The sequence below is a fragment of the Eulemur rufifrons genome, chromosome 29 (genome assembly GCF_041146395.1).
Source record: "Eulemur rufifrons isolate Redbay chromosome 29, OSU_ERuf_1, whole genome shotgun sequence".
NCBI lineage: Eukaryota > Metazoa > Chordata > Mammalia > Primates > Lemuridae > Eulemur > Eulemur rufifrons.
Window position 1 is genome coordinate 34,275,830 of NC_091011.1, and position 72,089 is coordinate 34,347,918.

Sequence of the window (72,089 nt, forward strand, 5' to 3'; positions counted from 1 at the left end):
AGGAAGAGAAAATGAGATCAGTGTAGGCAATTGTCAGTATCTGCTATAGACATGGTAAGTCTGTGGTGTGGCCAATTATTTCAGTTTTGTGACTCTCGAGTAAGAACACTTATCAGGAAAACAAGGTGTTTGGGCCAGGGCTATGGACTGGAACAGCACTTACCAATAAGAAAGTGAGCAAAGCCAAGAGGTCAGCAAAAATATTGTTGAAATCCTGATACTGAGGTCCAGGTTGATGGACTGAAAAAGAATAATGTCCACTCAAGGGTCTGAAGACTGCAAGGTGGGTGAAGAGCTAGTTGAGGAAGCGAGGATTAGAAAAGGAAGTATCTAGTTGATAGAGGTAAGGCAGCTACCAATGCTCAGTCTGGGAGCTGAAATATTAATAGAAAAATAGGTCTATTGTAGCTGATATGCAGGAGTTATGAGAACAAGCTAGAGGGGCCATTGGTAAGGATGATGTCAGGAGATCAAAGGGGAAAGGAACATTTTGCGAGAGTAAAAACCCAGATATTCATCCAATAGGCAGTCAGCAGAATGAGGATTGGTGTCAATGTATAGCTTTACCCACAACCGAGAAGATGGTGTTTAGATATTGTAGGAAAATAGTAATGACATTTATTGAGGCAATAAAAATTTTTATATAAAAATGATTTTTAAACTAGTGTGTAATAACTTTAGATCTACAGAAAAGTTGAAAGAACATAAAGAGGGTTCCTTAATTCCCTTTATCCAGATTCCTCTAATGGTAATGTCTTACACAAACCACGGTACATTGGTAGAAACTAGGAAATCAAGAGTGGTGCAGTGCTGTTAACCAAACTAGACTTTGATCTCTGCAGTTTTTGACTAGTGCCCTTTTTCTATTGCAGGGTGCAATCCAGGATACATTCAATCATCATGCCTCTTTAGTCTCTGCTCTGTGACAATTTCTCGGTCTCTAATTCTTTTTCATGGTTGTGACACTCAGACAAATACTCTCAGAAATTTTGTGGAAATGTCCCCGAATTTGGGTTGGTCTGCTGGTTTCTCATGATTAGACCAGGGTTATGTGCTTTTAAGAATATCAGCTGAAGAACACTTCTGTATCGTATCTGGGAATACGTTATCAGCATGACTTATCATTGGTGATGTTAACCTTGATGACTTAGTGTCTGCCAGATTTCAACAATATAAAGTTATTATTTTTTACCTTTCTGTACTCTAATCTTTGGAAGGAAGTCATTGAGCTGCTCACACTTCCAGGGCAGGGGAACTAAGTCACGTATTGGAAGGCATAGTAGCTACAAGTACTAGTCTGGATTCTTCTGTAAGAAAGATTTGCCCCTCTCCCCCACATATTTATTCGACCATTTATTTATATCAGGATAGAGTCATGGATATTTATTCTTTGGGTTATAATCTCTAATGCGATTATTTTAGTTGCTTGAATTACTCGTTTTGGCCATTGAGAGCTAAGTGTTTTCACATTAATTATGAAATCCTCCAGTCAGCCAGTAAGGCAGGAATTAACTATTATTCTTATTTTGTAGAAAAGGAAATTGAGGCTGAGAGAGAGTAAGGAGACTTCCCAATGGTTTCTATCTTATTTGTGGTGATTGCAGAATTACACCTAGCAGTCTGACTCCAGAGTCTATGTCTTAGCTTTGCCATGCTGCTCTCCCAGGGAAAGAATGCCTCACAGAGTCACTCAGAAGTAAGACATCAAATCACCTGGGCGGTCAACACCCCTGGGTGTTTGGCAGGCTTGGTGAAATGGGGGCAAGCTTCACTCATTCATAGTGAGAGAAGCCACCTGAGTGCAAGCAGAGATCAGAAATAGATTATCTGGGCTTCTACTGGACTGTTTCACATCAAAGAGTTAAAACTAAATATTGTGTTAATTCTCAGACAAAAGACTCAGTGTTAGTCTTTCTAAAATGTTCAGAATAAAGTATGATGCTAACTTAGGATCTGGCTGTTGAGAAAAATATCTAACAACTGTAAAGGACAAATATAAAACTAATGTAAAACTAAGTGTTGAGAATGAAAACTGTTTCAGGAATTTTTCTTCTATCAATTCTAATTGCAGAATTTTTGGTGAATGTTCAAGAGTTACGAATTTAAGGCGAAAGGCTTCTGTGTCATTTACATTTATTAAAGAGACAGACTAAGTTTGGGCAATAACTTTTCTAATAGGAGCACAAAATATAGCTAACAGGGTTACTTCAAATTTCTTCAGAAATATTCCGAAAATATTAAAATGGGGTTTTGCATTTGAATCTGAGAAACTGACACTACTACATTTATGACACTAGTAACACAGGACTTAACAGTTCATTTCAGAAGCATTTTATGAAGTTACTGAATATATGTTTTTTATATTCAGATAAAGGCCAAAACAGAGGGGCAGAATTTTATGTTTATGAATTATTGACTTAACACATCCTTAAATATTATAGATTCACCTCATCTAACATAGTTATAATACTATACTGTATAAGTGTTCATTTCCCTTACATGGAACAGAAAGAATTAACAGTAAAACATATTATTTGTACTTGGTGATTACTTTATTACCATATATTATTGTATACAATTTTGTTTGGTAATAAGGATGTTATAAATCATATTTTAAACAAGAATTTATGCATGGCATATGTAAGCAGTAACATTTTGAAGGAAAGAAAAGAGCCACGAGAACATTTACCTAAAATTTTGTAATACTGAAAAACACTAGAGTTTGTGCATAGTAATGACTGAAAGCTTCATAATATGTTGGAATACTGGTAAACCTTCAGGCACTGGAAGAACAACCTGGTATAAGAAAAGACCAAATTAGACACATCTACATCATTAGATGTGCACAGCATCTAAAAATAAATCCCTCAATACAGCAGTACACTAAGCATTGTTCCTTAGTTTGGCACTTTGCAATACAGACAAAGGTGTATTTGGTTTAATGTGATTTTATTATTCTTAGATATATTTTAGTTATTTTATATAGATAAAAATATACAATATTGTTTTAAAAACTTAATTTTATAAGTGTATAATTGATTGTCATTATATTCACAATTTAAAAAGTCTATTTTTCCACTAAACAATTCATCCAATAACATGTGGAACAGACTAACAAAAATGGTTTATATGAAGACTTTTAATGAGAGTTTAAATGTAAAAATAGAAAATTAATCTAGACCACTGGTCTAAATCCTTAGTGATATCTCATGCTGGAAACAAATTATGAAATGTTTTAGACAATTTTTTTTTCAACACTTAAATTGATTCTACAGATTCAAAGTTTTGACTGAAAATACATAGAACTGAGAGAGATTTTGTCAAAGCCACTTTTATATACATTAATTTACTAAAAAAGAAAAATGTATTTTAATACTACATCTCAGTTTGGGATTCCATCAGATTTTTAAATAATATATGCAAAATGCGTCTATGCCCTTCAGATATCATATTTAAATAAAAGAATGGCAGATGATGATATTTTTACTTTTAAATCATTTCAGAACTGTAAAGTTAGTAGGGTAATAATTTGCCTTATTGGTAATAAAAGTCACTATATCATAAAGACAACCTAATATTTAAAGGTAAATGAACAGTGTGGTTGTCTTTTTCTTAATACCAACTTAAAAGCAGTTTGATTCATTATTTCATTTCTTAGAAAGACATTGATAAAATATGTAAAACCCAAACAAATTATTTAAGTGCATACATAAGGTATGGATTATTTTAAAATGAAAAATTGAAAATATTTTACAAATAATTTTGTTCTTTATATCTATACAATGCACCATTAATTTCACTCATTACAATACTTTGCACCAAACATTGTTATCTTCAATCTTAACACTCCTCAAATATGAGAAAAACAAAGTTTCCACTGTTCTAAGAAGTGAAATTTATAAAGTCAACATAATATATCATAAAGGATTATAGATCTAAAACAGTTTTTAAAGACAATTTATACACATTGAAATGGGTGCTTTGCTTAATTTAATTAAAAAGCTAGAAATAAAACTGCTTCTCTTCATTGCAATTTAATAAACATGGTTCAGATTTTTTACATTGCAACATGCAACCATCATCATGGAGATGTCAATAAACAGTGGTATTATCTCTTCTGAAAACACTGTTGAAATTTAAGTGCTACTGTCTTAGTATTTTATAATTAAGAATTTGGAAAAAAATTTTACTTTTAAATTTTTCAACATAAGGCACATAGCAACATTTAAAGTCTAGAAGCAATTAGATTATGTAATAAATAATTATCTTTTCACTCATTATTTGCCCTTTACCTGAAGAAAGGTGAGTGTTAAAACATGCCTGAATAAAAATGATTGTATTTAGGAAATACAAATAATATTTGTGCGCAAAAGAATGTTATTAATTTAAAAAAGAAAAAATATTTTATATAAAATATACATCCTACAGTGTTATAGGTAGAAAAAAATGTGAGGCACTTAGATTAACAGTGAAGGAGGAAAGCACTGAGATTATCTTTTTATAAAAAGCACCAAACCATTTAACATCTGAGAGAAAAGCAGAGGCTAAAATGATAAGAAAATAGTTTTGTAACTTTGTATAACTTTGTATTCTATGAACTATTGAGAATCCAGAAATTCAAAACTCTAAGTTTTCATTTTGATTCTGACAGAAATAATCCAAATAGAGAAAGTTTTGTAATTTAACAGTCTTAAAGTTCTTCTCGATAAGTTTTGCATATTTTTTGGTGCTCAGAATAATGTGAAATGTAGATAGTATCTCACTACTCCGTGGCAGTACACTTTCCATTTTAATGACTATAGTATAATTTTTGATATTAAATTTCTTCCCTAAAAAAAAAAATTAAAATTTGGCTTAGAATAAGTATGAACAACATGCATCAATGCCTCCATGTGACCTTGCTGATGTCCAACATTGACAGTTTTATTACTATTACTCCATAATCCATTACAAATTAATTTAATCCAAAAACCAAGGTCAAAATTGCCTTGGAATTACAAGAATCCACTGGATGCCAAATCAGGGAAAGGTCTGGCTTCTGATGAATGATGAAGTGGCTGAAGATGTGGGGTAGTCTGACTGTTATTTATGTGATTTAATTCAGCTGGATATGTTTCATTTAAAACTCCTCCATTCTGAAACTGAAAATAAAAATAGCAATATAATTTATTAGGACATACCTTTCAAATATCTTAAGCCATTAAATAATATATTAATATGTATTTTTAGAATCAGTCCTACATGACATGTTGGTAAATTTCAAATTCCTTTACTGCTGCTAAATCTTAAATCTTTCATTCAGTAAAGACATATTGAGTACACATTATGTATTAGTTGCCTTTATAACTGTTTGGTTTTTCCACTAATTTGACAAAAAATTTTGAAGATGGTACAGATGAGTAACTGTTTCATTTCAGACTGCCTTCAGGTCAGTTAGAAATTGACGGGTCAAAAAGCACCAGTTACGAATCACAGTTAAATATTTTTTGTCACAAGTAGGTTTGCTTTGACCAGATTTCATCTCAGTGAAGTTCTAGGTATCAATCAATTGATTATATTCAAGATTACTACACTGGACTGCAAAAGACCTAGGACTTTTCCACAAAGGCGAATTCTTAAGGTTTCTTGATAAAATATTACTCAATGGGTATGATTTCCTTAACCAATTCTTATTTATAATATACTTTAAATTAATGAACACTACTGAAAACATTGCCCTAATTACAAAATCAAGTTACCAAAAGAAAGTGCTCTTTCTTGCCTTCTTACACCGAGATTAGTCTGATTTCTACAACTACTACCAGGAAAAAAAAAAAAAAGGAAAGACATGAAGATACATAGTTCTGTAGAGTTTTATAGATTATAGAATCTTTTTATTTTATAATATAATTAGAAGTTGTGGAAACTTTCAAACAGATTAAAATCATATCTTTACTTGCTTCAAATAAAACCTACTTTTCCAAAGCCTATGTGACATCAGATTTTAGTAATCAAAATGCTGATGACTTTGAAAATTCTCTAAAATATCACAGATATACAGTAAAAATTACATAATCTATATCTTCAATGAATGGCAACTTTGTCAAGACTTCAAATGGACAGTAATAGTAGTTGCCCAGATAATGGTGGGTTTTAAATGAATTTTTCTCATAACTCATAACACAATGCATGTCAACCATTCTCTTTAAATATACTGTATAGAGCAGTGTCATCCAATAGAAATATAATGTGAGCCACAAACAGAACTTTAATTTTTCCAGTAGCCACATTAAAAAAAGTAAAAAGAGGCTGGGCACGGTGGCTCACGCCTGTAATCCTAGCACTCTGGGAGGCCGAGGCGGGTGGATCACTCGAGGTCAGGAGTTCAAGACCAGCCTGAGCAAGAGCGAGACCCCGTCTCTACTAAAAATAGAAAGAAATTATCTGGCCAACTAAAAAATATATATAGAAAAAATTAGCTGGGCACGGTGGCGCATGCCTGTAGTCCCAGCTACTTGGGAGGCTGAGGCAGGAGGATTGCTTGAGCCCAGGAGTTTGAGGTTGCTGTGAGCTAGGCTGACGCCATGGCACTCACTCTAGCCCGGGCAACAGAGCAAGACTCGTCTCAAAAAAAAAAAAAAAAAAAAAAAGGTAAAAAGAAACAGGTAAAATTAATTTTAATATATTTTATTTAACCTAATATAGCCAAAAATTTATCATTTCAACACGAAATCAACACGAGATTTTTTTTTAAAACTTTTATTTAGTTATTCTTGAGACAGAGTCTCACTCTGTTGCCTGGGCTAGAGTGCCGTGGCATCAGCCTCGCTCACAGCAACCTCAAACTCCTGGGCTCAAGCAATCCTCCTACTTCAGGCTCCCGAGTAGCTGAGACTACAGGCCCACCATAACATCTGGCTAATTTTTTCTATTTTCAGTAGAGCCGGGGTCTCGTTCTTGCTCAGGCTGGTCTCCAACTCCTGCCCTCAAGTGATCCTCCCTCCTCAGCCTTCCAGAGTACTAGGATTACAGGTCTGAGCCACCGTGCAGGCCTGAGATATTTTACATTCTTTCTTTTTTCAAGCTAAGCCTTCAAAATCTGGTATGTGTTTCACACTTACCGCACTTTTCAATTCAGATTCACTACATTTCAAGTGCTCAACAGCCACATGTAACTGGTGGCTACCCTAGGCAAATATGTAGGGCCACAGAATTATTATTTGATTATTCACAAAGAAGCAATACAAAGCGGGTGGGGTGGAGGAGAACACTTAAAGCACTCATGTGGTACTGATGTGCCCCCTTATTCAAAATCTGATCTTATATAATTAACTTATGTACAATTTGCTTTACTCAAGAGTAAAATATGCTTATGTCACAGCAATGTTGTGAGACAGACTGTAATATTATTAAATTTTAATATAATTAAAGCATGTAAGGAATGAGAATAAGAAAAACCTTCACCGTCATTTTCTATTAAAAAGTTCATACACAATCAGACAAAGCAAATGTATGAAAAAAGCCATTAAGAAATCAGAGATCAAAGATTCACGTTATATTTTTAAATTACTACACTCTAATACATAGTAAATAGACATCAATGAACTTAATTTTAGTCAAGATATTATTTAAAACTAAACTTAAATATACTTTAAAATGAACTAAATATTTTCTAATGGAAAAGCATGACTGCAACATGATATATTCCTAGGTGGCCAGAGAGTTAAATTTATGTTAACTTTTCAAAAAAAAAAAATCATTTTTAGATTTTGTGAAAGTTTGCTCACTGCTAGATGGGTTCTGATGACACATTTAAACAATAAAAATACAATACCAAGCTCGATTCCCATGACAGAAGGCCAGCTGAGTTACCCTTTTTGAAAAATGCCAGGTAAAAAAAAAAAAAAAGCTATTCCACCTTAAAGGATAACACAAGGATTGGGTATAGCTTGGAGGAATAGCCAGAGAACAAAAAGGAGCCTAGGAGTGAATTCCAAGGATAATCCAGGACAAAGGCATTTTAAGGAAGCACATTTATGCTTGATTTCAACCCAATTTCAAGCAGATATATAAAAATTTAGCTTTGAAGAAATTATTCTTAAAAATTCAAATATATATTTTTATAGTTTGAATTTTAAAAAAGCCATATAAAGAATCAAGAAAGGTAAATCAAATTCTCTATTTTTAATATAACACTTTTAACTAATTTTACTTGGTAATTTAGGTCACCTTACATTAAAGACATATTCATGTTGCTTTAGCCCTTCATTTCTTTTTCCTTCATCATTCAGGTAAATGATATATTATTAACATACTGAAAAAAGCACAGGCTTATTTAAAAAAAGTAATCATAGATATAATTAAAAATGCTATCTCCATGAACACTACAGATAATCAATTAGAATCAATCATGAAAAATTTGTAACTCATGTCTATTTATTTATAAGGTAAGAAGAATCGTCGAAAAGATTTATTCAGTTTGATAAAAGCCTCACCTTGTTTAAAAATGCCTGTTGGCCCGGAATTATTGGATTGTACTGTATCTGATCCACGTGGGTGTGCTGAGGTTCTGGCTGGCACTGATACATTGACACCGCCCCGGCATAACATGTCTGAGGAGTTACAATGGCTGACTGTGGATTTATTCCATGCTTTTGGTTTTCAGGAACTTGTAAACAAGTGACAAAATCTTCTAAATTAGAAGAAGTAGTGGGGTATGGGGACGGTTCAAAACTCCCCATAGGAAAGTCTAACTCTGTACATTTGGAATGTTGCGGTAACACAGACTGATCATAGGAAATAAAGTTCTGTGTATAAGGCATAGTATCAATCTCAGATTTGTAGGGAAACTCTTGACTGGTCCCATGTAAGTGTGAAAAGACATTATACTGTTGTAGGTCTTGCTCAGGACAACTGAAAGGCACAGATTGGTTCGAGTTCCAATTTGCAAGCATGCTATTAACTTGCATCTGCTTCATTTTCTGACACAGTTGGTGCTGTGGCTCCACCACTACTTGCTTTTGGTGCTGCTGCAGGTGCTGTTCTAACTGTAGGTGTTCCTGTACCATACAGCTTGAGTTAAGAGCCATGGACTGTTGCTGTTGGTAATCTGAACACATGAAGGTAGACTTATTTAAAGAATCTTGGATATATGTTAGGATTTCATCTGTTAAGTCAATGTCTCTGAAGTCAACCTCACCAGAAAACTCATTTCTGAAAAATTTTTCATGCTGCATGTGTTTGATATCCTCAAAATCAATGCCTAGGTTTTTCATAATGCTGTGTAAGTCATTATTTTTATCTTGGAAGAGCTCTGTGTGACCTCCAGAGAATGTTGGATTCATTTCCTGAGACTGATCAATTTGCTCATGTTTCAGGATATTAACATTTCCCATTGGTGCAATATTGTTTTGCCAATTACTGCATTCACTCACAGGTTCGTTAAAAAATTTTCTTTCAAAAGGTGCTGTACTTGAAGCACTTGAAGCAGGATAGAGATAAATAGACTCATCCTGTTGCATCATGGCAGCCAGGAGGGAATTAGGATTGAGAGAGTCCTTGTTGAGAGTTGACTTGGTAGCAAAGTCTTTTCCACTAGTGCCGTTTTTAGTTCTTACTGGTAAGGGATCCAGTATGGCAGGAAAAGGGTTGGTTACCTCATACAACACAGCTTCTCCAGTGGTGAACATAAAAGGCAACTTTGTATTTCGTTTTCGCAAATGCTCTGCTCCTTCTTCTTCTCTAAAATTGTGTACAAGAAAGTTACCATATATTAGGAAAAATTCTATCATATAAACATGTTAAAATCAAATAATATAAAAAAAGAAAACAACAAGCAAAATACACTTTGAGTTTGACAGCAGGGAACATAGAGTTTATTTTGTTTTGACCTAAATTATTCTTGTGACTGGTACCACAGAATTTTTTACACAAATGTATTTAAATGATTTAGATTTTTTCCTAAAGTTTAGTACAGTAATTAATTCCATAGTCAGGTTATATCCTTATCTGACATTCTGTAAAAAAAAAAAAAATTATGTGTGTAATAAATATCCAAATATAAAAACAAAACCATAAGAATTTAGGCAATCTCAGTAGGAGAGGTATGTCTAATAAAACATAAAATCCAGAAGGTATAAAGGAAGAGACTGGTATAACTAGCAATATGAAAATTAAAACTTTTGCATTTTTGAAAAAGAATTAATAAATCAAGTTAATCATGGAGAAAATACTTGTAACATATATATTTATAATTTAATACATATAAAAGTTCATATCCATAATAGGTAAAGAGCTCTAATGAATCTAAGAGAGAGGCAAACTATTCAATAGAAAAATAGGCAAATGATATGAATTGGCAACTCACAAAAGAAAAATGTCCTAGAAAGATATAAAGAGATGCTCTGCCTCATTAGTAATAAGTAAATGAAAGTAACTAATCTCTCTTAGTAATAAAACAAGCACACAAAATATTAATATCAACAAATGTACAGAAATATGAACAACACAATTAACAAACCAGATCACTGATATATAAAGAACATACAACAGAACATGTATTCTTTACAAGAGTACATGGACTATTTTACCAACATTCACCACATATTAGATCATAAAATAAGCCACCACAAATTTCAAAGCACTGAAATTCTTTCAAAGAACTGAAGTCCATTCAGAGAATGTTCTCCAACTTTCTGCAGCTCCACATATTTAGCTGCTCAATAAAGTTTGTCAATTCTAACTTCTCAATGTCTCTTACCTGTTCCCTCTTCTTTCTAGACATATTTATTTCCAGATTCAATTATCTTAGAATTATTTTTATGTTTTCATGTAAGAGGCCTTATGGCAAGGGCAATACATGTAACCTAAATATTTGTACCCCCGTAATATGCTGAAATAAAACAAAAAAATTAAAAAAAAAGAGGACTTATAAATGAAACTGTTGTTAAAAAATGAAAATGAAACATTCCAAGTCTCTGTGCTTACGTTAGAGGTCTCTGAGTTGCGACAATATAATCTGGCCTTCCATTTTTAAAAACTAAACGTGCATTAGACTGGAGCCACGTCCATCGATTGTTTTTCGTCAGAAGCCTGAAAACTATCATGCCACTTTCTCCAGTCTTAATCACTGAAATAAAATAAAAAAATTAAATTATCAAACCCCAAAACAATATATTAAAAGAAAATCCCTGAAACAAACCCCTCTGACATATTTCTGGATCTATTTCATCTATCACCAAGATGATGACTATCTTGACAACTTTTAAACACAGTATATAAAAAAGCATGAAAATAGTTCTTCAGAGTTATTTTTTTCCTATTTCACACTAAATTTATTATTTAAAATGTTAAAGGGAAGATGAAGTAACATTCAGATGATTCTAGTAACACAGGAACGTTAAAAGAGTATAAACTGGGGGGAAAAAAAGACAAAAATTGTTTTGTTTTAAACAGGAAATGTTTTCCTACAGCCTAATACTTTATAATCTAAAGTTTAAATCTGTATTAACATAGATTTATGAATTAATGATGATGCCACTGAAAATTTCCTGAGCAAAACTTCATGACCCAAAATAGTCATGTTTTTAGTAAACTATTATATTCTTGTGTGGCAGCTATAGGGAAGTTAATGAATGAAGAGTGTAACTCTGGTTAATCATAATGGTATGACACGAAGTAGGTTATCCAAATAGTTTAAACACACTATCTTTGAAACATGTACTAGAGAATATGCTGTTTTTTTCTGACATGTTCCTAAGGAACTACAACTTACTCCGCATATGGAACTCAGCACAGTAAAGCATATCAGCAGCATGAACAAACTGATACCCTGATCCGCTCGTGCATAGCTCTTCTTCAGTATATCCTAAAACAATTTTTCCTCTGTTTAAAAAAAAAGGAAAATAAGAATGAACTAAGATTTAACATAAATGAAGTAACCAAGATCAATTCATTGGCTATATGCTATTTTCTGCAATATGTTTACCAAGATCAATTCATTGGCTATATGTTATTTTCTGCAATATGTTTTACTTGACATTCAGAATTTCACATCATCAGGTGGAAAAAATTAAACACGTCTATGCAAACTGCTCTCTTTTGCTTATGGCTGCAAATTTCATTTTTAGTCTATTTTCTTTTCCTGAATAAAACCATGAAAATTAGTATAGCTAAAAATAAATCTAATAGAGAGATTACAAGTAAAACAAAATCTTTGATAAAAATTTAAAATGCTTATATTCTGTTTTGGGGGAAACAAAGGTTTTCTAATTAGCTGTCTGCATTCCCACATTAGAAATAAGAAAAACATTGATACGTTTTGATGTGATATAAATGCTTAATACCAGACTCCACTTTGTAATTTTCTGAGAGTTATTAAACTCCTAGGATTAGAAATCAAATGACATTTGTACTACTTAAAAATGTAACACAAACCAACAATAAATGTCATCAGAAGGATGAACTTATAAGCATATTTTTTGTGGCAAGTACTGTAAAAAATTACAAAATAATAAAATGACTTGTGAGCCGGGGATGAAATTATTTTACTTTAGAAGGCTATACTGAAAGAATATGAAATAATAGTAGCTAAATAATAAATAATATTACAATCTATACTATGTTTTACATGCTAAGAGAAACTTACTAAAACAAAATGCACATTTGATGAAATAAAAATGAAAAAGTCTTACTTAGCATCGCAAGCAGTGGGTGTAAAGTCTAGTCTGTGTTTGGTTCTAAAGATGAAATTTTTGGTTCGGATTTCAAGTATGGATGGTGGCTGAAGTGGAGTAGCTATTGCAAACAAAGCCAACTGAGGTGGAAGCATTGATCCATCTTTCCCTTTCTTTTTCTGTCCATGAAGATACTTTAACCTCCCTTGGAAATTCATTGCCTTAAAAAAACAAAAAAAAAGTTCATTAAAATTAACAGTATAAAATAGTTCCTTTTAAAAAGGCTCCATCATGGCTGTTTCCAGCGTTCTTGATCATTCCATAAAAGTTCCTGAGGCTAAGAACTGCTAGTTCCTTTCACTTCTCTCTCTACAGGAGGCCCACTAAAACTGTCCAAAAATGTAGTATGAGGAATATTCGAAGTGAATTGATAAGACAACCACCCCTTGCTTCTCATAGTCATAACAGGAATACCTGTACCACTTTCTGACCTTGCAATTACTCTATCATTTTTAGCTAGCACAGCTCCTTGCACAGCAGGCACTCAATATATATTTCCTGAATGAATGGTGATAAAGTCCTGAAATAAACATTAATTTTCAGACATACTACACAAGCTATCAACCAGGGATGATTCTCACATCAATCTGATAGCACCACAAGGAAGAAAAGACCCTACTGTACACAGATATTCCACCTCAGAAATATAATCATACATCACTTAACCAAGGGGGTATGTTCTGAGAAATGTACTGTTAGACATTATGGTACAGCCTATCGTTCCTAGGCTACAATCCGGTATAGAATGTTGCCGTACTGAATACTATAGGCAATTATAATACAATGGTAAGTATTCATGTATCTAAACATAGAAAAGGTATAGTAAAAATATGGTATAAAAGATTAAAAAATTGTGTACCTGTATAGGGCACTTACCATGAATGGAGCTTGCAAGGCTGGAGGTTGCTCTGGGTGAGTCAGTGAGTAAGTGGTGAGTGAACGTGAAGGCCTAGGACAGTACTGTACACTAGTGTGGACTTTATAAACACTGCACATTTAGGCTACACTGAATTTATAGAAATACAGTTTTCTTCAATAATAAATTAACCTTGGCTTACGGTAACTTTTTATTTTATATACTTTTAAACTTTTTTTTAACTTTTCAACTCTTTTGAAACACATTGTACATGGCTGAGGTGGGAGGATGGCTTGAGGTCAGGAGTTTGAGACCAGCCTCAGCAAGAGCAAAATCCTATCTCTACTAAAAATAGAAAAATTAGCTGGGCTTCGTGGTGTGCACCTGTACTCTCAGCTACTAGGGAGGCTGAGGCAGGAGGATCGCTTGAGCCCAGGACTTTGAAGTTGCTGTGAGCTACGCTGAGGCCATGGCACTCTAGCCCTGGCAACAGAGTGAGACTCTGTCTCAAAAGAACAAACAAACAACCCCCCCCCAAAAAAAAACACATTGTATGGCTGCACAAAAATATTTTTCTTTAAATCATTATTCTATAAGCTTTTTTTTATTTACAATTTTTTTTTTTTTTTACTTTTTAAACTTTTTTGTTAAAAACTAAGACACAAACACATGCATCAGCCTAGGCCTACACAGGGTCAGGATCATCAATAATGCTGTCTTGTATCTCTATACCTTGTCTCACTAGAAACTCTTCAGGGGCACTAACATGGATGGAGCTGTGCTTTACGATAACAATGCCTCCTGAAAGAACTGTCTGAGGGGGTTTTACAGTTAACCTTTTTGTTTAATGAGTAGAAGGAGTACACTCTAAAAGAATGATTAAAAGTATAGCAAATACATAAGCCAGTAACACAGTCATTGCCATTATCAAGTATGGACTGTACACAATTGTATGTGCTCTTTTACATGCTTGACTGGGAGCACAGGTTTGTTTACACCAGCATTACCATAAACACTTGAGTAATGTGTTCCACAATGATGTTATGACAGCTACATCATCACGGGGCGATACAAATTTTTCAGCTCCATAATAATCATAAGGTATCATCGTCACTATGCGGTCTGTCATTGACAGAAGCACCGTTAACGCAGTGTGTAACTGTACATACCGATTGATCTTGGGCACCAGTATGGGGAAAACTATCTCAAAGCACAATTCTAACCCTAGGGCAACAATATTCTCTTCAGAAATGAAAACACAAACAAAAAGCATTGCTTGGTAATACTTAAGATTTGATTATCTGTTTCAAATTCTTGCTAATTCACAAAAAGAATAAGTAACACACTTTGTATTCTCTTCTTCTGTATGTGGTAGCATGAGCTGACTAAGACTAATTAAGAGAACAGCCCATCTCTACTCTTTGAGTGTCCTGCCTAAGCTGCTCCCTGTGCTTACCTCATGTAGGGGTTCCGACTACGCAACAAGAGACAGCGTCTCACATCAGATCAGATAATCATTCTGCAGTTGTGAATATACAGTCATTTTTCTATGTAGCAGTTATTGCAGATGTATGGAAAAGGCCACAATTTTCCTATCTAGCAGGCATTAAATCCCAAGATGGTAAGCATCCTTTTATTAAAGAAGGGCTAGATAATTATCTTATATCTCAGAAGTCCTTAAGAGTAGTCAAAATACAACGTTTCATGTTATTTCACTCATTATTATATCCTAAAGAATAGGGTTTTCAGAGCCACAGGATATATTCAAAATCTGAAATAATGATTTTATAAAGTTACTTTCCTTTACCAAATTATTTGGTAGTCTATTTTTAAAATGGAATTCAAATATAACCAAAGAAAATTGGCTTCATTTAACTTTTCCCTTTTTTCAGCAACTTGGTAGTGTTAAAGTAAACTAAATTTGGCTTGAGATGCCTCTGAACTTTTGAATCCTTACCAACGAACTGCAACGTAACTTACAATGTAAACTAACAGGAAGCCCAACTTAGGAGTATACTTTTGTAATAAACAGCTGAGTCTCAGCTAATCACAGGTGGCCAACTGATCAGACCCTGCTCCAATAAGGCAAACCCCAATCTATAATTAGTCAAGGTATTTCTGTACCTCACTTCTATTTTCTGGCCATAAATGCTGAATGCATAAATGCAGGCTTTGCCAGCAGCATTGCAAAGTGAGTTGTCTGAACCTCTTCTGGTTCTGAGAGCTGCCTGACTTGGCAATAGTTCTTTGTACAATTAAATTCTGCTAAATGAAATTTGCCTTAAATTTTTCTTTTAACAATGGTAAAAGTCAACATTATAAGATACTGCACCCTACCAGAAAACCAGATGAATTGTCGAGCAGACACCTTAGTCGGCATACGAAGCACCTCTCCATAAAAGAAGAGTTTTCTGGAGGAAGCGAGTCTGGGTTGTAATAGATTCCTGGCTGTGGGAGATCAGGAGCTTCTGTAGAAAAAAGTAACACATATTTTACTTTCCATTTTGCTGTAAAATTAAGTGTGTGAATATGTAAAATTTGTGTAAACTTCCAAACTGGTGTCTGTATTCTGAATACAAAAAAATCATTTGCAGAAGAAGAGCTAATGAAAAGAAAATAAAAATTTACCAAATATCACTTTTATCACATAGAACTTTCTTAGTTTTTGTTTATATTTTTATTGAGCTGTAACTGTCAACAATTTCCATATTTTCTAATGCACCTTTATATTCTTAACACTTTTATGGATTTCTAAAAACATTTTTTGCATTTCAGAAAAGCTTTTTTTATGCTTGCATATGGCTAGTTTACTTTTTTCTTTGATGCATTTTAAACCTAACAATATACCTGCACTCCAATATCAACCCTGCACATTCCTTCCATCTTTCATGATGGTATTGGAGTTATTTTTACGAAATACATTACTGAGTATAGCAATATTCTGTTGCCTGAAACTCAGTGGCTCTCATCTGCCAAAATATTTCTTAGCTCAACAGGCTGTTTGTGACCATATGGTTACAGACTCATATATTTCTACTTCTTCCCTACCTTCACCATGGAGTGCTATGCCCCTACAGGTTCCCAGCCTCCTTTTACAGAATTGTATTCAAAAACCACCAACACTATCTTTCGTACCATCAATTCTTACCATCAATTCTTTGTCCAGAGTCTGCACACTGTGAAGGGTTTAATGCCCAGTGTAGCTGACGCTGAAATTCAGCTCGGTCTTCGGTATGGATAAGTTCATACACGCTCTGATGTATGACATCAGACTAAAGAAAAAAGACACAAAGAAATAAAACAAAAGTACTGATTAAAAAGAATATGGCTTACTAAAGAAATTTCAAAACCTCTCTAGATTAGTGGGTGCTAGTTAGTGGTGAGGAATGTAAATGGAATGATTGCCAAAGCTCCCCAGTCATCCAAGACAGGAAAAGCTAGAGAGATTAGCACTGTAACTGATAAGCCAAAAGTTAACTCGTCATCACTTCCCAACATGAATGCTCTTGCTCATTCAAATAAGTCACCTCCCCATTTCTTAAATGCAACATCTTACGATCTGTTTCTGTTCTTTATCCTTTTATCTTCTAAATCCTACTTCTTCCATGAATCTCGCCCTAAACACCCAGGGCTCTTTGACTTCTCTCAGCTGACTAGTATTCACTATGTATTTCCTCCATTGTTCTCTAAAAGTTCTCTTTGTATTACATTTTCACTCTACGTGGACTTCGTATGCTTAAGGGATTGTGCCTTTACCACATCAGAATCCCTCCTCATTTCTTGCTACTCAGCATTCACTACAGTGCTAAGCCCAAAGTGCTTAAATCAGAGTTTTTCTGATTTTTTTTACTACACCTCATGGTAAAAAAACACATGTTCCAACTATCACATGTGTGTGCACAAGACACATATACACAGAAAAAAAAGTTTCACAAAAAACCATTATTAGTGTTGATATTGTGTATTCTCTATTGTCTCATTTTATTCCATCCTAAGTAACTACACAAAAGTTTGGTGATGATCTACTATATTTCTGTTTTCCTCCTACCATAGTAATAGTTTTTTTTTTTATTCTTATTTCAGCATATTGTGGGGGTATAAAAGTTTAGGTTATGTATATTGTCCTTGCCCCCCCACCCCCCCGAGTCAGAGCTTCAAACGTGTCCATCCCCCAAACAGTGCACATCGCACTCATTATGTATGTATACACCCATCCCCTCCCCCAACCACATCTGTCTGACACCCGATCAATGTTATTTCTAAATGTGCTCTTAGGTGATGATCAGTGAAACCAATCTGATGGTGAGTACATGTGGTGCTTATTTTTCCATTCTTGGGATACTTCACTTAGAATGGGTTCCAACTCTTTCCAGGAAAATATAAGAGGTGCTATATCACCATTGTTTCTTATAGCTGCATAGTACTCCATGGTATATATATACCACATTTTATTAATCCACTCATGTATTGATGGGCACTTGGGTTGTTTCCACATCTTCGCAATTGTGAACTGTGCTGCTACAAACATTCGGGTGCAGCTATCTTTGTTATAGAATGTCTTTTGTTCTTTTGGGTAGATGCCGATGATCTACTATATTAACAGCATATCCATTAACGGGCCACAACTTGCAGTTTTAAACATGATGCCTTAATCCACTACTTATGTCAGATATGAATGTTTTCTTAAAGAATATCCATGTGTATACATGAGAAAAAAATAGACTGAAAAATGGCTAATCTCCTTGATTTTAACTGATCTAAATCACAACATCAAATCATGATTAAGATAGTTACATAATTCGTTAAGTTTCAAACAGGCTTTTCTATGGATATTAATATATTTTCTTTAAAATGCAAGAAAAGTGAAATTTAGGCTTTGTGGCAGTAGCCAGATTCCATTACTTTAGTTTTCTATACTTAAATCTCCCTAGGTACTTAATTTTCTAATATTAAATCATCTCTATGCTACCCGTTACACAATTGCCAGATTTCTCATCTGAAACACAAGTTGAAGCACACACATTTCCTTTGAACAAAAACTTTTGGTGGTTTTCATTGGGTATATGATATAGTCGAAACTACAGTCTATGTAACAGTGTTATATAGATAGTGTTATTCAGCCCAGTAGCCTTGTGAGCTTGTTAGAAATGCAAATTCGTGGGCCCCAGTAGGACCTACTGATTTAAAATAACTGGAAATGGGGCCCAGATATTTTATCAAGTTTTATCAAGTCCTTCAGGTGATCTTATGCATTCTTACATTTTGATTCTTATTTCTAAAATTTAAGAACCAGACATACAAGATACAGCAAGCATTCAAGTATACTTTACAATCTTTTCTCAAATCACATCAGCTCTTTTTGTTCTTCAAATCTGCCAAATACTTTATAACTCCATTTATTCATCATTTATTCAGTAACATTAAACAAGCCAGATACGTTTGCTTCCTACAACTTCTGGTCTACTGTTTACGGTACTTCTATGTTCCCTTGCCCACCACCCATCTGAATTCTGCATATTCTTTAGGTCAGCTTAAATACCATTTTACTTGTACTTTTTCATAGCACCTCATTGAGTTCATAGTTGTCACATGACCTCTGCTATTATAAGTTATTCAATGGTAAATATTTTTTTTCCTTTCTTTCTTTTCTTTTCTTTTTTTTTTTTGAGACAGTTACCCTGGCTAGAGTACAGTGGCATCATCATAGCTCACTGCAACCTCAAACTCCTGGGCTCCAGCAATTCTCCCACCTCAGCCTCCTGAGTAGCTGGGACTATGAGCGCGTGCCACCACACCTAGCCAATATTGTCTATCTTTAGGAGAGATGAGGTCTCACTCTTACTCATGCTGGTCTAGAACTCACGAGCTAAAGTGATCTTCCAGCCTGGGCCTCCCAGAATGTTAGAATGACAGGCGTGAGCCACACAAATATTTTCTTATCTTCTCCTCTAAACCCTATCTGCCTGAAAGTTTCTTAAATATGAGATTCTTGATAAGTGAAAAGAAGAAACACAATAACCATGAATCACATAAAAATTTAAAGAAATTATAGTGCAGTAAATTATTAGTATTAGAAAAAATACTAGCTGTACATATTTAATATATAATTTTTTATTCTACACCATATATATTTTAATTAATACTTTATACATACAAATGGTCTACTATGTCCCTAACATTTAAAATATACATAAATGGTAGAAAGTTCACGTTCTAAAAAATAAAAATTATTTTAAATGATTTTAAAAAATCTACTTACCTGCTGAAATCCTAGGTAATCTTGTATGGTAGAAGAAGCATAAAACACCAAAGCATCTGTAGTGACAACCAATACAAAGCCATTCAGAGCCTACAAGGAAAAAGTTACATAATTAGTAATATGACTTAATATTATTACCAGTAAATTTTGGCTGTCAGATAAATGTTATTATTTCTGAAAAATCTTCTTTTCAAAATAGTTAAAATTATTACACTTCACAAACACAGACATAATACACACCCCTGGAGTAAGAAGAACCTATTCATAACTTTTGTCTAAGGAAAAACATACAGCTAAATTTAATTAATGCTCAACCAGAATAACTAGTAGAATACTGATTTCCTCCTCTCCATGCTTCAGATTTTCTCTTTTAAATATATTGTCCCTATTTTTTAACATATATTATAGGTATCATTCACTATCATCTAAATAGGAGAAATTTTTTTTGTGCAGACATTTCAAGCACTAAAGCATTTGAAATTTTGATCCTTTCAAAGTATTATAAAACATTGTAAGACTTTTATAGTAAAACATAATACACATATATATGTAATTAAAATATATAAATGTAAAATAAATTTAGTCCATTAAAATTTAATATAATTACTGATGATTTACATTCAAATCTATCATTTTATATGTGTTATTTCTATTTGTTCTTAGCACATCTTTATTATGTTTCTTTTTCTCTCCCTCTTGTTTTTGGCCAGCTATTTTTTATTATCCCATATTCTTTCCTTCACTTAGTTTGAAAGTTACACCCTCTTTTTCTATTCTCTTAGTGGTTAGTCAAGTCCAATTTTAACTAGTATCTTTCTTCTCCTCTTGGATAACACAAGTATCTTAGATCACTTTAAGTTTACTGTTATCACATATTTTAATTCTATAAGCTCTCACTATTTTCTACTTGAGTTTAATTTGGTACTTGATCTATTCTTAGCAATGTGATCATGGCCAAACTCTTCTGACATCTTTTTCACATAAAGGGGAGACACGGTATGGTTTAGTGTAAGGACCATATACAGTATGGAGTCAGACAGATTTGGACTAGACTCCTATCTCTGTCTCTTACTAGCTGTGTGGCTTTAAGTTTTTTTACCCCTTCAAGCTTTAGTGTTATCATTTCAAAAACTGGCACCATAGAGGGCAAATATGATGACTATATCTCATCTAACTCAGCACCTGGGACAGAGCTGGCACTCAACTAACATAAGGTGCTATAACACTATGCAGTAAATACTATAAGGTTGTAGAAATGAACAAATAAATATTTATATGATAATACTCTGAGAACTAAAAAGAGCTACATAAATAACAAGAATTAGTTTACTCAACAGAATAAACTATTACATACCAAAGAGGATATATGCTAAGTAGTGGGTTTCAGGAGTTAAGATGACTGTCCCTGTGCTTATGATGCTCACAGTCTAGTCCCCAACCTCTTTGGCACCACGGACCATTTTTATGGAAGACAATTTTTCCATGGATTGGAGACGGGGGTGGTTTCGGGATGATTCAAGTGCATCACATTTATTGTGCACTTATTTCTATTATTATTACATTGTAATATAAATGAAATAATTATACAACTCACCATAGGTTGGGGACCCCTGGTCTAATGGATACTCTCATTATCAGATAAGACAAATGGAATACAGTGACTACCTCTTTTCACTCCAATTACTGTCACCTCTGAGATTCCTAATCCATATTATACTTCTGAGAACTTGATTACAAAGATAACCACACCTACTATTTATAGCAGTCCTTTTCCTAAATGCTTTTATGTATTCACGTGGTTTAATTCTCTCAACAACCCAGAGAGGTAGATATTATTTCTTCTTTACAATAGAAGAAACTGAGATAAAAGAAAGGACTGTACCTTTAAAAGTAACTTGCCCAAGGTCATATAGCCAAAAAAAGCTGAGCCAGGGAGGTAAATTCAGTCTGGTTTCAGAGCCTACTCACTTAAATATCATGATATGCTGCCTTTATGTGTTATTGATCACAAATTGGTGTATGGTTCTAACTTTTCAAGCACAACTGGGTTCTCAGGTTCTTGATTACAGAGATTTTTCCCCAGGATGAAGAATGGTGATTCTATCCATTGGGAACTTGACTATGTAACAATTAACACATTCAAAACTGAGTATTATTAAATTCTGTTGGCAGTAACAGTATTCATCCATCACTATATTGTTTCATCCTGAAAACATCTTCTTTCTAGAGAAGACTATCCATTATCACATCCATATTATTTTGTAAAGCATCATACTTTTTCAAATAGTGAAATGAATTTAGTATACCCCAATAAACTCACTGGTGCATGCCAGAAGACAGAAGGATAATTTAAGGTACAATATCAAATCCCTTTTGTTAATTATCAGAAATAAAATAAAAATCTAAAAATAAAACCAATTTTTTATATATCTCAAATACCAGGGGAACAAGATTATTACCCATATTGAATTATTCTCTTACTAACGGAACAGAAGGAATCAATGTGCTAATTATATATTAATCAAAGATTACCATCTTATTCTTAAAAAGATATGCCCAAAATCTATCTGAAAATCATGTTGAGTTAGACTATTAAATATAAGAGAAGTAAACTGCAACTGATACTGTTATATATAATTTCAGCTGCATAGTTACTGAAAAATGAAGCTGGAACACTGCAATAGACACAGTATTATACAGCACCCAGATAGAATTTGTTTTAAATTTATGAAATAAACATGTGAAGTAAATAATAGATAATGAAAAGATACAAAAAAGTTACTTGTATTGTTACATTTTTATTCCTTATAGTGATAAATTTAAGCTAACCTAGAAAGTAAAATATTTTAAATTTTTATTAATAAAATACCATGTAGCATTTTCTTTATGTGCCTTTGTTAAGGAAAGGTTTCTCCTCAGAAATTTCAGGCCATATGGTATATAGAAACTTTGGTAACATTCTCTACATTTTAGTGGTAATTAGCTGATAATTGCAGGTTGAAAATATAAAGTCAGATGCCATTATGACAATTTCATATAACAAAATGTGCCATTTTCACATGTCTGTAATGTTTTGTCATCTTCTTCATAAAGAGATAACACAAAAGTACAATCCTAAAAAAACCACATGGTATGTGATGCTTCCTATTCAAGAGTGGTATATAAATGCTATCCAATATGATTATAATAGGTGGGTTTATTTTGACTACCTAAAGGATTCTGCTTTCCAGGTAATTTAATATATATGTAAATATACATATAAAAAACTATAGCTTTGCTTTAGTGTTATTCTGTGTCCTTGACATAGGAAATATCTATCTATCTATCTATATAGTTGGTCTAAATACTTTAAGAAAAAAATAAAAATCACTGGCCCATAATTGAAACCAATTTGCCAAGTGTTACATCAAGCAGGGTACGTTTACTTTTACTTGAAATACGGGATTTCATTATCAACTAATACATAACCCAAGAGGTATATCTAATCACCTTATGTAACAATTATTAATATTAGAATGTTTTTCTATGACTTGACTAAGGAGTCTTTATATTTTGTCTAATACATAAATAAAGATCCCCAGCTGGGGGCAGGGAGAGGACTCATACTTGAATATATTCAATTTGTTTCACGTAATGGAAACACAGCTAATTTTTGCCATCAGGAATTTGAACATGATTACAGAATTGTAATAAAAATGTTATAAATTATTAGGCTATACTCCAGCATTTTCTGAATGAATTAATGGAGATTTCAAAATTTATGGCTTTTTGTCACAATGAGGAACTATGAACTACATTCTTCCAGTTAGTTCAGTGGATAGAAGTGAAAGTGATCACATAATAGTGACAACACACATTGTAGCAAATATGCCCTTCATTCTATTTTTACCAAAATAAGTATCTAAGAGTTTTAAGCGAGACTCAAGCATAGCATCAATTCTAAAAAAAAAAAAAAAAAGGGGAAACAGAGTAAAAAAAAATATTTAAAATGCTTTCACAGACAAAACTATTAGAAACTCCAAGTCCTAAAGCATAAAAATAGGGTAAAATTTGTTGAGAAAATCTGTAGCATGTTAATAAGTCACAAACAGCTACTAAAATAAAATGTAAGTTATAACATAACATGTTGAAAAAAGTAATAAAATTCAAGTTAAGAATAATTTTAAACTATTAAGTAAATGCAGTTAACTATTTTAATAGAGATACATTTTTGAAAAAGCATATATAAATCCATTATCTTAAATGGGAAACTTTAACAATTTAGGAGTTCTTGCTGTTTGAAGAAATACAAAAGGGAGGTTAATGATTAGACCTCTCTAATCTACTTCATATATAGTCATGCACTGTTTAATGACAAAAAAACATTCTGAGAAATGTATCGTTATGTGATTTCATTGTGCAAACATCATAGAGTGTACTTACACAAGCAAATCTGGATAACATAGTCTACTATATAGCTATGGTATGTGGTATAGCCTATTGCTCCTAGGCTACAAACCTACACAGCATGATACTATACTGAATACTGCAGGCAACTGTAACACACGGTAATTATTTATGTGAACATAATTGAACATAGAAAAGGCACAATAAAAACATGGTATTATAATCCTGTGGAACCACTGTCCTATAAGCAGTCTGCTGTTGACTGAAATGTCATTACGCAGTGCGTGACTGTAATTCCATTTTCTCACGTACTAGGCATTACTCCACTACTGCAGTTCAGATGAAAGTGGCAGGAAACACTCAGTGAATCATAAATACAATAGGCATAATTAAAAGATGAATTAATTTTCCATTTATAATTGTCCTTATTATAATGAACTATATTTACCAAAATTTACCTGTAATAACAACTCTCCTTCTTGCAAATTCAGGCCTTCTCTGAAATTTGCTCTACTGTTATCCTGGCCTCCATTTCTGTCAGCAGGGGAGGATTTTAATACAACTATGGAAAAAAGGGAAAAAACAATGATGTAGGTAGATTTTAAAATAAGCAATATTAAAGGATTATCGTAGAAAACTTTTCAACACTAAACAAAGAGACAATTTGAAATACTGGCATCCGCTGGTACTATAATGACCAGGTAAATAATACTTTTGCCAATGGGTAGTTTCTTATTCTATGCCAATAATAAAATTGAAGGAACTAATCAAGTTGTCAGCTGACAATTTGTTAAAAATAATTTTTGATGAGTTCACTACATGATTTTTGCCACATAACTTATAAGTTTCAAAGACTTGCATGATGCTGCTATAAACACTCCCCTCCATTCCAATCTACTTATGAGAGTAAGGTTCCTCAGAATGTAATCTATAAAAATGATTTTTAACTTCTCTATATATTCATCTCTATTTAGGGAACTAGCAGTGGTGAGGAGAAAGAATAAACTATACACCTTATTGAGAGATGTACTTCCAGTAAGTTTAGGATCTTATCTAGCTTTTGGGTAAAAACTGTTAATACTGTTATCATGTTCATGTTAAATTAATATATCAACTCATGGAGAATTAACATTTTTATGTTGACGACTCATTCTATACAATAGCATTATGTTTTTCTAGTCTTTCAAGTCTATTTTTTTTTCCTAAGTCCACAAAAAAGATATGCACAGTTATTTTTACATTTATTCCTAGGTATTACCATCTTGTAAAGTGGCTTCTCCTTCATTATAGCTTCTAACTGCTTGTAGACTGGAAGGTCTGATGGCATGGCAGGATGCTTACTATTGGAGATAGCATGTCATGCTATCTCTTTTCTGTTTTTTTCTTACCGTGTTTGTGTGTGTGCATGTGTGTTCACAGTGTGGAAGGCAGCATAGCTGAATAGGTATAATAATAGCTACCATTTAGTTATTTAACCATTTTGCCAAGCACTTCCAAATATTATCTCATTTAAAAGTGTGTGGATATTGCTATCTGACAGAACTGGGTTCAAATTTTAGCTCTGCCATTTACTAAAAGTGTGAACTTTCTGAGCCAGTCTCCTAATATGTGAGGTGGTATTTACAAAAACAACAAATAAAATAATCTACAAAAATAAAAAATAAAGCCCATCCTACAGGGTTGTTGTGAAGAGTAATGAGAACATATGTAAAGTTCCTGACACACAGTAGACCAACAGTACTTCAATAAATGGTAGCTTTAATTATTAGAAATATTTCCCAAGCTTATAGATTGCCTTATTATAAAGTATTATCTTTTAGATACTTTCCATTTTTATCTTTCCATTTTTCTGATTTCTTTTTAACCTGTGATATTTAAGAGAAACTATTAAATAAAACTGACTCTGGCAGTCCTTTTAAGACTTATTTTACTATGTTTTTATGTGCCAAAATAACCTGGCTCAGTGAAAAAAGGGAGATTTGCTAACAACCAGACTTTCTCTCAGTTTGAGCAAACCATCACGTATAAAACATATTTGCAGTGTTTCATGCTTGCAGTGTATGTTCTGGTAAGTCATCAATACATGTGTCACACGAGAATCTCATCCAAGTTCTTGCCTTTGCAGAAGTTGAAACATATCTCTTTGAAAGAAAAGGCCAAAAGTGTGGCCTCTGAATATAACAATTTCAAAAGGCCAGAGAACAGATTTCCTTAGGCCAAAAGATAGTTTGAGGTAAACTGATCTAACAGTTAAGACCAAAGGAAATGCTTAATCTGTTAGAGAAAGAGTGGCAGAAGAGAGAATGGTCTTTTTTCCCTTTATATTCTGGAGGTTATGTTGCTTGCTTTCTAAAAGCTAAATTTGCTTGAATGAGCTAAAACTGCACAATGTCAGAGTTAACTACACTGTTACTTTTTCAAAAACTCCAGTTTGAAGCACAATTTAACACACTGACTACCACACTAGAAAAAAAAAATTGTTTTTCTTTGGGGCCACAGTGTTTTATTACAAAAATAGAATAAAAACTTCAAAAACAAAATGATTCTTTCTAGTTTAATGAAAAATTTGTTTTTTTTTATTGTTTTCTGTGCATGAATTATATACAACTTGAAAAATAGTTCTTCCAGCTCCCAAGGTAAAGAGATGTATGAGTTACATGCTTCGTGAGGTCCCGGGCTCAAAACTAGCTAAAGTTAAATACAGCTCACATGGCAGTTAATGTGGTAAGAGTTCTACCAAGTATTAGTAAGACCTGCTTTTAAAAAGAAAACAATAAAACCAAAACACTTACATTATGAATCAACCAAAATAAGCCTAACAATAGATAATAACAGTGTCAAGTTTAAAACGTCTAAATTATCATTAGGAATCTCTTAAAATTAACATTTGATTAATGAAGTTGATATTAGTTCCAACTAGAGTCACTGCTAGGAGAAAAACACAGATAAACTTTAAGAGATAATTACTTGACCACTGAGAAGTTGATTAAGAAATTTAAAAAAACAGCTGAGTGATTTATGATTTGTTCTTGGGATTATATTGGGGGTATTAGACAATGTAATTAGACATTAGACAGACCCTGTCTTTAATATAAGCTATGGAAATAACGAACTGGAAAAGAAGGTGAAAAATATTAAGTACTAGAGTAGGACATAAAGTACTACAAGAACTTGAAGGAGAGAAAAAAATTAAAAGAATAAATTCTTTCTAAACAATGATTATAATTCTAAATGTTTGAAGGACAATATTTACTATGTATAACTACTGCGTAAGTAGGAAAAGTGACAAGTGCATTTTGAGGAATGATCACTGGAGGGTTCTCCCAAAACAAGCAAGCAAATATTTCCGTTGCTCTCATATTTAAGGTTAATCATCAGTAAAGGATTTAAGTAAATATTGTGCAAAGATGACTCCAGGAAGGGTGCACTCCCTTTCCAGTGTCACCTAAAAAACACTACTGTACCTTTTTATATAACTCATTTCATATCATGGCTTCTTGATCCAGACCATGTAATTTTTACCCTTCATGAAGTTTTTCCTCTCTTTCTTGATTTCACACCTACTACCTCTCCCTTCTTAAAATTACTGGAAGCGATGTCAATTAATACAACTTATTTTCCTATATACACTGCTTGCCTTCATTAGCAAGAAAGCAATGGAGGAGTAAAAATGTGACATGGGATACTGTTATAAGAGCTGCTTTCTACCATCTGAGTGACCTTACATAAATTGCTTAGTTAATATGTGATACTGAGCACACACTGTATACCCAGAACTTTCCATGTACTATATCTTATTTAATTTTCATAATAGTTCTGAGACTGGCATTGTTGTTCTTTCAATATATTAGGAAACTGAGACTTAGGGAGGTTAAGAAACTTTCCCAGGGTCATAGAGATTAAGTGGTAGAGCCTAGATAAAAACCCAGGTAGCCTGACCCAGTGTGTGAACTATCATTAATCACCTCCCAGACTTCTCCCTATGCTAACAACCTTTGGCCTTTAGTTTTCGCATCTTTAAATGAGGACAATGCTACTGCCTGAGACAAATTCTTGTGAGAATTTAAATTACATGTAGAGTACCTGGGTAATGCCTGGAATCAATCACTGACAGTCCAGGCCAGAGATAATGAACTCTATGCTGAGTTTATACACTCTCAAACCACTACAGAAAGCTTATAGTAAAAGTGCCCACTAGGGGTTAACTATTTTATCATCTTTAAATGGAGAGAGAATTAATGGATATTTAATACGAGTACTGTGATGACAACATGACACAAACTTGAAAGTACAGTTGACCTTTGAACAACACAGGTTTGAACTGCTCAGGTCCATTGATATGCCTTGGCCATCCCTGAGACAGACAGGCAAGAATTTTGTAACTTTCTGTTGTACTGATGCAATCCTTTTGAGATTCTTTCCCAGAAACAGCAGAATCTCCTTTCAGCCACAAGGTAACTATTATACAAAGCCTTATACCACCTGTTTGTCCAGAGAAGACAAGATAAGCAACACCCACCATAGATCATGCCCAAGGACCTGCTGAGCAGCCCATCCTCCTCATCGCACCTGCACACAGGGCTGAAACAAGGACCAATATTAACCCCTAGCTCATTATATCACTAAAACCCCTGCCCTGGGAGGGACTTATCTGCCATTTTTTCATCATGGGATATATGTACTAGCATGATTTCTCATTGTGCTTGCGTGCCCTATGCTCCATCCCAAACATGTAATGATGCTCACACTCCCTTCATGTATTATTCATTTCACCTTGTTGGTCGGGGAGGCAGATCTGAGGCAGTCCATACCTCCCACCTCCCAGTAAGTGCAGCTCCTGCAATAAATCCTTTCTTGACAATCCTCATTGTCTGAGTAATTGGCTTTCTGTGCAGCAAGCAACAGTGAACCCTCCTTGTGGATTCGTTAACATTCCTCCTCAGCCTATTCAACATGAACACAATGAGGATGAAGACCTTTATGATGACCCACTTCCACTTAATGAATAGTAAATATATTCTCTCTTCCTTATGATTTTTTAATAACATTTTCTTTTCTCTAGCTTATTTTATTGTAAGAATACAGTATGTAATAATACAACATATACAATATGTGTTAATTGACTGTTTATATTAATGGTAAGGCTTCCTGGTCAACAGTAGGCTATTAGTAGTTAAGTTTTCAGGGAGTCAAAAATTATACTTTAGATTTTAAACTGTACAGAAGTCAGCAACCCAAACCCTTGTGTTGTTCATGGGTCAACTGTACTTCAAAACTGTAAATATTATACACTTAAATTATATGCATAATCTGATTCATAGGACACTTTAAACATTACAGCACTGGAATTAAATATACAACAGTTCATAGAAACAAAATGTATTATCTGAAAAAAAGTCACCAGCTGACTCTGATACTTGAGAAGCATCTGTTATACTGTAACAGACATTTGTTAAAATCCTCTCCATCAGCGAGATATGCACCACCTTCCAAAGTGTGAGGATCTGACTGTGAACATTCGGTGGATATTAACATAGCAAACTGCCAAAATATTTCAACTATTTCCTCATTGAGAGATCTATGAAACAATCATACAATATAAATGAGAATTTAATCTAACAAATGATGGAATTTAGAGTGCAAAGACATCACAGCATTATCAAATAACCATATTCCAGATGATTCAAGTTTTATTCCCGCATGGATTTAACTATATCCATGTTTCCTAATATGGTACTTTTCTCCCTTATCCTTCTAAGCTCATATTTCCACTTCTCCCTACAAGCCAAACATTTCCTCTTTAACTAACATGCTTTGAATAGTTCAAGAGAGAAAATTCATGATGAAGAAATACTGGATTGTGATAAACTATAGTTTGTATTTTGTTACTATCATTTGCTTTTGGATAGAAAGATGACATGATAAAAGTCTTGCCAAGAAAAGCACATGCCCTTTTAATCCCTAATTGTTACTATAAATTCAATTTATTTTATAATATTTATCATCCCCTTTATTACTTTGGCAGGGAGAAATAAATTCCATCCCCACATTTACATAAGCATAAGAGAACAAAGCTATGACTTATAAACTTTTATACATTAGAAAGAGTTAAATAATGCAGTAGTTCTTAAATTTAAGAAAAACATTTCCAGTTTAGTTTAGTCTGGTGTGAATAAGTATTTACAAATAATTTCTAAATAATATATTAAGCATTCCTAAAGGGAGTTTCTCCTACATACTTTGGCATAAAAGATATGTTTTTCACTTCAAGACAATATGTTTTCATTTGTAAATGAATTGTTCTCCTTTTGACAGAATGAAGGTAGAGACTGAAATTAAAGAAAAAACTATGTTATATTTTAAATTCCTAGAAAACAAAGATTAGGTCTACATAGTTTGGTACATTCTGATAATACAGACAGATTATTATATTCCTGCCTACAAATAAAATTTTATTTTAGAATATTCAGTTTATTAAAAATGCAAATGTTTATTTATATATTTATGACTGTAGGTTGAGAAACCGGTGGTTACTGTCATTTTAGGAAATCTAAGAACCACCACTTTCAAGCTGAAAAAGTACTGAATAGTTCTATTCCAACTCTCAAGTGAAAACTGACTTTCACTCGTGTTAATCAACATTCTTCCTGTTATGTATAGGTACACATTCACTTATATGCAATTCCTCTATACTTTACATTAAAACTCTGCATTAATGGAACCAACAAGAGCAGTTAATTTGCTTTTTCAGTGGGAAATTAGTTGCATTTAGCTTTTCACATATACAAGGGTGGAATTCAAATTGTATTTTCAGTAGCAGAATGAAAATAACCAATTAGAGCAGTGATTCTTACAATTTTACAGACATTAAATCACCTGAAAGCCTTATTAAAACACAATTCTGGGCCCCAACCTCTAAAATTTCTGATTCAGTATGTCTAGGATGGGGCCCCTCAGTTTGCATTGCTAACAAGTTCCCAGGTGCTACTGAGGACCAGGTGCTACTCTTTGAGACTCAGTGACAGTGAACATCAAGATTTAAGAACTAAATTAACAAAGTTTCTGGACCTAATTCAATCCTCATACTTTCTAACATTATCATTTCCCTGCTTAAAGAGCATACTTACTAATATGCATGTCTTCAGGAAACAGTAACTCTAATAACAATTTACAAACAGAAGAACTGATGCACAAATTTAAGACTAAGACGTAGGGCAATAACAGAATTCTATATATATCCAAATATAGCAAGTAGCACACTGTATCTACAGTTTATATCCTCACTAAAGCAACTTGTCACTTTTCCTTGAGCAAAGTTTCTAGATTTGATTATGTGTCACTTGATAAAAGAAAAACAATATGTGGAAGGAAATTATTACATATTATACAAAAAGGCTGAAAAAGAATTTATTAGCAAATTTCCATCTCTAAATCAAAATGCCAAATTAATTCAACAAAAGGATATAAATACCAGGTGATATTAACACCAGGTCTCTAAAGGCCCCTGTGCATATTCAACAAAAACAACAAAAAAGGGTCTCCATTAAAACATTAAAATATCACTATTCTGTAAAAAATAACTTATATAACAATAACAATCTTAATTATAAAATTGACTTCACAGAGCTCTTATTTTCAGGATTCATCTACTACAAACCTAATATATCAGGGCAGGCAAGCATTATTATTGTCTGTGGAACTGTGAGGTTAAAGGTCGTACCCAAAGCCACAGATGAGTTCACTGAACTAGCATCCAAGTCTCCTGCCTGCCAGTGCTTTCACCACAAGACACAATCTCCCTCTACCATGCTGAGATAAAGAGATGGAATGTTGTCTCCATGATACAGAAATTAGACATGATCGAAAATAAAGCTGACAACAGAATATTCTGTAAAACAGACAATAAAAGGTATCCCCACATCATGTGGGAAAATTTCAGGCTAGAAAATACTGAAAGAATTGAGTATGGACAATTTATTAAGGTTCATTAAGTCGACCGATCCAATTTGACTGCCTGTCTCCCTCCTAACCTCCCACTGCTAACAACTGAATGGCTTTATAGCGTCTATGGACCATCAAGGACCAGAAATTATCTTCTCTAGTATTACTATTTCTCCATATAGACTTTAATTTCACTTCAGTTTACATTTACATGTACAATTTTCTCCTTCGTCCTCTAATTTAAGAAATTAACAACCAAATGAGACATCTTAAATGAACTTGTTATCACCTTAGCATAGTTTCATACTCCACAGATTTGCTTTCTTCCATCTCTGCCTATCCTTAAAACATTTTACCTTTGGTATTTTTCCTCTTATTCTACCTGTTCTCCTCCTGGAATAGTTTATTCACTTTCATGGCTTAAAATATTCCAAGATGGTTTCTTGATATTATAATGGTTCCAAAATCTAAATCTCCAGCTATAAGCAAATGCATGAGTCTGAGCTACTGATTAAAATTCATTGATCAAAAAGTCAAAAAGCTGTAAAAGCAGGATTTAAAAATAACAATTATTACTAAACAAAAACAAAAAAATGACTAGTGGTAACATAACTGTGTTTCTTTATAGACTCCAATTATTTAATATTATATGTGAACATATTTTCTAAAACAACATAACATAAACGTATACATTTCCATTAGCCAGATCACAAAGACTCAAAAATATCTAAAGATTTAACTACAAACATTTAAATGTCTGTATCTGAAAGTTTTTTAAAAAAAGAAAAATTGCTGGAAGTTGGTTAGTTTTAATATTAACTCGATGGTAGTCTCCCTGAAAGGAAAAAAAACGCTAAAGGCATAAATTTATGACTAATTAGACCTGCTTATGGTCAATCAAGGATTCTACAGCCATGTATTAATAGACACCCATTAAATCAGTAAATTTAAAAGAGAAAGGAAAGAAGCAAAATACATAATAAACGATACAATGAATTTAGGATATTTGTCATTGCTTTTTAAAATATTTGTCAAAGCAAACAAAAACACTCAAGAGATGAAAGTGTCCTATATAAAATTATATCATAAAACATTACATTTATTCAAATAATCTAATGAATCCTTTTTTGTGGAGGGGAGGAGACAGGGCTGTGGTGCAGTGGTCCAGTGATAGCTCACTACAGTCTCGAACTCCTGGCCTGAAGCAATCCTCCCGTCCAGGCCCTGGGATTACAGCAATGTGCCACCATGCCCAGCTGCTATGATCTAATGAATCTTACACTGCAAACTGGGATATCTGAGGAAAAGAGAGATAAAATTCCTGATCCAAAGAGGTTATATTATTAAATGTGAGAGCCAGGACTTGAATATTCAACTCAGTAAGAATGCTCTACTATATTTTTATTCATTCATGTTTAAATCTGTATGTATCAACTAAGTTTGTGTAATTCTAAAAAAAGAAAAAAAAAGAAAAAAAGATTAAATCTGTATGGATTTTATTATATAAAGTCCATAAATTAGAAGTTTAAAAGAATCACTAAATTTATATAGTTTTAGCTACGAAAATTATCATGAGTGTTAGAGTTACATGTTTTAGAATGTGAATTTGCAGAAAAAATAAACATAGATAAATCACAATCTAAGATGGATAATGCCATAGGTAAATGAAACTTAATGAGTACTTTTTTTGGTGGTTTCAAATGTGCTAAACTGTTAAGCAAACAAACCTACTTTGGACATTCCTAGAATTAAGAATTCACATTTGCTGTAATACTGTGATACTAAAACTTTGCTAAATTAGTTGACATACAGTAATTTAAAAATTATAGCAAAGCACATAAAATTATAGAATTCTCATGAATGACAAAGCAGACACACAAATCCATTAGACTTTATAAATATCACCCCTTCAAAGTGCTTTATTATTTAATTCATTTTTACTGCTTCTTCAAGCTTGTTCTTGGAATGGTTAAAAGAGTTACCCAAACAGGACAAATTGAGAGAAATGCACAGGCTGAAAATAAATACAATAGCTCTCTTTTGAAAACCTAATGAACTGAGAATGAACTATTAAAGCATCCGCAAAAGGAAGACCAAGAAAAAAACACTTGCAATTTCTAACTCAAAATAAAGTCAATAAAGATTCATGATAAACAATAAGATCAAATAAATGTTATAGTATAAACTATCATACTGTATTCTCACAGCATTTTTAGATCTAGTGAATTTAAAATGTTCTAATATGTAAATATTCTACACTTTATAGAATAGCAATCATTTTAAACATGTATAATGATTCAAGGTTCAGATTTTCCCCTAAATTATGTAGCTTTTAAAATAACCAGAAAACTATTCCCTGTAACAGCTGCAAACACAGGACTTTGGAATGAGAAACTCACATTTCCAAACTGAGTTCTGTCAGGTTTAACCGTAACCTAGTCAAAATCATCTTTTTCTTGTTTCTAAGTCTTTTTTTCCACAAATTAAATTTATACATCTCAACTATGCAGATGTCATAAGGAACAGCCCATGACTCAGATACAATGGAGAACGTAAAATATTTCATAAAGATATTTTAAATGGTGCAATATTTAGTATAAATATTTTATTGAATTAATAAATACTACATGACATATAACCTCTATTGTCTCACAGAAAGAGAACATTTTTCTGCCTTTTTCACCTCATTAGATATTTGTGTCTAAACTGAAAACATAGATTAGTCATTCCTAAATTTTTAATTGTGGGGGTTACTGTCAAAAAGTAGAACACGATACTTATATGATAATGAGCATTTCAGGAAATCTAATTCAAAGTTTTTTTTAATATATGCTGAAATTTCTCTTACTAAGAATAAAACATTTCACACTGATTAGACTAGTCAACAAGCCCAGTGTTCACTGTTTAACAACTTCAAGACACAATATAGGAGGGCACAATCCTTTCCCTTAACATCAACCAATTTCAAAGATTAGGTTATAACCACCCAAATCCCAGTCTCTACTAATAAACTACTATTGATCAGAGTCGTTAAGTTATTCAAAAATTTTTAAATACTTTCCATCTCAGAGATAATGTGACATTTGAGTTTAATATTCCAATAGTGTCAAAGAAATTGCTTCAAACCTTACTATAACTGAAAAATGACTAAGGTCTGTTCAAGTTCTTTAAAACTATAGTTTATAATGTTTTTACTAATTAGAAATGGATAAATATTAATGTTGTACTTAAAATTTATAGTGTTGCTTTTCAGACAGTAATAGCAGTATAGTCATGGTTTCAAAGTTTATGAAGATCCATCCAAGTTGGATTATTTAAACTTGCAATAAATAGATGTATTTTCTTGGAAAAATATCTATTGTTACAGTAAAACTTGAGTTTCCTTTCTAACAAGATTGTATGATTACTCGTTTATATTGTTCTTTCCGCAGGAATTTACACACCCCCTGTTTGCATCCTGTTATTCACTTTGAGCTTCCCTTCCCTTTGCTATACCGTTTCCCTAATAGTGGGAGAGAGGGTCTAACTGCACACAAAAAACCCTAATCACTGTCAGCATGCTTCAAGTCTCTTCATTTGCATTTAGCATTTGTTCAATTCATTAGAGTTACCCTTAAAATTTTGTTTTCTGTGTGCTATGAAAAGTTGCATTGCCTTCCCAGACCACTAGTGATCTGGAGAAGATTTGGGGATTTTTTAAAATCAGTTATTTCCATCTTATGTTCCTATATTGAACCACCTAAGAAACTGCTTAGGCTGTACACACACCACTAAAACCCAAGCAAACACATTTATAATCTTCTTAAAATTTTGCATGTTTGGATTTTTCTTTCTGATGGCAAAGAAAATAATTTTTTTAACTAGTTCAGGGAGTAATCAAGGCCAGGCTAGTCACTACGTCAGACTCATTAATATGCATCTTAAAATACTGATTTCCTGGGTTTTACACAGAACCTATTGAATCAGCATACCCTACAATGTACATTTTAATAAGCTTTCCAGGTAATTCTTATGCACACTGAAATTTGAAAACCAGTAAAGGATCTAAAATTAAGCATATGATGAAGGTAATGATACAAATAAGTAATAAGATCCTACTGTCAAATATCCTGAACCAGAATAAAAAATAAACACACTCATTAATGAAAAGCTAATACTTTTTTTTTAACAAGTAAGAAATCCATGATAAGCCCTATGAAACCATGACATTCTTTATAGACTTTGAAATCTCCTTTACTTAAGGCACTGAACAGGACACATGTTTAATCATGTATGCATATCTGTGTGCATATATGTAACACATATATGATGTACATATTAAATATATAAAATGTGGTGTGTGTATGCATCTGCCTAAAGGGTAATTATGTTAGTACTTAAATGGCACACTGGCTATGCTATGCAGGTTCAGCTCTGTTCCACTACCTTGAAACAGTATAGGGACAACCTATACTTTTTTCTCTTTTTAATGTTATAATTTGATTTCCCATTACAAAGAAGCAGGAAATAGAAAGGTAAAGTGACTCAAGTCTATCTTTACCAGAGTCAAGGGAAAATGCCTCTCTGGCTTCTAGACTGTAAATTCTCAAGGGTGGAGACCACATCTTATATGTCACAGAACCTGCCACCACAAAGTCAAGCAGTAAGCACAGCATGTGAACAAATGCTAAGGATCAGGGCAGCATTCAATGAAGCTGGGAGTGGGCCCGAAGTTACCATCTACAGCAGTGGCTCCCAAACTTCAACATGCATCTAGTCCTGCCACTAGGGGTCTCACCACCCTAGATTCTAGGTGGGGTTCAAGGATTAGCATTTCTAACAAGTTCCCAAGTGATGATCCTTGTCTGGAGACTATACTTTTAAGAACCAGAGATCTAGGAAAATGTCCTCAGCGCTTTCCTATACAACAGTTCCCATAAAAAAGAAAAATTGAGATGTGGTCAAGAAAAACAATATAAGGAATCTGTAAACCTGGGTTCTAGTTTCAACTATATCACACAATGTATGGTTGATAAACACTCACAGACATACCACTAAATATTGTGTAACTCATCTCCAAGATGAAGAGTACCGTATAGATAAAACTGAAAACTCAAAAGTCTTTTAATAAAGATCAGAGAAAATTTAAGTGTCGAATATGAAACTTTTAAATATATATTCTTTCCTGAAGTCACTACCCTTAAATCAGTGTATTAAATCAGATCACAACTGCTAAACTACATAGCTTCTGTCCAAAAGAAAGAACATAAAGGCAAGCAAGCAAATAAATAAACAGATGCTCAGTCTAGGCACATCAAACATGTAAACACAGACCCAAAGGGAAATTAACTGTTTTGCAAGATTCTAAACAGAAATTACAAATTCAAGTATCTGTAAATGTGCTGTCTAGGTACTTCCTAGTATCTAGCTAGACCAGCAGGATCAGCAGCATCTGAAAGCTTGTTAGAAATGCAAAATTTCTGGCTACATTTAAAGCTACTGAATAAAAATCTGTATCTTAACAAGATCCCTATGTAATCTGCAAGCAAATTAAAGCCTGAGAAGCACTGACATAGACCACTGAGATTTCATCATTAATTTCTTTACAACAATTAGTAAAATGACATTTTAAAAAGACCATTTCCTTGAACAATCCATTTATAAACAGATAAAAGAGAAATCAAGAAATGATTTTACATAAAACACTATTTTCAAACAAAAATTTCTATTTAAAGTAAAATATGATGATGAAATAGTCTATGACTAAAATGGAACAAATATCATCCAGCAACCTAGCTTAAAATCCCAATCTTATAGCTGAGAAAACTGAGGTACAAGGATGCTACCTGGTTTGGTTAAAGTCACAGTTTATCAGTGGCGCAATGGAGAATGAAATTTAATTCTATTCACTCCTATAATGGAGTGCTCTTTCCAGTGGGGGGAAAAAATAATTATTGATATTTTTCTGCAGTAAATATACAATATAAAAGATTAGAGGTATACATAATTTTGAAAGGATAAATGAAATGGAATATCTATAAAAACATAGAAAATCTATCAGTAATACATCACAGTGTTAATATGTGTTTTCTTTTTATAAAAAAAGAAAGATGTTAAAAAACTGAATTGGAAGGAGAAGGGGAACAGGAATTGACACACTCAATTTGAGCATAACTTCTAAATGTATGATTTTCACAGAATGGTATCATATATCACTTAAATGGCTGCATTTGTTTGATGAAGGAAACTGGCAAATTGATTTTAGGACCTATAAAGTTGGCTTTGCCACTTGTTTTACTAAATACCAATAAAAAAAACTGTTTTTCATGTATAGCTAATTTTTATAGTTATTAACACAGAAACAGACCATAAGTATTTTGAAAGTTATTGTAGAAGAATTAAACTCTTCTGTCTTACCATCAAAGAAGCTCTTGGCTCTCAGGTAACTGACACTGAGCCTGAGAACTGAAAGTTTGTCCAGCTTATTAATAATGTCTTGTGGAAAAGGCAGCAGGCTAGCCAAACGGTCCAACTCTGTATTAAGGCGGTCTCTATGTCGCTTAGAAGGATTTGACTTGACTCCTTCAGCCGGGATTGGCTTTACTCTAAAAGCAAACAAAATACCATAAAAATCCTTTAAAATATATAAAGCAAAAATTTCTATTGCATTATAACATCTCCTTGAATATTTCTAATATAACAAACTTTTAAGATCTACTTCAAGTTTACATAAATCTTTCTAAAATCTGTAATCTCTTAATTAAGAAAAACAAGGGTTAAAATCCTTCATAATGTTTTATTAAAAAGGAAAATGCTAAAGACATCTTATGAAAATGGCTTACTTTTATTTCATTCATTTGTAGTATAGTGATTCCCAATAAACATATCAAGGATTCCCCTATCCCTCCCAAACACAGTTAGCCATTGTTAGGGCAAAAAATTAAAGAGATAGCTGCAATAAATTATATGAAAATCATGCTTCCTTTGCTATCTTGCACAAGCAGCATCTAAGCATCATTTATGTTGTAGACAAATAGGAACAACCCTAACTGAAAAGTTTATTTTCATCATCTTCAGCTTTCTATATTTACATACTTTCACCCCATTACCGATGACTTCCTAAGACCCTTCCGGCACCTGCAAATGATCCTCCAGCAATCCAACGTAGTCCTCAAATATTAAAAAAGGAACAAATTTGACTTTCGTTATTTATATTTGTTGTTGACAATTATTAGAGGCCAACTGTGATTAATGGCGACTTTTGCTTTCATGACTAGGCAGTAACTCTGTTTATTAGCTTTCATAGTCTTTGTCTCAATTAGAAAGTTCAAGGAAACCCCAACAATTTAGCATAATTTTCATCTGAGAGAAATGACATTTATGGGTAGAAGAGGAACATGAGTTCATAAATGAGAAATTAGACAACTTCACACAAAGGCCTTAGCCAGGATTTCACAGAAGAAATTAATCACTTAAAAGTGAATTTAATGATCATCAGATACCCATGCTGAATTGGAAAACCAAACAAAGTAATGTTTAGACTATGCCTCTATACCTTTCCGTTAGTCAAAAAAAAAAAAATTATCCAGAGTTTTCTTACAACAAAGACATTTTTGACAATTCAAATGGAATTATATTGTCTTATGAAGTAGAAATTGGCCTGGGTATAGTTCTATTAGTTTGATTCAATAAAAAAATTTTCCAGAAAATTTATGTTTTCAATGATAAATGTGGAGAAGTAATATTTTATGCATAAAAATGATCAAAGTATGAAATTTTAACATGCTGTTTATACTGTTCCTAGCAAGTAATTTCTTCAGCACTTGTCTATTTCTCTCTATCACAGTTATTTCTACAAAATAGGGTGATAAATTGGTTAAATGGGGTGTGTGTGTGTGTGTGTGTGTAAAAAGTCCCTAGATACTGTCTCAGACGATTTGTTACAATTGCATATATAATTGAAATTGGTGACTGTTTCCTTATTCTCCCCTAATCATATTGCATTTGTAATCAAATTCAAGTCACAGCTAATTACTTCATTTCTCCAATTAGTCAAGTGAATTCCAATTTTTACCTATAATGTTTCTCTACCTCATTATATAAATCTCTACTGGTTAATTAATAACATGTTAACAAATATTTGTTTGCACCTATCATGTCCTGGACAGCCCAGGAAAACACTCCTGTACTAAATATTCAAAAAGCATTATGGGAGCTAAGCAGAACAGGAGCAACTGTTTGAAAAAAGATTTTAGAGAAAAGATAGCATCTGAGATGGATCCTGACAGATGAATAGGATTTCATGAAGATGCATAACTGGGGAATGCTAAACTGTGACAAGTACCCTGTCTGAAGTGTGAAGCACAGAGCAAAAGAGAACAGAAAAGGAAACACAGTTAGGGCCACATTTAATTTCAACAACTATTGAACACCTACCATGTGGTAGGTGGGGAACACTGAGAGGTTAACAAAACGTACAAAAAAATTCTTTCTCATGGAGTTTACATTCCAGTTGGAGGATAGAGAAATAAACAAATAGCTTTTTGGGCTAGTAAGTGCTAAGAAGGAAAATAAAGCAACGTAAGGAACCAAGGAGTGACGGAAGTGCTGGTTTTGATAGCCAGGGAAGGTCTCTGATGTGATGTTTCAGCACAGACATGGATAAAATGAGGGAATGAGCCATGTGGGTGTCTGATGAAAAAGTGTTCTAGATAGAGGAAACAGCAAGTTTCCTCAAAGTAATGGCAGAAAATTGGACTTTGGTATCTGGGAGCCATCTTAAGAATTGAGCTGGGACTTACAAGATAGCCTTTGTTTTACCAAGCTGCTTTGGTGACAGAGAATATAGAAAGCAGGGCAGGGCTCACTGAAGTTAGGATTTCTGTCATTGAGGAACTTCTTTCTAAAATATAAATCTGACTATGTCACGAATCTGATTAAAATCCTCCAGTAGCTCTGGACTGTCCATGTTCCTCAGTGCAGCACACATTACCTTTCTGGCCTCTATCTGCCCCTCTGCCTTCCTTTCCTCTAGCCAAAGTCATCCTCGTTATACACCTCGGAGCTAAGAATAAGAACTTAACAGCTATCAACATGTACTTTGGGGCCAGGCCTGGTGGCTCACGCCTGTAATCCTAGCACTCTGGGAGGCCGAGGTGGGTGGATCGTTTGAGCTCAGGAGTTCGAGACCAGCCTGAGCAAGAGCGAGACCCCATCTCTACTAAAAAAAATAGAAAGAAATTATATGGACAGCTAAAAATATATATAGGAAAAATTAGCCGGGCATGGTGGTGCATGCCTGTAGTCCCAGCTACTTGGGAGGCTGAGGCAGGAGGATCGCTTGAGCCCAGGAGTTTGAGGTTGCTGTGAGCTAGGCTGACGCCACGGCACTCACTCTAGCCTGGGCAACAGAGTGAGACTCAGTCTCAAAAAAAAAAAAAAAAAAAAAAAAAAAAAAAACATGTACTTTGGTGCTTTCATATGACCTCCTTGTTCTGTTCCACCCCCTTCAGGTCCCTGCTCAAGTAGACCACTTTTATGAAGTCTTCTCTCACCTACCTCACAATAGATTAGCTACTCTGCTCCATGACTTCTGTCTCTCATACAGATGTTTTATACACCCATTCCATTAAGGAATATTCTATACAAATAACTTCAGATAAATTGCAAATGTGTATACAATCCAGTCCTGTACTCCTAGTAGCTTTCCAGTAATGATTATGAAACACTGGAGAGAAGAGAGTAACACAAACATTAAAGCAAGACAAGCTGATATGACACAGGGGGAACAATAACTTAAAGGTATCCCTCCATGCGGTATGGCTGCCTATGTTGTGCTGGTTCTTGTAGTAGTCAACCCTGCACTAGATTATGAGATTGCATCTTTACACAATGTGAAATTGTCCACATCTCTAATGTATTACTGTGTACCTTATGAACTACTTAGCATGAGATCAAATTTCCATTAGACAAGTGTTAAGTAACCTAATTGCATATACTTGTTTGCCTGTGACTCTTATTACTATCATTTTTGTATCCTTAGTGCCCAGCATAGTACTTAACTCTCAATTAATGTTTGCTAACCAAAAGTGTTCAGGAAAGAAATGATCAGAACCTGACCAAGGCAGGGATAGCAAAGATAGTAAGAAGGGCGGGCCTGAAGAGAAATTTAAGCCAGACTCAAATGTCCCCTGAACTAAACTGACTTGGTGTAGGAAGTAGGGGAGAGGAAAACATTTAGTGAGGAGGGATTGCAAATGACTGTGTGATTCGTAGCTTAGAAAAACTATATTTCCTTATGAGAGGTGTGCCAAACAAGGAGAAGAGTGGCTTGAACAGACCTCAGCGATACCAACTATAGGCACAGGGCTGAGGAAGAGGCACAGGGCTGAGGAAGAGGCATAGGGCTGAGGAAGAGGCGCAGGCAAAGACAACAGAGGAGAAATCATAAGACACACAGGAAAAGAAACAGGGTAAAATATTTGGGAGGTCACAGAAGAAGGGCAAAAGTACAGAGAAATTAAGTAAAGTCAGGGCTGAGAAGTACCCACTGGACTCAGCAATTCAAATGTCCTAGGTTTGAAGCTTTTAAAGTGTCAGATTGTTAAAGCCAAAGAAATGCATTTGACCCACTTTTTCACTGATTTTGTAAGACATATTCAGACTTATTTTGTGAAAATATTTTACATATATCCAAATATATTGAAGATGTACAGAATAATTAAAAATAAGGAGTAATCCTATATTAACTATACTTGACTTGGGTTATGCTAGTGTTTTTACTTTTATATTGTCTTTAAAACTACATGAAAGGACACTGACAAGCATTATTTTAAAAAAGGCTATGCTTGAAACATAAATAAACATCGCTGTAAGATTGGATTTGGGAGCTCTGGAGATCAGAAATCTCCTGAATTAGACCGTAAGATGTTGGTTAGCAAAGGAGCAATTTATTATTTTTTTTAAACCTTAACCTCAAGAATCCTGTCCCAACCTGTTAATCAAAATTGTTGTGTAACCCAGGCTCTAGCTGACTGCATGCCACCCTTCTGTTTTAGAAACCCTGCACACTGTAACTACTGGTGGTAACAGGCCCAATAGTGTGTCCAATGCCAGTTTGAATGCTATCTTTAAGGCCTTTCTAACATCCTCTTCTAAAATGTCTGTTAGGCATCCAGTGTTTAAAGCAAAGTTGAAAAAATTAACAACCTAGTTTAATCATAAATTAATATAACTTTGTTTTATGTACTATTTATCATAAAACCTCAAAATGATGTGCAAAGATACAGTTTCAGTAATCGTCCAAGATTAAAGTGACACTTTCTAACAAGAGATTACCTCTCACAGTACTGAGTTTGCTCTATCGGCTCTTTTCTTGGGATGATTTAATCAACGCCCGCTGCTTCAGTGTAGTTACCAATGACTTGTTTATCTCTTTTCTAGTCCCTGCACCAGAATGCCCTCTCGTCCATATTTCCCAGAACTTGGGCACCCCATTCTTGCCATCTGCTATAGTGCCACTCTCCATCCAACAGCCAGGAAATTTGAAGTATTCCTCAATAAAATCCCCCTACCATTCTAACTATATCCAAGAAAGCCCAACTCTTAACCTTATTCATTCTTCATTTCTTTCCCCCAGCTTCAGTGCATACTTATCTCCGAATATGAATTTCAAATATTGACAATCATAAACTATGTGCACAATGGAATATTACAGAGGTGATGTATAGTATAAACAGAGTCAAACTTCATTGTTAGTCTGAATACAGCTGGATATTTTAGTTCCCTATATGAGGCAAAAAACATCTCAAACACTTCTGAGCATTCTAGCTACAAGCCACTTTTAATGAGTCAGAATTATTCTGCCACTCTTCTGCTACTGCTCTACAGCTATGATAGGTTCTTCTCTTTCCCTCTGTCCACTATACATAAGAAGAGATGATGAGGTATAAATAACATAATTTCTAGCACAAAACACTAGCAGTGAAAACCAGGAAAATGAAATATGCCCGAGAAATCACTATGATTTCCACTGGCCTGAATCATTACCAGTGTTCTGCTTTCCCCCTTCTTCTATGCAAATATACTTTTTTTTTTTTTGTATTTCCTCTTGAACCCACATTAAAATGTATCTGCTATACCTGAATCACTAAAACATTACAGAAAAATTTTAGGTGGTAGTCAATTACTAAATCAGTAAATCTCAAGTACCTACTATGTGCATGGTGCGAGGAAGCTCCGGTATCTTCCAAGACAAATAGAAGATAGTCCTATCCATAAAGACTTCATTTTTCCTACTAAGAGGAAATACATTCTATAACATGACAAAATCAAGCATAATGTATTGCTCAATAACACAGGTAACACAAAAGAGATTCTCAAGAGTTTATGGAGATGTGGCATGTAAATAAGGTCTTAAAGACAGGCAAGATACTTCTGGTTTCAAGATGGCAGAATATATAGCTTTCCGCAACTACCCTCTAGTCCAGTAAATTACACCAAAACAAGAAAATCAAGGGACAAAAACACAAACCCTGTCTCCAATGAATGTATGAGACATGTAAACCCAGATGCAAATTAATTATGAAGATGGAAAATAGGTAGAAAAATCAATAATAGCATAGAACAGGATGGAAAATGTAATCATAGTATATTACTTAGTTTAGCAGTAAACAATACCTAGTCAAAAATAATGAATTATCTAAAGTGGATTTAATCCAAAATCAGGATAAAATTGTATTAGAGGGCTGGAGAAAGGTGAAAAAGGTTAAGCAGAGCTCAAAGAGTGCAAAAATCCTCATCTACCACAATAAGACAATAAAAGATAATACCTTACATGCCATACTTAAGATGCACCACGTATGTGCTGTTGACTTTTTAAATATGCATGCATTATTTAATAGGAATATATTTTTAAACAATGTTTTAATCAAAAAAAGCAAAAAGAACAAACTAAAAAAACAACTGAAAAATATAATACAAAACAAATGAGTATGTGAAGGACACCTCAAATCAAAAAGCTGCAAATACACATACTCCTACTACCACACACAACCATAATTCCAACATATAAATTCAATTACCTACCTCACCTTTTTTTGCCTATGAAGTTGACAATATTTTTTTTTTTTTTGAGACAGAGTGTCGCTTTGTTGCCCTGGCTAGAGTGAGTGCCATGGCGTCAGTCTAGCTCACAGCAACCTCAAACTCCTGGGCTTAAGCAATCCTATTGCCTCAGCCTCCCGAGTAGCTGGGACTACAGGCATGCGCCACCATGCCCAGCTAATTTTTTCTATATATATTTTAGTTGGCCAGACAATTTCTTTGTATTTTTAGTAGAGACGGGGTCTCGCTCTTGCTCAGGCTGGTCTCGAACTCCTGACCTCGAGCGATCCACCCGCCTTGGCCTCCCAGAGTGCTAGGATTACAGGCGTGAGCCACCGCGCCGGGCTGAAGTTGACAATATTTTTTAAGCAAAAATGCAAGGATACAGGTACATCCACAGACTGATGATGGAAATGTAATTAGCAATTTTTTTGTAGAGTAATTTGACATTATTCTCAGAGTGTAATATTTGGCTCAACTTTAAAAGTGTACATATTTTTCTAACCCAAAATTCCACTTACAGGAATTTTACCTAAGGAAATAATTTGCATAAAAATTTACAAGTCCTAAGGGTATTCTCTGAAATACTAGTTAAAATATCGAATGGTAGGAAATAACAAAATTTTTCCCCAAAAGAAAATAGTTAAATAAATTATAGAATATTAACACAACAGAGTACAATGCAGCCATTAAAACAATGTTTCAAAGGGGGGAAGGTAGGTAGCGAATCAGTAAGATAGGAGAAAAGGCTCTAAGATGAAAAGACATGAATGTTAAATATGGTGATGAGCAAGGACAAATCATGTATGGGAAACGGCAGATAATTTATTTCAGTCACAACACTATTTGAGGAGAAACAGTGGACAATAGGAGATCCCTAGGATATGGCAGTACCATATGCATCACTGAATTTATTCACCCAGACAGTACTATCAGTAAGAAGATAAGCTTTGGAGTCAAAAGACCTGGGCTCCAATAGCCAAACTCCGCTTTTTTATTTACTACCTGAGCAATTTTGAATCTGAACCTCAGTTCCCTATCTATAAAACTTAAACAATATTACTTTTCCTTAGTACTACTATAAAAATGAAGTATGTATGCAAAGCACTACATATGCAGAACACTCCTATGAGAGTAAGTGCTCATAAACAGTTTTTTGTTGCAAAAAAATCAATCTTAAAGAAGTGCTGAAGTAGAAAGGTTCTGTTGTTAAAGATTTGCATGGTATTTATTTCTAAGTAACTGTCTCAATTAAATACATGAATAAGCACGTACTATCCAAGTTTATTCACCAGTGAAGTAGCACATTTCAACTGTATCTGTAATTGAGAACATAATCATATACTGCCTCTTACTGTTTCATAGGAGAATTGATTGTTCTGTGATAATGTAAGGTAAAATTATTTAAAGAACAGAATGTGTTTGTTTCAATTATATCTTTAGCAGTCTTCACAGTTATAAAATGCTTTTTGTTTTATAGTTTTAGTTGTGAGAGTGGTAGCGTAGGTGCTAACTGCCCTGCTTTATTAATCAAGAAACTTGCCCAGATCCACGACAGAATGGAAAGCAGATCTCATTTCTAAGTTTAGATCCAGTGCTCTCAATTTATACCTGTTTCCTCTTTTTGCCATTTAATGTTACCTATAACTAAATATTTTCACTCACTCCATTTGTTCAAATGTTCAAGAGTGTCCACAGCCACTAAGCGTAAGCTATCTAAATAAAGTTACTTGAGAGAAAAATGATGATGGAGAAATAATTATATAAATGAAAAGACCTATTCTTTTATTTTAGATGCTATTTAGAAAATGGCATCACACATTTATATAAAATATTTAATAAGTACTATATAACATAATCAATGAAATTCAGTTAAGTAGGTACTATAAAAATGAGGTTCATGATGTTTAAACAGAATGAACAACAACTTAATAAGAAAAAAACAATGATTTTATATTATTAATATGATTACTATGTTAATAAAGTGAAAGCTTGCATCAGTATGCATTTTAACAAAGCATTAGTTTAGGCTCAGAAGTTATATCGAATTCTGACATTTCATGACGTCGGGCTTGATCACCACCACTACTGCTGGTATCATTTTCTAGTGATGTCCTTTACGTAACAGCTATTATTTGCTGACGTTCAGTACTAACTTTCTACAAATACAGTAAATTGAAATACAAAACTTTTCCATATTAATAAAACTTTGAAAATACAAAAATATATCCAAAGTTAGTATCACTGGAGAAAAATAGATTCTTCTTAACTTTTATTGTGGGCTTTTCAACTATCTTCCCAAATTAAAATAACTAAACAAACAGAAACGCTTTCATCTCCAAAGAGAATAAAATAAAAAGAACAGGATTTAAAGAGAAAATATTTGTTCTTTTTTTGAGCAGGATTAGTAACTATGGAGCAACATGCCAAGCGAAGTTATAGATTTTATTCTGAAGGTTATCTTTGAAATTTTCTTCTTGAAGATAGGAACATGGATGGACACAGGTTGCTTCAGATTCTTTAATTTCCTAACTTTAATTACTCCAAAGGGAAAGGAAACATATACTGAGAGTGTGCTATGTACAAGATAACTTTACTGGGGTTAGGTTTAATACACTTAAAATGTATTTCCTCTTGATAAAGATAATTTTCAACGTGAGACATGCCACTAGGGGGAGTTTATTTTGCTTAATAAATTCAATTGAAGATTGGCTGAAAGAGCTTCAGGTTACAATTATGTCACCTATTTTATTCCAAAATTTTATGGAATTGTATATTTAAATGGCCATCTTTTTTTAACAGTCCTGTAATTATGCTACAGTATATTTTCTCTGTAAGTAAAATTAAATGACTCATTTAAGGGGTCAAAGTTAAGTATCTCTGGATAATATTTTCAGTTCTAAACAAGATGTATTTCTCCCAGTGTTGGCATATTTTAGGTCTCATTAGTTACAAACTGGAAGTTTGATCTAAAAAACTCACATTAAAGTTTAGTGGCCTCATTCCTAAAATAAACTTTGATTAGCTGCATTAGAAAGTTAACCATTTTCATTCAGGTAAAAATAATTTACATCAACACTCTCACTTGATAACATAAATACCAGCACTAGGCTTTACTTATAGAACAAGTTGGTGACATTTAAGGCATTTGTATGATTAGTAGCAAGGCATGGTGCTCAGCAAAAATCTGATAAACATCTATGTTAACTAAATAAAATGCAGATGAATGAGGAAGATACTTTTGTTATTACAAGAAATTATGAAATACAAATATATTAAAGTCTAAGGAACTACATTAAAATATGAAGATAAAAACAAAAATGAAGATAATATAAGTTACATCTTATACAAATAAAAGAAAAATGTAGTATGTTAAAGGGGAAGACCTTTCATAACATATTAACTAGAAGCCAAAATGTTAAACTTTATAACGAATACAAACTTACAGCATTTATTTTTGTTTACAAACCCATCTAGGTTTGTAACACCCTAACTGAAACCCAGTATTTTAAAAACACATCAAGGAGATCTTCAAGTTTTCTTACCATACATAAAACCCATAATACTCATATTATGCAAAGTGTATTACTATATTAATAAATACACAGAACAGGCATTTGGGAAGCCTCCCAATTTTAACCATCAAGGACAAAATAAAATTATATAAACATGCTTTAATATAAGAAACTATTCTACAAAATGAAAACTATTGTAAGACAAAGTCGCAAACTGCCAAGACAGAAAATTGCTGACTTAATGATTTCCTGTAAGACATACTATACCTTAAAACTTCCAAATTTTAATGATGGTCTATATACAGATGAACATCTCCTGTTAATGCCAATTCATAAGTCTATGAGAACTGAAATTCTTAAACTCCAGAATAATGAAACTTTTAAATCAATAATTGGTTTTAAGTATTTCTTAAGCTGTTATTTTTTCAGTTTGCATTAGTGATGGTTAAGTCTTAAGCAAAATGCACACTTCTGATTTGCTCTGAGCAGACGTTTAAGCGTTCCTAAAATTGTTCATGAAAATGTGAAAAATGTAGGTGAAGTAAAGTAACTCAGAGATAAAAATCAGTAACAAACACATGAATACAGCCAACTTACAAAAGGAAATCTGCCTCAAGCATGGATTTGTTTTCTGAAAAATTATTCTATTTGCCATCTCACACAAAAATCCCACCAAAACAAACCAAAAAAATAAAAAAATACAAGTTCGTACTCACTCTATTAGAACTGACAAAACTTTGAAGTAAAGGGGAAAGAATTACAGGTAGATGCTAAGATGAAAATTTCTCTCTCAAATACAGTTCTAAATCTTTTACTTTACAGTTCCTAAAGCCACCCCAAAAGCGATAAGAAAGCTTCCCAAAAAGGTGTCTAAACAAATCCTCCTCCTTATCCTGTCCACTACACCCACTCCTACCTTCTACCATCTCTATCCACTTTACCGATATGGTCACGACGAACGCTACAAAATTACTACCTGATAAGTAATTAAGATAGCGCAACAGTAAGTAGTTGTTATGAACCACAAAATGCCTTTAGAGACACTCAGCCCCTTCCTTCAAGACGGCACGTGTCTAGCCCTTTAAAACATCTCGCTCTACCAAACTCTATACAAAAAATGAGAATTAAGCCTGTCCCATAAACTAACTCATGTGGATATTAAAAGTGGAAGGAGATTTCAAAGCGGGTTTATGCTAACTAATCCACCAGGACCACAAGGCAGATCAGAACTGTCAACAAATTAGGACCAAAGAAGAAAGAACAGAGTGCATATGAGAGAGGGTGCGGGTGCGCTGGTGACTGAGGGACAATTTTTAAAGTGCAATAATTGAGAACGGGAAAATCCAAGTCCTCAGTCTCTCCACCAGCCTCCAAATCTCGATTCCATGGGCTGTGTAGGGAACGGACCTAATCCCCCCGGATCGCGGGGATTTGGGGGCGGGGTGGGGCAGCCTCCAGCCCCCGCGTGCCTGAGCGCCCAGCCCCCGCGCTGAGGACGCGCTCCGGACACTCACGTTTTCTGCACCGGCTTCCGCCGCTTGCGACTGGCGTAGGTGATGTTGGCGCTGCTGCTGTTCATGGTGCCCAGCCGGCGGCGGCAGCTACTCCCCGAGGGCGGGCGCCGAGGTCCCCAGGACCCGGTGGCGGCTGGGACGACGGCGGCGGGAGCGCCGGTTCCACGAAGCCGCGCCCGCTCCACCTGCGTCCTCTCCCGGTGGTGGTGAGGGCGCCACGCACCCTGCGCCTCGGCTCCCGCAGCCCGCGCCGGTCCAGGTGAACCGCCCGGCCCTGGCGCCGTGGGGGGGTGGGGGCGGCGAGGGGTGGAGACCCGCAGGCTCGGCGGCGCAGGTGCCGTCTACACCGGCGGAGGCGGCGCGCCAATGCCCGCAGGTGAGGCTGCGCGGGCGGAGGAGGAGCCTGGGCCGTCTGTTTAGAATCCTGGCCTGGGTCGCGCACGCTGGCGCCGCGCCCCGTGACCGTCGCCGCGGCCCCTTGGGTGACGGAGGCGCCGCCGCGCTGCTCCCGGGGCTTCCCCAATCCTGGGTGCTTCCCGCCCGTGGAGTTCGGGAACCAGCTACTAGTCCCGGCTGCCCGCAGCTTCCGTTTGGCTACACGGCTGTCCCTGGTCTGAGCCGGCGGTCCTGGACAAGCTCTCAGGACCGAGCGTCGAGAGGACTCCCCGGACGCTGTCTCCTGCCGCCGCGCGCACCGGCTGAATAGCAGAAGCGCCCCCGACCCCTCACCGGCCCCGCCCCTCCCAGATCCCGCGTAGCCCCGCCCCGTCCTGCTTGCCCCGCCCCTCTGGATTCCATTCCATCTTCCTTGTGGGCCCCACCCTCATCCCGGCACGTGATGACGTAGGACGTAACGACGCCCTCCGGTAGCCATCTTCGTGAGGTCTAGGGGAGTGTTCTGTGGACCTGTTTCCAGTCTGGAAGGAGGTGTGACAACAAATTACTCACAGGCAAACTCGTGGCTAGACTGTATCAAGTATATCAAGATATGCCACATAACTTTACTTCACCTATTTGAGGGAGAGTGGGTCAGCAAACTTTTGGCTAAGAATTACAGTGAGCTGGCAGATAACCAATAGGACTGAATATTTTCCTAGTTGGGAAAGCTTCAGAAGGCCAGATTTGAGTTGGAACTTGAAGGCTAGCAGTTTTCTTGGCCTTTTTTTTTGGTCTCTACAGTAGACAGAATAACGGTACTCTTGTGTCATGGAAAACAATGTGCAGAAATGTTGGGAGTAATTAACTGTTGAATACTGTTGAGAGATTCAAATTGGATGAAAACTGAAAATGTCATTTTTTGTCTTCTCAACATGAGGTCATAGATGACTTCAGTGAATGCTATGTTGATGGGGTGGTGGGCCTGCAAATCACAATAAAGTAGGTATAGTGTTGAGTTGGAGATGAAGAAATGGCATCTGCAAGCAGACAATTCTTTTTAAAAGTTTGTGAATGGGAGAGACATCAGATGGTAGGTAGTGGGAGTGAAAGCCATCTTTCAGTTTAAGGGTTAAATTAGAGTTTTTAAAATTTTGTTTTGGTTTAGTTTTTTATTGGGTGATGCTTAGCAGTTAGGTGGAGGAGGGAGGGAGAGAGAGACTGTGTAAAAACAAACAAAGAGCAATAGAGGAATGATAGATATTAAAGTTAGTAAAAGCAGGAGGGAATGAATGCCAAAAGGTAAATGGGAGATTAGGACTATAGTTGATTAGATAATAGCTGAAACAGCTCTTCTAATGCTTTGCTATTCAAAGTGGTCCACAGCTTCTTATGGGATTTATAGGAAATGCAGAATCTTTGGGTGTCCTTACTGAGTCAGAATCTGAATTTAACAAGAACTTCCTGGTAATTCAAATGTACGTAGAGTTTGAGGGGGCAGTTCTCTATAATAGCTGAGGGAAAGGAGGACTGAGGGCTGTTTATGAATTAGAAATTCCAGGGGCACAGAGTCAACCATCTCTATTTTACCTTCTCTTTCATTTCTTTGTCTCTGTAAGAACACTCATAGCCATTCTATCTAAAATATGTTAAGTGTAAAAGAATAATTTCCTCCTAGCATAGAAACTCTAAGGGTAAAAACTTCATTATCAAAACATAATTTATTGATTCTGTATCTTATAAGCTACTCTTCAGAAAAGGGATGTACCAAATGTACTAATGAGCCAATCTTAGTTTAGTGATTTTTTAAAAATGTCTACCCATTTTAAGGTTGTGAGCTATTTGGTACAATCATTCTCTAACTTATTTTGTCCTACTTTCATACCCTTATTTTCTGTGTTTGCCTTTAGGATTATTTTCGTTTTCCAGAAATCATATTATGCTATTTTATGTGACATAGTCTTACTTGAGTAATGGATCTTTATACAGCCAAGATTGCAATAGAATACCAATAAAATTTCCAGAATTCATTTTATTTTAATAGTGACAACATGAACTTCCCTTAGTATTTTTGCTTAGTAAGTCAATAAAACCAGCCTGTGTAGTATAATGCCATTTACCAAAAAAACAAACAAAAAAACCCCCAAAAAACTGCCTCTCTCCATTGTCTAGAGACTATTATTTTCTACTTCTTGTATTACCACTGTAGAACATGGTTCTCAAAGTGTGGTTTGTGGTCATCTGCTAAGATTTTAAAATTTTCTGTGAGCAATTTTTTTGTAGTATCATAATTTTTTTCTTATAACAATTAATTTGGCTATAACTTCATGAACATTTGGCTTATCCAAAGAACACCATCCTTTTCATTAGTTGAGGTAAGCTTACTTCTGAGGTTTAAGATACAGTTGTATACCCATGGATTCCTTTTTCCTGCTAAATAATGTGAGAAAAAGAAGAAAGTTTTAGAAATGCTATTATAAATAGCAGCTGTTCTAGGATAAAGGAAAATAAGCAAAAAGAATGCTAAACCTATTCTGTCTGTGCAGTTATTCATCTCACTGAGCAAGGTGTTTTAAGCTCCTATAATATACTAGACACAGGGGGTTAAGGATATGTTCCTATCCTCTTACAGCTTATATTCTAATAAAAGAGACAAGAATTAATCAAATAGTTACACAAATGAGTATATAATGACAACTGTGATCAGTGCTGTGAAATGAGTACTTGGAGAATGTTCAAAAGGTGGATTTGCTTGGTAAGGGGGAGGTTACCCTGAAGAAGCTCGAGCTGAGTTCTGAGGCACAGGTAGGCATTTTATAGGTGACCTGGGGAGGGAAGGACATTTAATGCAGGTTAAACATTTATCATGGTTTTTATCTCTTCAATTCTACAGCTCCTTAATCCATGCCCTCAGAATTATCTATTTCACTCATACTCTGCTTTTACATCTTAGGTCACACATTATAGCTATATCAAGTATTTTAGGAAGCCTAATCTATGTTTCCCAAACTGTTACTGAGACATCCCAGTAGCACCACAACAAACTAACAGGGGAACCATCATGGGATATTTTAAAATTTCAAGGTCAACACAGTCATATCAATTGGATACCATGCAAAGGTAGTTCAGAACTTCAACAGTACGTTGTATTCCCTTCCTTTTGATGATGTCATATCTTTGTGTCATATCTATTTAGCTGCTGTGATAAAACACAAAGACTGTGGGAAAATTACTGTAGAATAGGTAGCGGTTTTCAATCTGATTCCAAGGTTTGAGAAGTTGTAAAGTGCCCAACAGATGTGCACATTCCATTAAGAATAAAATAAAAAATTTAAATGTGTGTTTTTTTTAAGTAGCTACTAAGTTGTTAGGACAGACATACAAATAAGTTTGCACCTAACTATTTAATAAATGGAACTGTTAGGTATTTTTCTTGGCCTGCAACACCCTGAAAAAATTACTGAGACACTAGGAATGCCATGAACTGAGGAAGTTTGGGAACCTTTGACATAATTAAACCTTTTATTTAACAGGAGAGAACCTTTTAGACCAAAGGGACCAAGTGGTCTGTTCAACATAGCCTAGAATCTAGATCTTGTGATTTTTCCTCCAGTCTAAAATGTATAATTTATCTCAGTTTGAACTTTTTAAATTCATTTATTAAAAATAAGCAGTTTACACATTGTTTTCTTTGACTCAACAACAGTGAAGAACAGACAATATCTAAGGGCTATTTCTAAATGCTTAATGCCTTATTTTCTTGGGTACAACAATGTCATAGTTAGAAGCCATAAACTAGTAATTAACAGGTGTTTAAGAATTTTGTAAACATATTTTAGGCTAATGCTAACATTAACCCTACAAGGAAAGCTACAATACAATATAGGAATGTTTTGTTAGTAGTCAAAATTATTTCTATTCACTATGGATAATACTTTGTTGTAAGAAACAAAGATTTTTAACATGAAGTATACCATCTATTAAAATGTTAACATGAAGTTTAGATTTTGACTTCTGCTTTCTGGACCTTTTTTAATCACAAATGTGAAATTTGATTATTGGGATGGTTATGAAAAAGCTTCATGTTTTACATGCTAAGATTCATATTTGATTTAAAAATATTTTATTAATATATATGTATAAATATAATTTTTATTTAAATCCATTTCACTTTAGAGATAAATATATTTAGGATCTACATAACAATACATATTCTCTGCATTTTAAATCGTGATAATAGATGAAACTGAAATGAACAAATATATTTATTAAAAAAAGAAAATTATATTAACTTGATAAATAAAACTTAAGAAAATGTAAATTATTGTGAAACTCTGACTTAAAATCTGTAATTTAGATTTGCTAACCTTTAAAATACTTGCAAATTCGTTTTCATATTAAAACACAAAAACAATGCACTCTTTCTTGAAAATGTTTAAATTGAATTTAATCAATTTTCAGTCAGTGGTTCTCAACCTTTGTTGCATATTGTAATCACTTGGAGCTTCAAAAAGTACTGATTGCCTAAACTGTCCTTTCAGAGATTTTCATTTAATTTTTCTAGGTGATAGCCTGGGAATTGGGATTTTTAGGGGTGATAGTGGTATTGTGGTTCTATAGAAGATTCTTATTCTCAGGAAATGCATGCTGCAACATTTAGGTTGCTATACATGTATGTATATTCACACAAAATTATGAAGGGTATATAGGTATTCACTGTGTTCTTTCAACTTTGCCATATGTTGAAAATTTTGCAATAAAAAGAAAAAATAAGCAAAACCAGCAGCCATTTACTTTCAAGTTTAAAAATTCAGAAACAAAGTAGGAGGTCAGGACTGATAGATTGAGCGCCCAGCTTTTACATAAGATGATACTTTAGAACTTGCTCTAACCCTTGATATTACAGGAAACAGATGGAAGATAAATTAAAAACAATTCAAATGAATTTTCTGTACTTCTCCAGTTTGAGAACAAAGTTACAATCCCAATCCTTATTTTGCAGCATCTGTGGGCTAAAGAATATGTGTAGCTAGTTATGCATTTAAAAAATTTAGCTGGTTTATACTAATCTCAAATTATTCATTTTGCTGTATTCAACAGTTTTATATGCTAAAATGCTAATAGTTTCTAATACCTTACAAATACTTTTTTACTTGTTCTTATACATTTGAGATTTTTCCTTTATCCACTTTATTGTTTGTAATCACTGACTTTTGTAAAGGATTTTTATCTATAAGGCTTACATGCTAAAATAATAGTTGTTTTTAACCTTTTGGAAAAAATACTAATTTGTACTGCAAGTTAAATCTTTTCACATTAATGCTGTGCAAAATAGGTGCTATAAGTAATATTCTTAGGACCCTACTCAGTCAAACCCTATACCAAGCATCAGAAAAATCTGTCATTACCTGATTGGTAAGTGGATAATCATAAAGGAGATCTGGTTACATAATTAATCAAGGGGATGTAGCTGAGGGTGGAGTGTCCTGTAAAAAGCCTGTTCTCCACCCTTCCCTCCTAAAGCAAGGCTGTAAGAATTTCCCTTGTAAAACTTTAAACTTTAGTTGGATGGCTTTCCTGCCTGAACATAGATGGAGTTCCCATCTGCCGTTACAGAGGTAAGGAGTCCTGACAGAAAAGGATTAGGATTCAACGGATTCCCAGTTCTTAGACAAATCTCCTACATTCCTTTATTCCCCGCTTTAGGTTAAATCCATTCTGGTTATCTGAGTCTATAAATAAAGACTCACACAAAGCAAATATATTTCAGAAAATATGTAACTAAAATAATTATTTTGGAATACACTGATATTTAAAGAAATACCTAGTAGATTATTTTATAATGTAAACAATCCCTGTCTAAACTCTTAAGAAACCAACGTTTCACATATTTATTACATAATTGTATTTTTCTATATTATTTACTTGTTTAAACACATTTTTGAGTGGTCATATTTATGCCAAACTTTTGTATGATTCTTTGAAGCCAGTTAACTACTATCAGAAAAAAAAAAAAGAAAAGTCAACATATACCCATGTTGGTAAAATTACCAATCCAAATCATACTGGAGTGCTTTGATTGTATATGGAAAGTATATGAAAGATATAAAATGCAAACTTTGACTCTTTTTAATTTTACTTGAATAGTTCATACAAATATTAATTTCAGTAAGAACTGTATTAGCAAAATGATGAGAAAAATGGAGGTCAATATAGGATAATTCAATCCTTCAAACCATTTTGTTTTAATCATAGTCCAGTATTTGTCTATTTTAATATATTAAAAAGGTTGAAATTCTGTAGAATTTTCTCAAATATCTATAAACATGCCTTACATGAAATATTAATAGAGGAAATAGTCTTACATACAGCAGATTGTACTTAAAAGGTAAATTTGTTCATACTGAAGATATTAGCCAGGTATAAAATAGGTTGCTTTTTAGACACACAAGCTCTCAGTCCTTGTAAAAGAAATGTCATTTTTATCAGTCATTCCAAAGGTGACATTTTTTCAGTAATTACAGGAAATAGTGCTTAATAGTCCTCTCCTCATCTTTTACCATCTTCTCAAAGAAATGAGGAATATACATCAGTACTCAAAGTGAAATATACTTTTTTAAACTGAGCACTCTATGTCATTACATTTTAAGGATCAAGTCTCTGGCATTTTATTTAAATTTTATTGGGAAACTATACAGCTTAGTAAGTGATTGGCATAATAATGGTTAATTGGTAATAAACAATAGAATTGACTTGTTTAAGCCAGTAATTTCTGAGTTCTAATATCACTCATTTCCACATTATCATGCTCAGCAAAAAAAAAATAGATGGTAAATATGTATCACCATGGCATTAATACCTGATTTCCCATAGTTTTTACACATCCTTTTAATGTACAGTCAAAAAATGAGAAAAAAACAAATACAGAAGTAAAGGCATGTCAAATGTTATAATTTTTCAATCAGCTCTTACTAGAATCCTCCACTTCTCATTATTTTACCTAAAGGATAACGAAAAGCATTTGTGTTTTGACATTGAATTGTAACATATGTGCTTAATGTAAGTTTTTTAAAAAAAATACACACACACACATATATATGTGTATACATAATTATCATCATCATAAAGTTTCCTTCAACTCCTGTGGGTTTATAGCTTATGATCTTTGATCATTTCTTACCGGATTCTATAGGATACTACACATTTGGAATAACTGAGATAGTGACCTATTTTAAAAGTGATACTTTCTATCATACTTACCAAATAATACAGCAGACTTTACTATGAAAGATTCTTCAAAGAAAAAAACATTAATGGTATGGTATTAAAATTTTTAATTTATTTTTTCTAATCTGAATTTAAAAGCTAAACTGAACTTATTTTAGCTTCCTATGCAAAAAGCAAAGGAAAAGCCCCTCTCATGTGATCTCTCTCCCTAATACACCCCCCACATTTATATGTGTGAACATTACACGTAGAGGTATATATATAGTACATAATGGCTTTCAGGAGTGAAAACATTAACCCTCTATAAAAGGTGGATTCCAGTAATAAATAGGAATGTTCAGATTTTTCTCAGGATCAATTCTTTTCTCTAGTAAGGCCCCCAAATTTCTCCCTAGATTAATCACAGCCTTCATTATTTTGTATATTGAATACAAGAGCAGCTTTTGACTTAAAAATGTATCCAACTATGACAAATTTAACATTCTGTATCTCTAATTATTATGTTGAGATAAATAATGTGATAGTGATGTAATCTAACCTACTCAAGACTCAAGACTCTTCATTTGATCCTTAGCAGCCACACATATTGTTTCTTCATTATTTTCTTTTCTATGTGTTCTTAATACAAAACTACTAGATCCACTTCCTCTAACAAATTTTGTCTAATAATTATTTATTTGTTTAAAGAGAGGAAATGAATCTGTTTAGCTGACTGTAATGATGATATCTGCCTTTTTTTATTCATATATGTGAATTTAGCACCTCTTTAATTTTAACATAGTTGCTTAAGTCTAAACAAAAGTATGTGTAGTAATTTCCTTTTTTCTTTCAAGGTATAGATTCAGAATTTTTGTACTTAGACCATTGAATGTATGTACAAAAATATGTTCCCAAAGTTACTTTCAAGTGCATTTGAAATTACAGTATGATTTAATTGAATATGAATATTACTGATGCATTAAAATTTTTTCATTTATACAAATATTTTATTTTCATAGTTCATATTTTTAATTTTAATATTAAAGTACAAATCTAGGAAGATTTACTCCAGAGAGCTTTCATTCTACTTTTATGTATAATTAAGATTCAAGGGGATTTGACATCCCAAATCTTCACATTTTTAATGGTTTTTTTTTTTTTTTTGTATATAGTTAGCAGAAAACATGAAGTAAAGGTAAGGTGCAAATATTGCCATATTGGTAGGTTTTACCCAATAGAAAGAAAGCCACTAATGCAGTCTCTAATAATGTCCTTTCCCCCATTTTAATAAGAAGGTTTGTGTTGTTCTGACATTAAATGGATTAAGCAGCAAGCCTGCTGAGAAAAATACTCAAAGGTATTAAACCCTAGCAGTGTTGGTTTAACTGTAATTACTGTAAAATAAGATTAAGTCTGAGTTTGAAAGAAGAACTAGGTTTGACATAAGACTAAAAGGTAACAATGTTCACAGATGCCTGAATTAATGCTTCAGTGAAAAATATAATTAGCACAAGATTTGAAAATATGTCTCCTTTGGCAAATGTCTTCAGAGAGTAATCAGTGCAGTAGACTGATGTAGTGGAAAGAGCACTGGGCAAGTGGCCAAAATCTTTGCATTCAAGTTTGCTGCTCTAGCACTTACAAGTTCTGTGACCTTGGATAAGAGATTTCTGAAATCTTTGAATCTTGGTGTGGTGCATATGGCCAACTGGCAACCTTGCTCACTTTTTTATAGTGTGTATTCCTACACTGCAGAGGCTAATAGGCTAAAAACTGCATTTCCCAGGTTCCCATGCCGTTAAAGTTCCGAATGCAAATTAGCTTCAGCCAATTAGATGCACTTGTTGAGATTTGGAGGCAAAAGTCAAGTGGAGGTCATCTTCCTGCTGGTCATTGTTTTCTGCTAATAAGTGCGATTGTGGAAACATGATTTTTCTATGATAGGTTCCGACATCCAAGTTCTAGGCTTTCAGAGGCTACTGGGGTGGCAGCAGGGGTGGCTCCCTGATCCCTTAATTGTAGCCATAGTGGTGTGGTTTTGAACTCAATAAATGCTGTAGTGACTTCTGGACTCCTCACTTTTCTGATTGAAGCAGAAATAGTAGTTCCTCTAATAAGTCAAATTCTACTGTCAGTGTTCTAGAAATATTCCTGGAATCCCAGCCTAGATCCTCTATCTCTAGCCTTTCCAGTTATTTTGTAAGCATTTTCTTCTCTCTATTAAATCTGTGTCTACTTAAAATATCTGGAACTTACTCTGTTTCCCACACTCAACCTAATTGACACACACATGCAACTTTCATTCATACCTTCCATGGTCTCTGAGAGGTCTAAACCATACTATTTGTTTATTTAGTATTGCTTCCTCCTTTGAGAGATGACAGGCAGCCATCAAAATTGCCTCATGGCATTCTCTTGTCATTGATTTTACTCAAATACTATAGGTCTAAATACATACATTTTGCAGAGTACTGGTTCTCTTGGGAAAATGATGCAGAAGAAACAATTGCATATTCAATAGGTCTTTAGATATTATAAATCTCCAGTTCTGAAGAATGTCCATGAGTTTGTATGATACCTTTCTTATAAATTAAATAGTTTTCACTTCAATTTTATATTTTACTATTATTGTTACCTTTTTGGTAATGGTACAATTAGAAGCACTATGGCTAATTCTACAAGTAGAAGTGGACTGACATAACTCTATCAAGATTTTGAGATTGGAGCAGATTTAGAAAAATTTTGCTTTGTGTTCTTTTCTGATCTCATATTTTCTAAAGGAATAAATAATTCTCCTCTCCGTTTTAAATCAATTTTCTTTTAGAAACATTTGCTGTTGCATCTATGACCCCAAGAGACTTATCACCTTTAAACCAGACCAAATGTCCAGCCACCATTTAATACTCTTCAAATCAGTTATTTCCTGACTTGCTTTATTGCTCTCCCATTTCAGCTTGACTCCTGACTTTTCTCCACTTCTGCCTGTGGCTTCTTCTATGCCCTTTAGACTTGTAAAATTTTTTATACTGCCTCTCCTAAAAGGGCTCATTCCATTGGCTTCTTTTCCTTGACACTTTTTTGGGTAATATATACTCTGTGTGTGTGTACAGAAAAACACATATATCTGTTTTTCTAGTTTTGGTCCCTCAGCACTTAAATTCACTTGGACCTAAACTATGAAAATACCCACCAGTTCTCCTCAATAGGTAAACTCAGAAAACAGGAGAATTACACTGAGTACTCATTAGTTTCTCATATAATTTTACATATGGGACAAAATTGGACAGAATACACATTAAATTTTCCATTGCTTTATGCATGAGAGCTTATTCATTTAGCTCTACATGTATAAAATTTCATCATATAATCCTATTTTCATGATTTCATCTATCATTTCTTTATTGATCAAGTCTAACCTTAAAGAAATAGCTTCTAATTTTGAGATTTACCTCCAATTTTCCTATCCCATCTTAAATGCTACCACAAACTTTGTTCTGAAAACTTTTTGTTCTAAATACACATGCTGCTTTTCTTCATAAGAGCCTGTAATTTTTCCTGGTTTATCAAATCAGTTTTAAATATGTATCCTAAGATAGCCATCAACTAATTTAACTTTACTTTCTTATCTATCTTCCCCATTCCCTAACACATGTCCTCCACTTCAGACCAATCTTCTTATGATTTCCTCAATATGTCAAATTCATACTTCTCTCATCATGTTTTGTTTAAAAACCTATTCTCTACTTACTCATATTACACCAATTCTACAAGATCCATCTCATGAAGTACTTGCTTGTGCCTTATATTCTTCACATTAACTTATATTTTATTTTGTATTGTTTCTGATTTTTTAATAAGCCATATTGCCAATGTAATTGAACAATGTGCTGGTGAAATATTAAGTGCTTAATATGTGTTAAATTGAGTTGAATTTATATATTTAACACAACATAGCCTGAATATTTTATTGCTGAAGTTAAACATCTTAAAAATTACATTCATATTATTTTTATATTATTGGTATGGTCACTCCCAAGTTTTCTCTGCTACAGTGTCTCTTTTTCAGTTGTCAATAGCAAGTTTGGTATATTACTTATAATTCAAAATGGGAAGACATTTCCTTTCTTTGATCTATGTAATTTAGTTTATATATAGAAGCCAGAGTATTTCATTAACTGTACAGTATCATATTCATTTTATAGGCATAAAGGATACATTGATCCAACAAATACCTGTAGTGTGCAGGTTCCATGCTGAATAACAGAGATAGCATAAAGAATAAGACATAGTCCTTGCCTGGTTTTCACAAAATGTTCTAGGTATGCTGGGGGTGGGTGGGGGGGGGCGGGGAGGAGGGCAGTGAACAGGTAGTCACCACAAAGTGTAAAGAGTGTGAAGATTATGGTAAGTACAAGGTACTCGGAAAGCACCTAAGAAGGATGCCTTATCTAACCTCAGAGGTTTGGAAGTGACAAGCTAAACCCCAAAGAGTAGGCATTACCCCAGCCAAAGAGGTGTGAGGAAGTCAGAGGAAACCTGGGGAAAGGTCTGAAGGTAATGAAAGAAAGTCTTAATTGGCATGTGAGAAGTTTAATGATTTAGGAAAAATTATTTAATTACTTAAATTTTTCTGCTGGTATATTTAGTTCTTATTCTGATTTCTTGTGATTTTTAGCTCATATCTTGAAATCAAACAAAACTATCGCTAACCAAAAGAATATGCTGGCAATAATATATCATTAAAACAGTATTGACAGAAAAATTATCATTCCTAAAACATTTGCAAGGGGACTACCATTTTCTTTATGTCTTAGGTCAGGTTCCTGAGAGCTATACAGAGAGAGTGTTCTCAGGAGAAGGGAATGAAGGAAGCAGGATAGGGTGGAGCAAGGAGCTGAGCAAGGGTACAGTTGCAGCTGGAAATTAGCTTCAGCCTAGTGCTGCATGCGACTCTGGTGCATGGATTACATCTCAGAGTTGGTCCTACATTGCGGCAAGAAGGCTGGCTGGTCTTAGGGAAGAAGGAAGAGGGGGTTAATTCGCAGATGCAGAGGCTTCTACAGAGCAGAGGGAAATTTTAAATAAAAGAAAGCAGTGAGTCTTGTCCACCAGCACTCAGAGCATCTGGGGGATGGGTGCGGTTGGGTACAGCAGTTGGTGCAGGGGATCTGGATGGGGACCTTCTAAATCTTATTCTTATATGTTAGAGATTTTGAGTTCCAACCAAAAATACTTGTTCAAATGTCCAGTGTCTTTCATGTATTGTAAAACTTATTTGGTGGTGCTGATTTTTAGAACAGTAAGTAATTTAGAGAATAAAGAAGTCGGGTACTGTATATTTAGCCCAAGTCATATCTATATGACATGATGAATTCAGTCTAGGTGAGAGTAGAGTCATTTCTATTCAGCTTTGTTATATATAAGAAGCCTGCCAAAATGGATACTAGCCATTAGAAAGGAAAAGTCACACTGTGAACTGTTTTATAGTTGCTGTTGTTTTTAAGACAGAGCCTCAGTTTATTTCCTTTAGTTTTTCCTCTGATGATTTTCCTTTTATTTTCTTTCTTCTATTTTTTCTCTTTTTGTTTCCTTCATTTCTCTCTCTCTCTCTCTCTTTCTCTCCTTCTCTTCCTCTGTCCCTCCCTTCCATCTTTCCTTTTTTAAATTTCTTTTCCCAATGTTGTGAACCACGTGGCACAGTATAACCAAAGTTAAACCGAAACACAGAAGAAACACATCGTTTCAGAAAACTGGATGTGATTTTTTTAAATTTTCATTTCAATAAAACTTTGTGAACCATTTCATGATTGTGGTCTTCTCTGAATTTTAATCTATGGCATTCATTTCCAAAGCATCCCCAGTAATATTTATTGTGTTTTTTATCATTAAACTTTGATGAATTTATAGAATGTTCTTTGACATTATATTCTTGAGAAACAGAAGTTCCTTAACAATCCTACAACCTAGGGAACAGGATTTTCTAAAACTGTTGTACCTACCTAAGTTACTTATTTTTGTATGGAGTAAACTTGTCATCAAAACAAAATTAATATTGTATTCTCCTTTGGACAAGGACACATTAAACATTTAGTGCAGCATGCACATCTTTCAGGAATGCAGAACCATAAACAATTAGTTGCATACATTTCTTATGACATAAGGTGACTTTTACAACATGCTGTGCTACGTTTAAATGCTCACCACTATATATTGCACCTGTGAAAAGATTATAGGCTGGCGTAATTTAGCTCTAATAATTTTAAACATTAATGATGATATGAAATTCTAACATTGTGACTTCATTGTATATTTTTTACATCAGTTATGTGACATAGCAACCAACATATTAGTCATAATGGTAATTCAATAATTAGTTTGCTCAATTGTTGAATGGAGTGCAGTGTCCATCCCTAGGTGTTTGTTACTGTAGTGGTATTTATAAGAAGCACAAACAGCTTGGTGTACCCACATTAGCACAAATTGTACTAGTCAGGAAAATGTGGATAAAGTGGTCCATTGTCTCTCCTGTGATTCATTAGCCCTACAGGAAGCATTTTGATAAAAAGTTTTAATGCATTTGGATTTATTTTCCATATATTTTATGTAAATGGTAATTATTTTTAATTCTCCAAAATGAATAAAAACCATCTTTTCCATTCAATTCTTTTTTAAAAAAGTGAGAATTAGTGTTTTTCGAATACAGGTCCTATGCATATTAAATACTTTCATCTAGTGTTGCAAAACCCCTGTGAAATGGGTGCTTTTAAAAAAATTTAAATAAAATTCATGTACCATAAAATTTACTTTTCAAATTGTACAATTCAGTGGGGTTTTCTTGTATATTAATAAGGTTGTGAAACCGTCAACATTATCTAATTCCAGAATATTTTCATCACCTCAGAAACAAACCCCATACTCATTAGCAGTCACTCCCTATTTCCCCTTCTGCCAGCTTTTGGAAGACCCTAATCTGGTTTCTCCTTCTGTCAATTTGCCTATTCTGTAACTCTTATAAATGGAATCATACAATAAATGGCCTTTTGAGAGTTGTTTCTTCCACTTATAATGTTTTAAAGGTTCTATGCCATAGCATATATCACTATTTCATTGTTTTATGGCTGAATATTATTTCACTGTGTGGCTATACCACATTTTACTTATGCCTTCATCCATTGATGGACACTTAGGTTGTTTCTATATTTGGATCTTTTGAGTGCTGCTATGAATATTTGTGTGCAATTTTTTTGTGAACACATTTTCATTTCTCTTAAGCATGAGTGAAATTACTAGTTATATGATAACTCTATGTTTACTTTTTGAGTAACTGCCAAACTGTTTTCCAAGTGTTGCACCATTTTACATTCCTACCAGCAAACTATGAAGGTTCTAATTTCTCTACATCTTTGCTGACATTTGTTATTATTGTTCTTTTTTATTGTAGTGAGTATGAAGCAATATTTCATTGTGGTTTTGATTTTAATTTCCCTAATGTGATCATCTTTTTATGCATTTCTTGACTATTTTTATATCTTCTTTGGAGAAACATTTATTCAAAGCCTTTGCTCATTTTTAAATTGGGATATTCTATTATAAAATTGTAGGTGTTCTCTATATATTCTGGATACTAGACTCTTAGATATATGATTGCAAATGTTTTCTTCCATTGTGTAGATTGTCTTTTCACTTTCTTGATAGTGTACTTTGATGTGCAAAAGTTATTAATTTTAATGAAGTCCAGTTTGTCTAATTTTTTGTTGTTGCTTTTGCTTTTGCTTTTGGTGTCATATCTAAGAAAACCTTATCAAATCTGAGGTCATAAAGATTTGTCTCTATATTTTCTTCTAAGAGTTTTAGTTATTTCATTTAGATATTTGATCTACTTTGTATTAATTTTTGTAACTTTTGTGAGGTAGGGGCATAACTTTATTCTTTTACATCTGGATACCCAATTGTCCCAGCACTTTTGATGGAAAGACTATTGTTTCTCCCATTGAATTGCATTGGCACCCTCCCTCTGATTTATCATTGTCATCTTTTTAAACAGACCATCATAGGCTTTCTCATATCTCTTTCAAGTCTTTTCCTGTCTTTTATTATGACTTTTCTGAAATCTTATTTCTTGCACAAAATTCTTTTACCAGGCAAGCAATTAGGAAATATCACCTTACTCATATCCCCATATAACAGTTTTGCCTTCATATTTGTGTCAGCTTGTCAAAGAGTCAAAAGCAAACTTCTAGAAAACAATATAAAGAGTATAAATGGCAAACTTAAAAGATATCTAAAATTTGTGTAGCATTTACATAACATTATTTAAATTTTATTATATATATATATATGTAGGGAAAATAGCCATATCAAAGTTAGTTCTGTTGAGATTTCCTGTCTATATAATGATGCTCAACATCAAAGGCAGATAAAGATTGAATGCCATCCATCATACATTTATTGAATAATTGTCATATGTTCTAGGCAATCAATGCACTACTATCACTGATGTTGAAAAACTAATGTGGCTCCTCTCCTCAAGGAACTTATCTAGGAATGGAGAAATCAATAAACAAATTACATTCAAGCCCTATGGTAGGGGCATAAATATTATAGGGGAACAGGGAACAACTAATTGTGCCTCAGTGTATTACTTAGAAAGTAACACTCATTTGAATAGGTCGTGAACATAAATAAAACTCTTCTAAGAAGATAGGAGGGACAAATGAATTTCCAGCCTGCTGGTGACATATACAAGGCAGAGAAGCATGAAAGGAGAGCATGATGTATTGAACAAATGATCAGTAGTTTGATATCACTAGATGCTAGAATGTAGATGAGAAATATGCTAGCAACTGAGGACTGAGAGGTAGGTTGAGGCCAAATTCTTAACTGGGCTAAAGAGTATGGACTTGATCATCTTGGCCACTAGAAATCATAGATTTTTTAAGTAGGACATGATCCTGTGCTTACCATAATTGCAATCACCTGCTTCCAACTCTGCACTGCTACTGTTATAGAGGAAGAACAACATAGTTATCAAAAACTTGGACTCTAGAGGCAAACAAAATCAATTCAAATTCAGTCTCTCCAACTAAATAGTTATGCAGTTTTAAGTAGGTTATGTAATTTCTCTGAACTTCAGTTTCTTCCTCTGGATTCCTCACAGATTTGTTGTGAGAATTAAATGGGATAATACAGGTAAAATCTTTAGCACAATTCCTAGAATATATTGTATGCTCAGTAAAGGATAGTCACATAAAAATGTCTTTGAAGGCATATACTACTTTGTCTTTCCAGTGCCAAATGCAGTGAGTTGGCCTTAAGTCAATATTTTGGAATGACTTAATGAGGTTAAAGGGTCAGTCCAGTAGCATTTGGAAACACTGATCCAGAGTTTGGGTGTGATGGCTGTTGTCTATTAATCAGGATACCATCCAAATATAAATGGGAAATGAAGCTCTGACAGGCGTAGAGATTGGGCATACAGAGCAAATAATAAAAAGAAAATATTGCTTAGGAGGAAATATTGAAAGGAAAGCAACTTTCAGTGGAGTGGTCTTTCATGTTTTTCTGGAGCACACAAACTTTGTAAAAAATATTAAAACTCTGTGCCATTTCCCAAGGAAACCATACACATACATAGAATGTTTTATATGCAATTTTAAGGGTTCATGGACACCATAAACTCATCTTAAGAATCCCTGATTTAAGAAATGAGAAAATAATAAAGAATAAAAAATGAGTTTCAGAAGGAAAAAGGGAAAAAGTCCATACTGGAACACATATAAACTTAGATTGTATCTAAGTGAATATTTAAGAACTTAGGGTTATTGCTGGTGATGTGGAATAGGAAATCAAGGACAATAATTGTTCAGAGTTTGGATGGAGATCCTTATTTATCCACATAATTGAGTTCAAACCAAATATCTGACAACCTTAAATTGAGCAAGGAAAATCTTCTTGCAGTGTTGACAACTTTATGGTCAAACATTTCATGAATTTCTCCAAGTGTGTTAGTCAAATACTTAGAGTACACATCAAAGCATATTGTAGCCATATTGTTTTTCAAATTCATGTTTCTTATCACCATTAAAATGGCAATTTTAAAGAATATTCCAAATGATCATTTCTAATTCTCAAGCTTATAAGAAAATCCTATTTAGACATGGCTTTACATAGATATAGTCATAGAAAAATCTTTCTAAAATGCATACATTTCTTTCTTTCTGATTTAAAAATGTTTTCCATATTTTATAGCCTTAATCTTTTGCCTCTCTTAAAAAGATGTGGAAAGAAAGGCTAAAGGCCTTAGAGTTATATTTCCATCTAGCTCCTGTTGATGAAGTAAGGTTATTCTTATTGATTGAACAGAGTGCTTTATTAATTAACCAGTTCAATATATTATGGGAAGTGCCAAATTATTCATCTTATTTTAACTGGTAGTAAAGTCATCATGGATACTAACATTGGATCTGGTTGTTGTTTACCCTGTATACACATCTAAAACTAATTAGGAAGCTGAATCAGGGGATGAAGGAACAGGTAAGAGGCAGGCTTGTGTGTGTGTTCTTACATATTCAATATTTGTATAATCATTTATTATGAACCTACATTTCCTAGGAAATACATTAGGTATTAAGAAAATGAAGATGAGTTAGGCATTTTCCCTTCTGTAAAAAGTCAATCTAGTTGAGGAGTCAGCATGTAAATAATTATAATGCACAGGGAAGAAAAAGTTTAGCTTCCTTGGGGTTGGGAAGATGGGATGATGTCTGAAAAATGTCAAAGAAAAAGTCACAGCTGGGCAAAAATTTGAAAGGTGAAATATGAATTGACCTGAAAAGTATGAAAGGGGAAGAGAATTCAGGTAAAGGGAATAGCATGTTCAAACACAGGATGGCATAAATAAGCATGATGTATTCCTTGAATTACAAGTATCGTTGGTGGGGGAGAGGATAAATGGGCTGGCAGATATGCTGCATTTCATGAACAAAATTCCCATGAGTTTGTGGGTAGCTGCTTGAAAGCCATGGTTGATTGATGAGATTTCTGAAGTTATATCCTTTGTTCCGTGTGAAAGCGTGGCTGTGATTAATCTGTGATGTCTGCCTTGGGCTTGTGGTTGAGAAGGGGCAGATATGTTTTTTTAAACATCTTTACTTATCCTGAGGGAAGCATTGGCAGATGACACTGGAGAAGTAGGCTGGGAGAAGAGTGTTAAGAGCCATACAAACTGTGGCAAAACACTTTGGTGTCTATGAGGTCCATGAATTTTCATTGAGTAGTTATGAGTGTCTTGTTATACAAATTATATTTGGTACAATAACTCAAATGGGTTTGGAAATGAATGGGAAAAGGTAAGAACAGGGAGATTATGGGAGATTATAATAGGGAGATTATAATAAGACAAAAATGAAGGCCTGAACTAAAGGACACATGAATAAGGAAGAACAGGATTGATTTGACAAGTATTTCATGGGTAAAATAAATAGTAACTGATGCTCAAGTGATGTCGAGGGAGAATTTTTCTAGGATAACTCCCATGTCTTCTTCTGGATGATTGGGCAGATAGTAATGCCATTAATGAGATAGGGAATTCAGGAGTGTATGTGTGTATGTGCATAGGGGTGGGGGGTGAATTTGATGTTGGACATACTAAGTATAAATGGTCTGCTGGACATAAAAATAAAGATATCCCATAGGTTATTAGAAAATGATTATGAGGGCTAAGGAGAGAGAGAGAGAAGCCAGAGACATATATGCTTGGGGTCATTAGCATACAGCTTGTAATTAATTTTAATTTGCACAACAGATGCACTAAAGAAGCCAACTGGTCATCCATCCAGACAAGTATTTACACAGTGGCTTTACCTTGCATTCACCACAACAGATCAGTATTTTGTTTCCAACTTTGGAGATCCAGAAAATTTGTTATTGGTTCACAATTTTTCAGACTCTTAGGAATAAATTCTCTATATCAGATAGTTGCATCCTCTCTTCAAGAGATATTCCCCCCTATTTATTAATAAAAGAAATGCCTCTACTGTAAGCAAATAATTTTTTAAAAGATTACACAGTGAGCACTACTTTCTAGAAAAGTGCTTAAAACATAACAATAACAATAACAAAACCAGTCAGTGGTTTTCAGTACTTCTTTAGATAAAGTGTAAGAGGTAAAAATGGAGCTGTTGTGGCTGAATGAAGGCTGTGATTACCCGAAGTGGCTAGCAAGAGGTCTTCTTGGAACATTCAGGTCTCAGCAGAACACACTGTGGAAACACTGGCCTATTTGTAGGTGCACCATTCCCACCCTACTGCCAAGAACACCATTATCACTACTGAAGTGCTCAGGTCTTCAGACTTCAGTGTTTCCTTCTCCAGGGTTGTGCTGGAACTGGCTTGGACCAACTTGGGAGAGTCAACTGTGCACATCTCTTCCCAACTTTATGTTCAGTTATGTCATATTGATAGCTTGAAATTGCCATAGTGAGTATTACACCACAGAAATCAGGAAGTACTACAAACTAGAGCTTCCTTTCTCTCCCACCCCAAGGCTATTAAACATATGCCAATCCCTCTCCTTCTCCCTCTCCTTCTCCCTCTCCCTCTCCCTCTCACACCCCGACTCTCTTTAGTTTTGCAAATTTGTATCTCTAGGCCACTGATTTGACCATCTGTTTTCTTTAGATACACTTTTTCCTCGGGTAGAACTACCACTAGTTAGATTACAATGATATCTTACTTTTTCTGCTTTTGACCTGAGAGAAATTCTGTCCTTTATTGAGTTCTGCAGATTTCCTGCATTTTTTTCTTTTTTTTTTTTTTATTTCAGCTCATTATGGGGGTACAAAAGTTCAGGTTATATATATTGCCCATGCCCCCCATCCCCCCGAGTCTGAGCTTCATGTGTGTCCATTCCCTAGACAGTGCACATCGCACTCATCACGTAGGTATGCATCCAACACCTCCCCCCACCCCCATCCCCGCCAGTCAGAACTTCAAGCCTGTCCATTCCCCAGACAGTGCACATCGCACTCATCATGTAGGTATACACCCATCCCTTCCCCCATCCCCCACCTCTGTCCGATACCCAATTGATGTTATTCCCAAATGTACACTCAGGGAAACCAGTTTGCTGGTGAGTACATGTGGTGCTTATTTTTCCATTCTTGGGATACTTCACTTAATAGAATGGGTTCCAACTCTCTCCAGGAGAACCAAAGAGATGCCATATTACCATTATTTCTTATAGCTGAGTAATATTCCATGGTATACATATACCACATTTTGCTAATCCATTCATGAATCGATGGGCATTTGGGTTGTTTCCACATCTTTGCGATTGTGAATTGTGCTGCTATAAACATTCGGGTGCAGGTGTCTTTTTTACAGAATGACTTTTGTTCTTCTGGGTAGATGCCCAATAATGGGATTGCTGGATCGAATGGTAGGTCTACTTGAATCTGTTTAAGGTATCTCCATATTGTTTTCCACAGGGGTTGCACTAGTTTACAGTCCCACCAGCAGTGTATGAGTGTTCCTGTCTCTCTGCATCCACGCCAACATGTATTGTTTTGGGACTTTTTGATAAAGGCCGTTCTCACTGGAGTTAAGTGATATCTCATTGTGGTTTTGATTTGCATTTCCCTGATGATTAGAGATGTTGAACATTTTTTCATATGTTTGTTAGCCATTTTTATATCTTCTTTTGAAAAATTTCTGTTCATGTCTTTTGCCCACTTTTTGATAGGGTTGTTCGATTTTTTCTTACTGATTTTCCTGAGTTCTAAATAGATTCTTGTTATCAGTCCTTTATCTGATGTGTAGTATGTGAAAATTTTTTCCCATTCTGTAGGTTGTCTGTTTACTCTCGTGACTGTTTCTTTGGCTGTTCAGAAGATTTTAATTTGATCAGGTCCCATTTATGTATTTTTGTTGTTGCTGTGATTGCCTTAGGGGTCTTCTTCATAAATTCTTTGCCTAGGCCAATGTCTGTAAGAGTCTTTCCTACATTCTCTTCTAGAATTCTAATTTTAAGCAACAAAAACAAAATGGGAGGTATTAATTTGCCAGACTTCAAACTATACTACAAGGCTGTGATTATTAAAACTGCTTGGTATTGGCACAAGTGCGGGGACACAGACCAGTGGAACAGTACAGAAAATCCAAATATAAAACCATCCTCATATAGCCATCTAATCTTTGACAAAGCAGACAAAAACATACTCTGGGGAAAAGATTCCTTATTTA

The 72,089-nt window shown here is 34.2% G+C and overlaps 1 protein-coding gene across 1 annotated transcript; it reads right to left on the minus strand.

Moving 5' to 3' along the window:
- Positions 1–3,085: 3,085 nt before the first annotated feature.
- Positions 3,086–50,949, minus strand: AHR (aryl hydrocarbon receptor). Its single transcript, XM_069461941.1, has 11 exons — positions 50,268–50,949; positions 38,552–38,739; positions 24,673–24,776; positions 19,829–19,918; positions 16,718–16,841; positions 15,907–16,037; positions 12,672–12,874; positions 11,753–11,862; positions 10,966–11,107; positions 8,475–9,720; positions 3,086–5,141 (listed from the first exon to the last, which is right to left on the minus strand). The coding sequence occupies exons 1-11, from the start codon at positions 50,330–50,332 to the stop codon at positions 4,995–4,997; spliced, it is 2,550 nt and encodes an 849-aa protein (XP_069318042.1). The 5' UTR covers positions 50,333–50,949; the 3' UTR covers positions 3,086–4,994.
- Positions 50,950–72,089: the final 21,140 nt, after the last annotated feature.

Excerpts from the sequence above, each read along its gene's own strand:
- AHR (XM_069461941.1), bottom strand. The coding sequence starts at position 50,332 with ATGAACAGCAGCAGCGCCAACATCACCTACGCCAGTCGCAAGCGGCGG. Across the intron at positions 19,919-24,672 it reads AAGGAGAGTTGTTATTACAG|GCTCTGAATGGCTTTGTATT; the intron begins GTAAATTTTGGT and ends TTTTCCTTGTAG. Across the intron at positions 11,863-12,671 it reads CCCACTGCTTGCGATGCTAA|AGGAAAAATTGTTTTAGGAT; the intron begins GTAAGACTTTTT and ends TTTTTTAAACAG.